The sequence below is a fragment of the Apium graveolens genome, chromosome 11, assembly GCF_009905375.1.
Source record: "Apium graveolens cultivar Ventura chromosome 11, ASM990537v1, whole genome shotgun sequence".
Taxonomy (NCBI): Eukaryota; Viridiplantae; Streptophyta; class Magnoliopsida; order Apiales; family Apiaceae; genus Apium; species Apium graveolens.
In genome coordinates, this window is record NC_133657.1 from 102,087,541 (window position 1) to 102,159,629 (window position 72,089).

General features: G+C 34.6%; 1 long non-coding RNA gene across 2 annotated transcripts; it reads left to right on the forward strand.

Moving 5' to 3' along the window:
- The first annotated feature begins 18,263 nt into the window (after positions 1–18,263).
- Positions 18,264–22,262, forward strand: LOC141695101 (uncharacterized). Of its 2 annotated transcripts, XR_012564278.1 has the most exons (7): positions 18,264–18,355; positions 19,675–19,977; positions 20,560–21,171; positions 21,346–21,411; positions 21,497–21,599; positions 21,722–21,780; positions 21,976–22,262. It is a non-coding gene; the product is annotated as an uncharacterized LOC141695101 (long non-coding RNA). The 2 variants fall into 2 exon arrangements; XR_012564279.1 differs by lacking the exon at positions 21,722–21,780.
- The last annotated feature ends 49,827 nt before the right edge of the window (positions 22,263–72,089 follow it).

Consider the following 72,089-nt stretch of genomic DNA (forward strand, 5'->3'; position numbering starts at 1 on the left):
TGGAGTGACGCTGATTTACTAAAATAAATCAGTCTCGATATATTAGGAAATATCTGAATATTATTATTTAAATAATATCCTCATAAAGAATAATCTTTATAAAAATAATTGAAGTAGAAGTTTTAAAACTTATACTTGCAATGAATATTAAATAACCAAAGATATACTTATACGAAAGTACTATCTTTATTTGAATAATCAAAAGTGAGTTTGATTATCGAGACATTATTCCTCAATAAAATAAAGAATACTAATTAGTAATTAATCGGAGTCATAAGTCCTTGAATGAATATTCAAAATAATATTCATTAATAAAATAAACGGAGTCATAAGCCCTCGAATGAATATTCAAAATAATATTCATTAATAAAATAAACGGGGTCATAAGCCATCGAATGAATATTCAAAATAATATTCATTAATAAAATAAACGGGGTCATAAGCCCTCGAATGAATATTCAAAATAATATTCATTAATAAAATAAATGGGGTAATAAGCCCTCGAATGAATATTCAAAATAATATTCAATAATAAAATAAACGGGGTCATAAGCCCTCGAATAAATATTCAAAATAATATTCAATAATAAAATCAACGGAGTCATAAGCCCTCGAATAAATATTCAAAATAATATTCATTAATAAAATAAAGTTATCGAATAAACCTTATTTTATTCATAGTTTTAAAAACTATTCATATATATATATAAATATATATATATATTATACTCGGGAGCATCGACTCCCGGTTTTAGAAAAATGTTCACCTTTGGGTCCCCTATACTAAGGGTATATGCAATTTACCGCTTATCTCTAGCATAGATATTATCAACTGAATCAACAGATATATGTATCAAGAATACGAAATAGGCATGCATATATACCATATCACATGCTACAATATATCGCAAGAATTTGCTAATTAACCATCATGCATCTATCACAAGATAATGCATATACAAATGTATACATCACAACAACAGTATAACGGGTAGAAAACTTGCCTGAGTGCTCCCGGATAGACTTAAGCTTAGAGTGGGTCCGATAACCTATGAACAACAACATAAGTCGGAATTAAACCCCGGTCGCTTAAGAAACTAGACTTTAACCATTTAGAGTCCTAACATTCGCTTTTGCGCTTAACGATTTACTTAAGTCGCTCGAGTACTCTCGGCTCCACCATTTTTAATAAATTAACCATTAAGAATTTTAAAGCGATTCTTTCGCGAGTAACTTACCAACTTCCTAATCCACTTTACATAAATTTTTCATACTCCAAATAGTCATTTAAAGTCCTTAACCAAGGTTTCAAAGTAAGGCGAGGGGTAATGGTTCGGTCGCAAAACGCCGTTACTTAAAATGGTCGTTTCTCCTAAACCGTACATCGGATTCAAACGAACCACATATCAAAACGAAGCTCGTAACATTAACTATCTAATCATGGCAATGGTCAAAATCTAACAGGGAGTTCTCGGGTCCTGATGTTAAGAGAAAAAACAGTCTAAAGTAAATCAGACATTACGACGGCTACGTTTACGCGATTTCCCAAATTTTTACCATTCCAAATCATATCAATCCAACTACTAATCAACAACAAATCAAGATACACATCAATGCTACTGATTTCAGTCATAATAAGCTCAAGTATCTCAATCTAATCATATATTATAACATCTCCAAATTCAACTAAACTACTTAACAATTAATCTCGAATCATGCTTATCATTCAAATTACTACTCATCCATCCAAACCATCTCCAAACTTCAACATTCAAACTTATTACTAAAGGGTATGAAGATTTATACCTTTCTTGTAGGGTGAAAAGTTACTAGGAAGCATTATGGAGCCTCCTACAAGCTTGATCTTTCCAAAGAAATCAAGAACACAAAGTTAGGCTTTAAAGTTTCTAAAAGTCCGATTGAAAGAACTGTAAAAATGAGGGTCTTACCATGCTTATTTGGACGAGACTTGTGAACAAGAGTTGTAGACCATCTCAATACCTCTCCAACGAGCTATAGAACACAACATTTGAGTGAGTATTGAAGGAGATATGGCTGTTTAAAGTTGCTGGGTTTGTTTTGGCTGAGAGCTTTTGCTCTTGGAAGCAAAAGTCAACTTCTAATTTTTGTGTTTTATGATATTTGTTTGGTTGCTTCTCCTTTTTGCCTTGGAAAATGTTTTAGCTTTTTACCATGGTAAATTTTACATGGCCCAAAATCAACCAACAAAACAAAACCCCTTCTCATGCTTATGTCATCTTGCACATGTCATAATGCTTCTACTTGTTCACACCTTGTTGGTTTGATGACATCATCATCCCTAACCTCCTTGATTAACTCCTAATTACTTGCCTAATGACCGCTGATCTGTTATACGGTTCGCTTAACTTTCGTTTTCGTTTATCGTTTGAGGGATCATACCCGGGATCTTATTACTTAGGTTTCTTTAACCTTTCTCAATACATTATATTCCTTTCATGATCCTCTCTTATAATCCTTGAATTTAAATCCTTTTTATTCTGTTACCTTATACTCAATTCTTTCTGTATCTGGTAGATTTTCGGGAAAAATCAAAGTGTTCGGATTTGGATTCTGACGATCATTACATACACTTATTTATCATATAGAGTACTAATACGATCTCAGAATAACAATAAAAGAACCCCTACATAGTGTGGCATGAAAAGTTTTCTTATTCAGCATAATCAGCAAAAAGCACTATTCATAAGGGTTTCAAAAATTCCAAAATTTGGGGTTATTACAGTCTCCCCTCCTTAAAAGGATTCCGTCCCGGAATCAGACAGAAAATGAATATGGATACTTTCTTAACATTGCACTTTCTAACTCTCGAGTAAATTTTCCCACATTGTGGTTCTTCCATCAAACTCTGAATAGTTTGATAACCTTTCTCCTAAGCACTTGTTCCTTTTTACTCTATAACCCTTCCTGGTTGCTCCATATAGGTTACGTCGGGTTGCGTGTTTATGCGCTCATATGCCCCTATTTATCTGGCATCCGAATTATACTTCCTTAACATTGATACGTGGAACACGTTATGACTTGCTACATGTTCGGGGGTAGGGCTAGCTCATATGCTAACTTCCCAAAATATCTAAATATATCCAAGGGTCCAACAAATTGTAGACTTAGCTTTCCTTTCTTTCCGAACCTCATCAATCCTTTCCAAGGGATACCTATAACATTACTAGGTCCCCTATTTCATACTCTTTGTCCTTTTGAGTTAAATCAGCATACCTCTTATGTCCATCTTGGGTTACTACCAGCCGTCCTCTGATTAGATCTATTATATCCCTGTTCCTTTGGACTACTGCGGGTCCGAGCATCTTGCGCTCTACAACTTCATCCTAACATAAGGGAGATCGACATTGTCTTCCCTCAAGGATCTCATAAGGCGATACCTCAATACTGACATATGATCTATTGTTGTAAGAAAACTCAATCCGTGTTAAGTGATCATTCCAATTTCTTTCAAGTCTATTGCACAGACTCTCATTATAGCTTTTAGCATTAGAGCTTTTGCTTCTCAATACCCATTCTTTTCCAGTTCGTAATCGCTACTACCTTCCATTCCTAATATTATACTGGTTATACTTTTGCTCGTTAGCGTTCTATAACCTTTTAATAACCACGTCAACCTTAGTATCATGAATGTGTTTCCATTCCGAATACCACCACAACTTTACTACTCCTTTTTCAGCTGTTTCTATTTTCCAAAGTTCGATCAATCATATAAAAGTAAAGGAATTTGTTGAGAGATCACTATGATCATGAACATTTGTTCTATTGCATAGTTAGTACAGAAGGTTGCCAGCCTTTAGTACTTGACAAGCAATTAAACAATATCTAGTATCCTACTAGGCTTCTATCACACAGATAGATAGTCATTCGGCAATACCTCCCCTTCTGGAAGGGTTTTTCTTCTCAGCTTATATGAATTGAAAAGGAGAGAAAAGAGCGAATTGAAGAGAATTGTATATATGAAAAAAATACTGCCACAAATATTTGGCTTGGAATCTACCTCTGAACTATAGAGGTTTGTCATAGGAGAACAAAACATATATGTATTTATATCAACGTCAAGTATTATAGCATCGTATTTCATATGCTTAAATATTTTCACTATTCCGTCCATCATTCTATGGACCCATGCTCTTCCTCGAGCTTATACACAATCACCTTTGAAACTCCTTCGACATCGAAAATCGAATCTGGGATCTCATTCTCGACATCATCGTTACTAGAATTCTATGCTTGCTTTGCAACCTTCCTCGTAGAGTAATACGACTCTCTATTGATAAGAAGGAATAAGAATTCAATAGGTAGATAATCGACTTAATTAGTCTATCAATGATAACTTATACATCACCATAACCCTATTAGTGGTACCTAATCTCAACATCCATTCCAATACATCACGGTTGTAATTAATCGGCTCATTACCCGCACAATCATTCCTGCACTACTAGGGTCCACCGTTGACCTACTGTAATCATTCATTTTCCATGAAGTCTTAATAGCTAACTATACGGAGTCCATACATCTCGTATCGAATTCTTCTAAGGAGGTAACATGATCACCGTTCATGATTCATGAAGAACACTCCTGAACTTGACGTACATATGACATGAAGTAGATAAAATTGCAGAAGAGTTTCAATGAAGGCAACGATAGCAGGTTAATACCATTCTTAATCGTATGTCTTTATTGGGAGACATGCATCTCAAAGGTTCATTTAGTCATTTCGTAACATGGTCCTGGCTTATCTCAAGATAGTACCTTCTAAGATAGATAAGCCGCTTATGGCGATTACACGAATTAAACCTTTACCAACTACTATTACGATTGGGTATTGCACATTCATCAGAAGGAAGGTCAATCTTCCAAACCATACTACAACCATCACAGCTTTAACCATCATCACTGTATTCCTTTGGCACAAGAGCCTATAATTATCCTCTTACATTTAAAGTGTCGGCCACCTCTTTGGCCTTTCCTGATAGTAAAATTTCCTTACAATCAATGTCATTTTAACCACATCCAACTAATTTTTCTACCTCATTTCAATCACTGCTTATGTGAAAATGCTTTCCTTAAAATCTGATGAGTAAAAAAAATACCACCATTTTTCCATAAGTTATTGCCTCAGTCTTTAGAGGTTAATCATTGTCACGACTGACTCTCAATCGTACTTAGGACGTCTCTTATCTTGGGTCCTTCTTGTTTTCACCATTCTTGACCTTCGTTGGGTTCAATCTATACTTTCTCATGGTTTAACATGTGCCCCACTTGGCATTGTTTTTATTACGTCATATTTCCTTTATCAAAATTTCTATTCTTGAGAATTTTGAATATTACCTTTCTCCTTGTAAAACCTCTAAGGTTATCCTTGAATCGTTCCTCCTGTATTCCCTAGATACAGGGATATCAAAATACCCTATACTAATACTAGAACCATTGTCTATATGTTTCTGAAAAAAATTTCTCCACTGATACTTAAAGGTTGTTATTACCTTAATCTTTTCCAATTCATACTGTCAAAACTCATACTATCCCTATTAAGGGTGAAATGCCAACCTTTATGCATTTTCCTAGGATTCATTTTAAGTTACCGATGTTCTATCTTTAATTCCACCTTTAAAAAGGTACATGCATCCTTTCATGGATAAATCAAGTCATATATCCCTGATAAGGGTGCCTTATTCAATCATTTCCACCTCGATAGTCTATACCGAATTTCACAATAGCATCCTTATTCAAGTTAAGGTCAATCCACATGGCCTCCAAAAGATAAAAATGGTTATCCTCTTTTCTTGCCTAATTTGGTAATGATAACAAGGATGTTCTGGAAGATATTGGTCGTGTTCAACGTGAACCTCTTTTTAATAATTCCTTATTTACTTTTGTTGTTTATCTCAACAGTCACCTCAATGTTGGGATATCTTTCATATCTGACGTCTCCCTTTCTGGGTATCATGCCACCGGTCTTACACTTCACCTTCTTGAAGGTCACTTCCTTCATCCAATTTTCTTAATTTCTTACTTTCTTATCTCCTCAGTCTATCCGCGTCTCATTATTTATCCTTCGAATTATCTCAAGGTTTCCTCGAATCCTCCCAACTTACAGGGGATAAAATATATGTATCTCTTATGCCCTCAACCATCAATTTTAACTCATGGTGAATCACCCTCATCCTGATGATTATATACTTTTCTATTTCTATTGCTACGAGTCTTTAGGGTTTCCTCATACCCAACTCCCTTATCATTCCTCAAACTCTATTACCTTTATATTCCTTTCCACTTCAGTTTCTTTTTTTTTTCCTTTCTCTTATTATTATTTCACGAACCAACACAACATAAGCATTGATTTCAAACATCCCGTCATGCTGGATTCGTGTCCTCAGAACGAATCTTGACAACTTTTACAACTTAGATTCATAATTCATCATACTCGTCTGCCTTTGTTCTGGCTCTAAAGCTTTTACACTATCTCCATAACCTTGGGAAGTACTTTCTTGAAAACCATTGACTGAACTTAAATCAGTTTATTATAATCTCTGGCTCCGTGCCTTCCTTGGCCTTTCACCAGCGGGTGGCCTCTCTCTTAGGAGGGTAAGTGACAAAAACAATCTTGTGTGATTCGTCAATCATTTAGAATCTCAAATGATTCCTGTATTTCCTTTAGCCAGGCTCTTGCCTCGACTGGGTCAGCTTGTTCCTTGGAACTCTGAGAGCTTAGAGACTTAAAGGTCCTGAAAGAATTTCCTACCGCATTGTTTCCTCAAGGTGGTGGTTGGGGATAATAGTCTAAGTTCTGTCTAGACAGGTCCATAAATTGCCGTATAGGAGTACCGTCTCGGGTCTCCTTTCCTTACTCGACTTTCTGTTTCCTTAGTATGAAATGTTTCAACCTTCTCCCATAATCGGGGTTATCTTATACATTAAAAACCTTGTTTTCCACTCTATTATGTTATGGGTTCTTTCTTTCTTGATGGCAACCTCCCTGACTATCACATTCAGGGTTTGCCCTAAATCTTATTCCTCAAACTATGGCTCTCATCTAAGTTCTCATCCTTAAGCTCTTGAACTTTTGGAACCCAATTTCTGTAGGAACACCTCACTATCCCCTTATCATCTTTCTCGGTATGGATCTCTTCTCCAGTCATTGACTTTCTGCCTTCATTCATCACTTTTTCTGGCACAATATGTTCTTTTCCAAAAATTCGTTTTGTATTGCAATCTCAAACAGCTTTTCGGTACCGGCTCCGGTTACCTTCACTTCTATTTCCATTTTCTCAAAATCTCTTATAAACTCTCCCAAAGACATTATTATCTTGAGTCTCTCCTTTTTACTAAGGGCATTAGCCACCACATTGGCTTTCCCTGAATGATAAAGAATCTCCCAATCATAATTCTTGATTAGCTCTAACCACCTCATTTAGCGCATGTTGAGCTCTTTCTGCGTGAAAATGTATAGAGCACTTATGGCTTGTGTAACTCTCGCACTTTTCTCCATACCAGTAATGCCTCCCATCTTTAGGGCAAAACTATTGCCACGAGCCCAAGCTCATGGGTGGGGATATCGAATTTTATATTCCCTTAATTGTCTTGACGCGTACGCGATTACGTTGATGTGCTGTATAAGAAGCACCCTAATTCCTTATGCGAAGCGTCACTACACTTCACAAAATCTCATTTTCCATCTGGCAACGCCAACATAGGGAACGTCACCAACCTTTGCTTCGGTTCTTAAAAGTTGGTTCTCGCATTTCTCTGTCCATTCGAACTTCTCAGTCTTACGAGTAAGCCGCGTTAAAGGGGCTACTATCTTTACAAACTTGAACGAACCTCTGGTAGTGACCGGCCAATCCTACCTCTGGTAGTCGCCCTAACCATGGTCATCAATTCCTCAGTGGTCCTTTATTCATTCTTGTCAGGATCCTTCACGGGATCCTTCTCAGCGATAATCCCTTCTAGGACAACATCCTCAACCGCTACATCCTCAATATGAACATCATCCGGTCATGCGTTAGGACGCTCTATTGGATCCACAATCCGATCTCCAATTAGTAATAAAACATCATCGCGCTGTTGCTCCTTAACCTCAGGGTTCGGAGTCCCGCTACCATATATGATAACAAACTACGCTTCTATCATGATATTTATAAGGGTTCCCATAACGGTTTTAACTGTCAGTACTACGTTAGGTAGCCCGACTATGAACTTGGCAAGAATTCTTATTTATCTTTGTGAACTTATTATTTTAACATCACTTCATCTCTGAGGTTTATAACGCTTAGCTCTGATACCATTTCTGTAACACCCCCAGATCCGGGGTCGGGGATCCAGGTCGTCACGAGTTCCATTTCCCTTAATAATACCTAATCTTAATAAACAATCAACTACTCTGTACTGTGACCCCACAATAAACACACACACCACAAGTTATAGTCTCAGAGATGAATATCCAAAAATAACACGAGTCATTTTATTCCAAAATTATATGCCAATACACCTTAAAAGGGTTTCTGAATAAATTTACATTTCTTTGCCATTATTACAATTGATAAAGATACATAAGTCTGGTACATCAAAAGTTGAAAGCCTAGCCTATTGGTAGTTCCTACCTCAGCTATAGCGACATCAACGCCTATAGGAAACTGCGGAACGTTTCCTATCCGCTCGCGAATTGGGAGCTTGGTCCTGTTCATCTTGTCTATCTGATGTTGTGTGATGAAAGAAGAAAGCAAGGGTGAGCAACAAGCCCACCGAAATAATATGTATAATAATTAACAATATATGAGCATTCTCATAGTACTCATGAAAGTCTTGGTCAAGAAGAAATGAACCAAGTAGATATCTTAACGCGACCAAGTCGCAAAATATTCAGTATATAATATATGAGCATTCTCATAGTACTCATGAAAGTCTTGGTCAAGAAGAAATGAACCAAGCTAATATCTTAACGTGACCAAGTCATAAAATATTCAGTATATATATACATATATACATTTCACAATCTTTGAAATCTTCTGACATGTATAATATACACAGAGTTCCAGTTTATAACTGTATAAAAATATCGTTGCAAGGTGATCACATATATCTAACCTTGTCTCAACGTTTTTCTGAAAATCTTTGTCATTCATAAGACAATCATTAACTAGATATAAGTTTAAAAGATGAAGTTACAAGATACTCCAATACACTTATATCTTTTCCGAATACTACTTGAACTACCACCGTTCAATGTATAAATAGTTCATTCCATAGATTAAGCTACAAGACAAAACTTGTATAGAATCAATCTTTAAAATATCATCAAAATAAAATGAAGTTACGAGATACTTCATTTGATGCAAACATCATTTTGAAAACTTGACCCTGCCAACACTCAACAATCGCCCAACCGTAGCCTTTCTATCGAAGTGCTCTGGGTAGTGTTGCAGAAATATCCAATTGGATGATGAACTCATTACGGAAGTTTGCCGCGCCAGGAAGACCACTTACGATGATCAGTCGTAGCAGTGCAACCCCACCATTTTCTACATGTAGAGGAGAACCTGTCGGATTTACTTGTCAACCGAACACTGGACTCCTAAGGAATGGACCGTCTTAGAAGAACTTCCAGGCCATTTGGGCCAATATAATAAGGCTGGGCCGGCGCCACTCGACCACTTATGCCACTCCTAGTTCAGATGAAATCCATGACTCTGAAACGTAAAGCTCGTTCCCCCTTTCCCCAAGTAGAAACTTATTGATACGGCTCCACCAAGAAGTCGTATCTAGTTGGAAAGGAGAACTCACCGATATTTCCCAGGCGATGCCTGTTAATGGATTAACTTGTTCCCAGAATTTTACTTCCCGAGTATTGGGTAAGTAATCAAAAACTATTTTATCAAAATAGCAACCTGGTTGTGAATATAAAACACACCACAGAGCCGGATCCCTCAGGTTTTGAGCGAGTATTTAAATCCCCTTTGAAAGGAAGATCTTAAATATAAATGAGTTTTGGGATCCGCTCTAACTTTTAAAATCATTTTGAAGACTCGCAAAATATTTTTTGGAATGTTTGGAGTGATGCTGATTTACTAAAATAAATCAGTCTCGATATATTAGGAAATATCTGAATATTATTATTTAAATAATATCCTCATAAAGAATAATCTTTATAAAAATAATTGAAGTAGAAGTTTTAAAACTTATACTTGCAATGAATATTAAATAACCAAAGATATACTTATACGAAAGTACTATCTTTATTTGAATAATCAAAAGTGAGTTTGATTATCGACACATTATTCCTTAATAAAATAAAGAATACTAATTAGTAATTAATCGGAGTCATAAGTCCTTGAATGAATATTCAAAATAATATTCATTAATAAAATAAACGGAGTCATAAGCCCTCGAATGAATATTCAAAATAATATTCATTAATAAAATAAACGGGGTCATAAGCCATCGAATGAATATTCAAAATAATATTCATTAATAAAATAAACGGGGTCATAAGCCCTCGAATGAATATTCAAAATAATATTCATTAATAAAATAAACGGGGTAATAAGCCCTCAAATGAATATTCAAAATAATATTCAATAATAAAATAAACGGGGTCATAAGCCCTCGAATAAATTTTCAAAATAATATTCAATAATAAAATCAACGGAGTCATAAGCCCTCGAATGAATATTCAAAATAATATTCATTAATAAAATAAAGTTATCGAATAAACCTTATTTTATTCATAGTTTTAAAAACTATTCATATATATATATAAATATATATATATATATATATTATACTCGGGAGCATCGACTCCCGGTTTTAGAAAAATGTTCACCTTTGGGTCCCCTATACTAAGGGTATATGCAATTTACCGTTTATCTCTAGCATAGGTATTATCATATGAATCAACAGATATATATATCAAGAATACGAAACAGGCATGCATATATACCATATCACATGCTACAATATATCGCAAGAATTTGCTAATTAACCATCATGCGTCTATCACAAGATAATGCATATACAAATGTATACATCACAACAACAGTATAACGGGTAGAAAACTTGCCTGAGTGCTCCCGGATAGACTTAAGCTTAGAGTGGGTCCGATAACCTATGAACAACAACATAAGTCGGAATTAAACCCCGGTCGCTTAAGAAACTAGACTTTAACCATCTAGAGTCCTAACGTTCGCTTTCGCGCTTAATGATTTACTTAAGTCACTCGAGTACCCTCGGCTCCACCATTTTTAATAAATTAACCATTAAGAATTTTAAAGTGATTCTTTCGCGAGTACCTTACCAACTGCCTAATCCACTTTACATAAATGTTTCAAACCCCAAATAGTCATTTAAAGTCCTTAACCAAGGTTTCAAAGTAAGGCGAGGGGTAATGGTTCGGTCGCGAAACGCCGTTACTTAAAACAGTCGTTTCTCCTAAACCGTACATCGGATTCAAACGAACCACATATCAAAACGAAGCTCGTAACATGAACTATCTAATCATAGCAATGGTAAAAACCTAACAGGGAGTTCTCGGGTCTTGATGTTAAGAGCAAAAACAGTCTAAAGTAAATCGGACATTACGACGGCTATGTTTACGCGATTTCCCAAATTTTTACCATTCCAAATCATATAAATCCAACTACTAATCAACAACAAGTCAAGATACACATCAATTCTACTGATTTCATTCATAATAAGCTCAAGGATCTCAATCCAATCATATATTATAACATCTCCAAATTCAACTAAACAACTTAACAATTAATCTCGAATCATGCTTATCATTCAAATTACTACTCATCCATCCAAACCATCTCCAAACTTCAACATTCAAACTTATTACTAAAGGGTGTGAAGATTTATACCTTTCTTGGAGGGTGGAAAGTTACTAGGAAGCCTTATGGAGCCTCCTACAAGCTTGATCTTTCCAAAGAAATCAAGAACACAAAGTTAGGCTTTAAAGTTTCTAAAAGTCCGATTGAAAGAACTGTAAAAATGAGGGTCTTACCATGCTTATTTGGACGAGACTTGTGAACAAGAGTTGTAGACCATCTCAATACCTTTCCAACGAGCTATAGAACACAACATTTGAGTGAGTAGTGAAGGAGATAAGGCAGTTTAAAGTTGCTGGGTTTGTTTTGGCCGAGAGCTTTTGCTCTTGGAAGCAAAAGTCAACTTCTAATTTTTGTGTTTTATTATATTTGTTTGGTTGCTTCTCCTTTTTGCCTTGGAAAATGTTTTAGCTTTTTACCATGGTAAATTTTACATGGCCCAAAATTAACCAACAAAACAAAACCCCTTGTCATGCTTATGTCATCTTGCACATGTCATAATGCTTCTACTTGTTCACACCTTGTTGGTTTGATGACATCATCATCCCTAACCTCCTTGATTAACTCCTAATTGCTTGCCTAATGACCACTGATCTGTTATATGGTTTGCTTAACTTTCGTTTTTGTTTATCGTTTGAGGGATCATACCCGGGATCTTATTACTTAGGTTTCTTTAACCTTTCTCAATACATTATATTCCTTTCATGATCCTCTCTTATAATCCTTGAATTTAAATCCTTTTTATTCTGTTACCTTATACTCAATTCTTTCTGTATCTGGTAGATTTTCGGGAAAAATCAAAGTGTTCGGATTTAGATTCTGACGATCATTACATACACTTATTTATCATATAGAGTACTAATACGATCTCATAATAACAATAAAAGAACCCCTACATAGTGTGGCATGAAAAGTTCTCTTATTCAACATAATTAGCAAAAAGCACTATTCATAAGGGTTTCAAAAATTTCAAAATTTGGGGTTGTTACATATTGTGAGCACTGTTTTATTTCAGTTAACACAATATTACTGCATTTATAATCTGGTTTGTTAACCAAGAAACAAACATTCAAAAAGCCTTAAAAATATCCAAATCACATTCACCCCCTGTGTTGTATTCATTACCTAACAGGCACAATAAGGGGAAGCACATGTGGATGATACAACAAACTATTAAATGCTTCTAAAATAATTATAAGAAATATTATATAATTTGTAATCTCATGTAGTTTTTATAAATACATATTGACCTTAAAGTACATAGATTAAAATGTTAAGATATATCGCTATATATGATCCTTCTCCGAAGTTAGCAGACCATACACGTGAATTGTTGTGAAACCTAAAATGAATGATTGATTCTAGTAATGAAAAACATCACAGTAAAAATATAATTTGTATTAAAACTGATAATTATCGCTAAATATACCATTCGCATAAACTTTTTTTCTAATGACTCCGAAGTAATGGTATTATAATCCATAGCAAATGATTAGATCTTATATCTAATAAATCAGATCTCCCACCAAAAAAATTCTCCAAGAGCTTGTACTGACTAAATGGTGCATCAAAAGTAATCTCAGAATAAAATTATGATTACGATGGAAAGAAGCTCTGACAACTGTTACATCTATAAGAAAAATGACCATTTCCTACCAATGTTGGTAGGAAATGGCACAAGTCTGATGGGAAAAGTAGTCAGTTACTACCAATGAGCTTGGTAGGAAATGATCATGTTGGAATTGCTCCTTGGTAGGAATGGATGCTTGTATTTCAAATGGCCCCTTCTTGACAAGTAGCTGCCCATTTGGCATACCACATGATCGGCCATATCACCTGCCCCGACAGTTACCACCTTACACAAATGGTGGCCCCGTTGATAAGTTGGCTTGTGGGACCCATCCACGTGTTATTCCATGTGGCAATTTACACAATCAAATCCCTTTCTCACCAGAATTCGTAGGTTTTGATTGAGTATTTTTCTACCAGAATCGGTAATTTTGACTAAAAATGGTAGATTTTGTGCCATAAATCATGAAAATGAGCATTTCCTACCGATCATTTTCTATCACCGTTTAGCTTAAATACGGTAGGAAATAACTTGAATATAGTAGGAAATAGCTTGAATGTGGTAGGAAATGTTAGACCATTTTAAAAAAAAAATATTTTATTATTATAAATGTAGAACAAATTGTACATAATTAATATCTAAATAATAAGCATACATAAATAACCAAAATTTAAAAATTTATCATAAAGCACAATCCGGTAACATATCACCATTATAATGTAAAAAGTTAAAATTACATCTTCATAACAATTGTTCAATATTAGAAATAATAGTTCATTGCAACAATTAATAGATGTTTAAAAGGTTTAGACTAAGCATCTTCATCTTTGAATCCTTTTCCATCATTCTTTATAATGTCTTCATTTTCATCATTATTTTTTCTATTTTCTTGGCCTCAAATGAATAAAATCTACATAAGAAGAGTAAATAAATGTTAGTAGTCATTAACACATATGACCAATTAATACATGTAGTAAAAAATAAAGAAGTAATTACATAAAAAATATAAATCAATCATGATTATAAAATATGTTATGAAAAATGAAATGCATATATATATAAGACATGGTTAATATGAAGAAGATGAAGATATTTACCAAAAAAGAAGAAGAAGATGAAAAATTGTGAAATGAAATTTTGTTAGAGTAGATGAAAGGGAAAATGAAAAGAGAAAGGTTGTAGTTTATATGTTCAAGTCACCTATTTCCTACCAATACTGGTAGGTTATGGGTTCGGGCGCAATTTTTAAATTTTTTGATTTGGTTTTGGCTCCATATCTGAAATTTTCTTTTTTGGTTTAGGCTCCATGTTTGAAATTCTTGTCAAATTAGGGTTCATTTCCTACCAATATTGGCAGGTTTTGAATTGGACGAAATTTTTGAAATTTTGATTTTGCCTCCATGTTTGAATTTTTTTTATTTCACTCCATGTTTGAAATTTTCGTGAAACTAAGGTTTCTTTCCTACCAATATTGGTAGGTTTTGAGTTAGGAGAAATTTTTGAATTTTTGGTAGAAATTGCTCTACCATTTCTTACCAAAAGTTTCTGCTTTATTTTGTTTGGTAGGAAAATGTCATTTTTCTTGTAGTGTACAAGATCTAGTGAAAAACACATTGCAAAATATCGAAAGTAAGAAACAAAATTTAACATTTCGTGACACCAATATTATAGTAACATGAATTTTTCAATGAAGAGAATTCTGATAACTAGATTGTTCAAAGCAAAAGAAACTAAATGCTACACCAAGTTCTTGAGTTTGGACAATTGTATACATACAAATAGTTTGACATATATGTATGTTATTATAATTTGAAAGAAAAACACATGTGGGATAAATGCTTAACACAGTGAACCTAATATTTGATAATAATAACTTAAAAATAAAATTTAGGTAGTAAATTCGGGTCTTCACCACTACCATCCCATGAAAATTTTGGGGGCTCTCTCTTCTGATCCTCTATTGGTAACATATCCTAATACTCCTCTTTAAGTTATTTTTTCACGGTTATTGTTCTGGAGAAAATCAGAGATTGCAAAATCTTGTGATTTGTTTGGTTCCCTATTAAAGAGTACCTTTGATATTATCCAGCAAAGAGAGTAAGAAACAATTAAACACATTCTATCAGGTGTAGTTGAACAGCCACTGCGTCATATTGAAGGATCAAGGATGGTCAGCCACCTTGAAGTTCCTTCAAATTATATTGCTTGAACTATAATGCTTATTTACAGCAAGTCCAATTGTGATGCCCTCCAAACCCAGGTCAGAAGTTTGGGGTTCATAACACACCCAAACAAATAATATATAAACCTGTTTATGGAATAATATATATGCAATGACCCTACATTACACAACCACAGATCGCAACAGGTTAAAGTATGAACACAAGCCACAATCTTATTTATATTACAACGTACCAAATCCCAACTAGTTTAACTTAAATCTGATTAACAAACATTATTACAAACTTTCAAACTCAAAACTAAAACAAAAGTCTCCAGCTAACTTGATCCAACTCAACCTGGTATCTAAGCTCGCACACTGGTCTGGGGATCCTCGCTACCAACACTACGCCATAAGTGGGCTACTGTAATGCAAGTGTTATAAGCAGCGTTACATTAGCTAAGAAATTTGTGTCCTATTGTAACACCTCTCAATTTGTGCTACAACAGCTATAAAGCTACTGCTGCAGAGAAATGTCGGTGTTGCACGACATGTAACACCAACACCTGGTGTTACATTATATATTTTTTTAAATTTTAAAATATTTAAGTGAAAATATTATCAATAATTAGTATTAAAATTATATTTTAGTTTATTAGTGAATGAAAAATGTAATATATAATATAATAAAATTTATAAAAATAATTTGCACATAAATACAAAAGTTACTTTATTTAATTTTATTTAATAAATAATATTTTATTATTTAAAATTAAAAAATAAAATATAAGAAATTAAATAATACAAAATTTACTAGATGAATTATAAGGCGGCAATTTTCCCCCCTAAATGAATTATTGAGCAAATAAAAGTCACTCAGACAATACTCACTCCTCGGACAAACACTATCTCCCATCGACTCTCTCATTTCTCTCTCAAGGATGAATCAAAAATGAAATTTAAGATTCGATGAATATAAACACATGTTTATGGATGGATTAGAAGATTTGTAAATATAAACACATGTTTGTTGATGTATTCTAAAGGTAGTTACTAATTTTTCAATTTAAATGACATTACAGGATTTGAGAGCTTCAAATTGGGGCTTTAGTTCTTTTGCTCGGATTTAGTGGTAAATATTTACTTCTCTGCTCCGATTTAAACATAAAGGAATATTTTATTTGATAAACATATATTTTATTGTGAATTTTTAGTCGATTAGGGTTTTTAGAGAAGTGATGGCGTTTGGGGGCGACTTGTTGATGGTGTTTGCTGCGGATTTAAGGTTATATTCTGAAATGCGGTGCTTGTTTAGAGTTGTTGTTTGATTACATCAGATTTTGTTAATTACCTCGTATTCTCCATTAATAATTAGTGTGTCTTGTTTAGTAATTACTGAGTTTACATTGCACGTTTACTATGTGACGACTGGGAATTTCGCGACATGATTAAGTAAATAAAGTATATTTTTGTGGTGTAATTATAAATTATGTGATTAAATGAAGGGATAAATAATTTTTTTGGTTAATTTTATTTATTGTATATTAGTAACTGGGAATGTAAGATGACCCGTTTCAGTTTGATGAGTCAGCTCAAGGGATAAGCTGTGTTGTCGGGCCGTCAGGTAGAACGGGACCCGTTTTAATAGAGATTAAAAGTATTTAAATGTGAACTATGTGCTATTGTATGAAATAAAAATTTTTAAGTGAGTATTATATTCCAGTGATGTGTCAGTTGATATAAAGAGAATGATTATGAAGCGTGTCTGAAAACGCTCAGCGTCTGGCCGTCAGACAGGACGTGACCCATTACGCGAAAAAGGAAAGTAATGATAAAAAGGAAAATTTTGTGATCAACTATGAGTTGTGATGTATGAATATATGTCTTTGCTTGTCTGTATGCTTGATTACGTGATCTGGATGATTTTAAATGATTTTAAGGTATTTATTTGATTTAAAATAAGGTTTATTGAACCTTTAAATGTTTTTATAAAATTATCCGAGTATGCTCAAGGTGTGAAGTTGGTTTTGTTATCTTCAAAATAGTTCTAAAGACTTTATAAAAATTATAGACGGATTTATTTCGTGATCGGTGTATTTTAAAATGATTTTATTCACTAATACTTCTATTTTGAGCGCAATCTTGTAAAATCCATAACAAATAAACCGTACGCTCAAAAATTATTTTAAAAATATGGCTGAAAAGATAATTTCAAGATCTATATTCTAAAAGTGATATTCGTGGCATGTTTATCTTTTCTGATTCAAAAATATATTAATCAAAATCGTTTTTAATTAGGGATAAAAGAAAATTAAGAATTTAGATTCTTTTTAAATTACCAACTTGCCCTTGTATGCATTTCCACTCACAACATGATAGAAGGTTAGATGTGTCATGTCCTACCCCACTATCTCTATTCAACTTAACCAAATGACCATACTATCCTTGCATGCATTTTGTGCTAATAATGAGAGAAGGGTACACGGGTAATTTCTCTTTTTCACTAACTTGTAAGTATAAAAGGAGAGAAGTTTGGTCATTTACATTTCATTATATCTCTTTCCTTTCTCTTTCTCTCTTTTCTCTCATCTCCCTTTTCTCTCTTCTCTCCCGAGGTCTGCCTCTCGGCTCTCTCCCTCATACATTCCATTCTTCTCTCTCTTACATGCAAAGCTTAATTCTAGTTGGAAATCAACGGTTTCACCATCAATCTTCCTTATTTCTCATTCTCTATCCATTTACCTTTTGCATGTAAGGGTTTAAGCTAGTTTTGAAATCAACTTCTTTTGATTTTATCTAAGAAAATCTCAATTTCTTAGTGTATGATCATTAAAAAAGTATAGCGGATGATATGTGGTATTTTTTTTGGTTTTGTTTGGTGTTAGTTCGAATTTTGTTTTTAAAAGAAAAAGGGGGTTTTGATTTTGAATGATGAGTTGCTTATTTGTTTTAGTGTTAAACTTGATATTGAATATAAATCTTTGTTTCTAAGAAAGTTGCATGGCATGCATGTAAGATTTGAGTATAATCAAATGAGTTCAGTTTGATTTGTAAAGAAAATGAGTTGAATGGTTAAGTTAAGGGTTAAAATGAGTTGAAATTGTGATTTAAAGCCTTGCATGTCAAAATTGATCTATGCATGTATGTTTTTTTTAAAAACCCCGAATGAGTCTTATGATTAGAAAAGGATTAAGTTGATTTTATGGGCTTATATGCTAATTGCTTTAACTACTAGTGATAATCGAAATGAGTACTTGGGTGCATGTCAATTTTGGATGGTGTTTGTGTTAGTTTTAGGTTTGAATTTTTGATAATTAAAAGAGGGTTTTGATTTTTTATTTTGATTATGATTTTGATTCGGTATTTGGATTAAAAAGGATGAGACTTGATTGTGTAAGTGATTCTTGTACTTGCATGTTACTAAAAGAGATTTATTTGTGTTTGATTATGTATGAATGTAATTGAGTACACTTGATTGTGTTTGGTTGTAAGGGTTGAATGGTTAAGGGTGTAAAAGAGGTTGATTTGATCATAGGACTTCACAAAGTATATGCATGTAAGATTACTAGGGAATAATTGGTTTATTTGGTAGTTTTGGTTCGATTAATGTGAAATAAAAGGAAGGATTGAGTCGTCTTGATATAAGATTGTATAATTATTATTTTAACTCGAGTATAGAGTTTGGATACAAAGATTATATGTTATGTGTTGTAATTGTGTCGCAATATGTGATTCGATGGCTATTTGGTTAAAGTATACGAGTTATGGTATAAGCGTGCCTTGTGTATATGATTGAGTAAATATATATACTCTTAGGGTATTGCGATAAAGGGAAATTGTTAAGCGTTCCGGGAACGTCGAATGGGAATCTAATTAGGGTTTTGATTTTTGGATTGTAGATTCAGAGTGTGAGGGCGTCACGTACTATGCTAATCCAGTTATTAAGGCTAGCTATGACGTGAATGATATGTACTTTGTAGAAAGCATTAATTTTATAAACTCGTCTTAATTAGCTAAATATATGACCAATTATGTAAGTTGGAGCTAAGGTTTGAAATTATGCTTTGAAGGTTTTGGGAGCGCATTATGCAGGATTGTCGGGAATAGGGAGCTTTCTTTAGGAGCGCGGCAGATATCCTTTTGTGATAACAAAAATTAGTCGAACGATTAGTTGCAATTTATTTTGTAGAAGACTGTAAACTAGAACGTTACAGTACTTGTAGGGCTCATGTTTTTGTTTTATTTCATTCGCCTCCCTTGTTAGAATTAACATGTTTTACCTAGCTACTATTCTTCTAAAGAAATTCATTAAGAAATATTGACAGTGGGATGAGGAAAATTTCGAACATCATGTGGTTTCTATTCAAAAGAAGGTAATATTATCTTGACTACTCCTGATTATTTATAATTTTATTTAATTTTATTCTCGCTATTTATTTATCTTGAACTTTCGGTTGCTGAACTTTAATCTTTATAAAATATATATTCTTTCCTTAAGGTTAAATCATCATACATAAAATTATAAAAACTCTTCTGTTACTGTTACTGGATGATAATCATAAAAAGATATGTATAGCCATTAGTATGGCTGTTGCATTAGTTGCACAATATGACTGGCCAGAAGATTGGCCAGACTTACTGCCATTTCTTTTGAAATTGATAAATGACCATACTAACTTGAATGCAGGTAAATTTTTGCTTTCAATTAAGTGTTGATCCTAGTCTCTCTTCTCATTTTTCTCAATGTTTGTAATTATTTTAATTATGGTTGTTGCGTGTTTTGTGTGAATGCAGCAAATAGAGTCCTTAAATAGTTAAAATATACTCATTCCATAGATCTCTTTCAATAATCCGCCATGCACAAAATAAACTTACACAGTTATACTAATTTATATTTGTGACATTGAGATTTTAAAATTGTATGCATTTCCAATAAATCTTAATGTATTACGCAGGTGACCCTATGAAGATGGCAATGGTCAACATTGATAAGTCACATCCTCGTGTAATCATTACTGAGAAAATGTCCACCAACCTTACTGCTTTCATACCACTTCTATCTATAAGAACTACTATCAATCATCAAAACTTTAAATGTTAGGCCACTTCCATATTTTTTGGAAGTTCTGATATTAAAAATAAATTCATAGTGCAAGGGCGGCAAATTTACTAGATCTAGAAATATTTGTTTTAGTGTGACACGTATTCAAGTCTTGCACAACCATTTCTGTGTTATTATGTATCCAGTGTGTTATGTAAGAATGTTAAAGTCATTTGAGTATGAAGTCACATTCTTGCTAGTTTTTGAAACTATCTTTGTTCTCTATAGGTGATTCTTTCTTTTTTCACCTCTTTTACATTTTACCTTACAGTCAATGTCTGATATCATACCAAAAGGTACTCTTCTTTGGAAGTTGAAGCTTCTTAGGTCAGCTGCTTCTTATGCAAATTCACGTCTCCATGCAGTTGTGTGACTTTGGATTAGCTACATGGATTGAAGCACCTTCTGTCCCATTTCTTTACAAAACTGTTAAAGGAACATTTTGGTATTGATCTCACGTAGTAATGTAAGCCTGTATATGGAGGCTCTGGTTTTTTGGCCTGACTAATATTATCCATAATAGATGTCTTAAATTAATTTTAAGACATGTTTCTAAATTTATAAGCTAGCTTGGAGGTAAGTCTAAGATTCTTTAAAGGTGTAAAAAATATTTGTTAACATATTTTGGTTTTAATTGCAGATGGACTGATATTTTTAAAGGCAAATGAGCTGATTTTTCATTAACTTTGTTAAAGTTATTATGGAGGTAGCTTGGACTTTAATTCACGGTGAACCATTCATGTCTTTATATAATTAATTTCCTTATTGACTATTCTATTTTTATTGTGAAGCTTGCAGTATGTTCCTTAGTGTATTATGAGGTATATCAAGATCGCAACTCTGTTACATGAAAAAACTGTATAAGATGTTGCTTTGAGGTGTAGATGGATGATGGTGAGATCCTAACTTAAATAATTATTTAATTTGAAAAACAAAATCCAGTATAGCCCTTTTGTTTCATTGCCACAGGCATACTAGTAACTACAATCTTTTTGTGACTTGTAATTATTTCATAGCTACCGGGGGTCGGGTTCTTGGTGTCACTGCCAAGGGTAAAGATCTCGATTGCCAACTGGTAAAATGTACCTTTTCAGAGTTAGTAAAATGTACCTTTTGATAGGTTGCTATGTATTCTAAAGTTAAAAGTGATTGATTCCTCATGTCATATCCTAAATTAACTGCAAGTATCCCACTATGTCATTTTAATTTGATTTTAATACCAAATCAACTTCTATTGAATCTTATGCAAATTGGCGTGACTTGTGTACAGGAGCAAGGAATGGTGAATGAGGGAGAACAAGTAGCTCTCTTCCACGTTATTTTGTATCCAGATCAGGAAAGTGTGGAAGCGCAAAAAGTGCTTCTCTTCTTGGTTATTTTGTATAATTTCATATCCAAAGATAGTTGAAGAGTAGTTTTTTCCTATCCAAGGATAGCTTGGATATTATGTTATAGTACTTTGGTCGTCGTTGGCGTTGGGGATGGTTTGAAGAATTTACTGTTATGTAGTTGTTTGGTTTGAAGAGCTAAGACTCTTATGTATACAACTTTGATGTTTTTTTTAGTATGGATTATTCTCAAAACATACCTTATATTTTAAAAATATTTAAAATAACTATTACATTTTTTTGCTAAATTTAAAATAACTATTACATTTGCTTGTTCTGGTGTAATATTTGTTTAAATATAATTTTATATTACATATGTTACTAGTGTTACAATAGATAAAAATACAGTTACAATACATATATTCTAGTGTTGCCTAACTAAAAAGACTGGTGTTATAATAGATAAAATATACTGTTACAATAGGCAATGTGGGACCCACAGGTGGAGTCCACGTGGGACCCACTGGTGGGGCCACGTAGCACCAGGGGTCCCACTTATGCAATCTTGATCAAACTATTGTATCACTCATTTTGTGTTATATTTGGGTGTTTTAGTGTTATAGTAGTTTCCTATTGTAATGGTTTCTTCTCTATTATAATAGATCAGTGAAGTGTTACATTAGGGTGTCTATTGTAATGCTCGTATACGTAACGCCCCTTGGTGTTACAATAGACCTAATGTAATATTTTGTTGGGCCTATGGTAACACTATTTAGGCATTACAAGAGCCCACTTAAGGCGTAGTGCAACAACTTCTTTCTTAATTGGAAAAGAACATAAACATATTCGAAAGAGTGAGCTAACTAGCTCAGCAAGTCACAGTGACAATACTGAGATTAAACAATAATCAAATGAAATGATTTAAGGAATCAAGTTTCTTGTTAAGCAATGATTAGAATTGGATATTCACTTTTATATTAAAAACCAAGGTTAGGCTGTTGATCAGTCACGTACTAACCCTGAGCAAGGCACACAACTCTGCTCTATAAACTGGATCCAAGGCACACATTGGCCTAATACGACCACGAATCTTGTCTGACAACGAATCTGGTCCATATTTAGAAAACCATCAAATTCTATAATAACATCATAATAAGCAAGGTAATAAATAGAATCATAAACAACAGTGATAAGATATTCGTCTCAAAGCATAGGGTAATTCATGGGCACCATAAAGGTATAACAATGTATTGTAGAGGGTATGAAGGGTTGTACATTAAACAATTCCATTTCAGTAATCAGTGTATGATATAAATATATTTGTGGAGTAGTATCGTATGTATGTGGTTCGTATATGGGAATCCAACAATAAATAGTTTACAAAGAATAATGCTTATGGCTCAAATATCAATTGAGGTGATCAGGGTTCAAAGGTAAGTAATTCAAAACACTTTCAATATAGAACAGAACTATTCTGAATACATATTATAAGAAAGTTCCGAGATATTTGCATTATTTCGCTTGACTTCCACTTTACTTGCACACGTCTATCGATTCGTATTCACCGACTACTTGCTTTCCTTTTCTACGCCTCTCTTCCTATGCTAGACATTAAAAGTGTTTATCAATACTTATTATCATCTTATTCTATTCGTTACAAGCTTCTATCTACCCTTCGTTTCACCCAAATCCGATGTACGGATTAAAAGTTATGACGAAAACCGTCAAACAATGAATATAAAAGCATATAACACATCAATTTAGATTACACATAGCACATAACATGTAAGGTATTTGATAAAAATAACTTTTCAAAGAAGGTTTGGGGTTAAAATAATTTTTCGGGTATTTAATACGAATTTTTGAACATTTTTCAAAATTAAAACGGGTAACAGAATCATTTTAAAAATTAATAACAAGGTTCAAATACCCGATCTGACTTACAAATTATTTAATAATGATTATCGAGCCTTGAACATAATTTAGAAAAATGTCTTAAAGCTCGAAACTATTTTTCGTAATTTTAAAATCAAAAAAATAATTAAATTTAATTAAATAATCAATTAAAATTAATTAATAACTAATTAAATCAAATAATTTTTAAATTAATTAATCAATTAAATAATTAATTATTAACTAAAATTAATTAACTAAATAATTCAGATTTATTTTTGAATTAAAAATAAATTTTGGGAGTAAAAATAATATTTTTGGAATTTTTAAATAAAAAAATCATTTTCTGAAATTAAAATAAACAGAAGTATGATTTTTTTTAAAAAAATTAGAAACAGAAATACTATATATGTAAGTTCTTAAATCTGATATATAGGTTTTTGTAAATAAGGGAGACTTCTAGGGGGCCAAACTGCAATTTGCCACCCTGGTCGTCTTCCCCGTTCTACTCCCGCCGGCCGGACTTCATGGCCGCCGCCATGGAGCTTTTCTGGAGGCCGGAATATCTCCATAAATGCATAAAAATCACGGGGATTATTCCTCTTAATTCCAACAACACAACCATGCACTTATATTTAACAGACAAATCCGATTTTGGCTGGAAAATCCGGTTAAACTTCCCGCCGCCATCGAGTTCTAAACTCCGGCGAGGCTCTTCTCGTTACCCTCCGTTTATCACACATATATCATTCGATTCATTTTTCAACGATCTATTCAATGGTGTCAACTAATTAAGATAATAACCCATGGTGTTAAATCTGAGAATCAAACGATGTTATCTCTGTGATATGGAATCCAGATATAGTCATACGATATACCAAATTGACTAGAATCTCATGATCTACAACATGCAATCATCAAATAATACAAATAACATCAAAATTAAAAATTCATATTTTAATCATAATAAATTCAAATTAAAAGAAAAATATAGTAATTTATCTAGTGAATCTGCAGTTGTATAGGTTATGGAAATTGATTGTACTCTTCAAGACCTTCGTTTTAGTTACTCGCACGCTCCAATCCGAATTCGCTAACGCCTTCATTTGATGATTTGATTATGAAGAACACCTTGAATAACTACGTTTTATCTGGGTAATTATCTGTTTTTATTGTTTAGTTATATTTATCTATAAGAAATCAAATACCTATTTATATTTACAGAATATTGGTACCCCGTTGGATCATATCGGATATAAAAATCGAATACTTAATCGCTAAGTATTAATAAAACTGATCCAATTCGGTACCAGTTTTAGGATAATTATCAAAACCAGGCTTTTTATAAATACAGTCTTGGTCTCAGCACTTTGGTTACACGAATTATGAGAAGATAATACAATAGTTCAATCAAAATATCCCGTTTCTCGAAAATACAGGTTTTATCGATTTATCGAAATAAAAATTGTATGATAAAATTTGCGCCGGGAACTGCACAGGTAAAACCGTACCCCGAAAGGAGTTTTCCCGAGACTTCCGGGTTGTAAAAACGTAAAAACGCTTGAAGTTGGATGATTCCCGATTATTCAAAATAATTTATAATTAATCTGAAAAATTATTTATTAAATCTATTAATACTTTATAAAATCATATAACAACATATAAATTACTAGAAAAATATCAAAATTATCAATACTTTATTTTGGACATATAAAAATTAAAATTTTCAAATTTTACCACATATAAACACCCAAACACAAACACCAATTAACAAATAATTTACCAAAAATTCATATAATAATCACATAATATCTATTTCTTAACAAAAATAATTACACATCATATCTCGGATATTACACCAATCATGGCATTAAAAGGGTAATATTGCTATAATATGACATCCAAACAAAATTGCTAACTCAAATGATATACTACACTTCGATGGAAAATAGTGAAATTCTGTATTTGATGTTAAATATATAATTAGGTATAGTTGTTAGAATATGTCCAATGATGGTATAAAAATAAGTATAGTTATTGCTATAATTTAAAATCAAAAATTAATTTTTGGTTTTAAAATAGCATCATGACTCCAATGGTTGATTCTATATGTTGTTTCAAATTTAATCAACTCCCCAAATACTCCGCTATTTTGAATACAAAATAAATATTTTTAGCTAACTTTTTACCAATTGATGACCTGTGAATTATAGCTTCACCTATCTTTTGTTTTATATTGAGCATAAATTATATCATTGTGTTATTTTAGCACAAGAAATAAAATGTCACTGGAATGATAAATTTTAATTGTATATTTATAATATAAATAGTATAAAATAAGATATAGCACATCATTACATTCACAAACATTCAAGAGGTACAAATATTCCTGAGATGTCACAAATCTATCTTATTTACGTGTTCGGTACTCTCAAGATCTTAAGAGCACAAAGTTTATATCTATGATTTATTGGTCGGTATTAGGTTTAATGGACTAACTGAGCTTAGCCAAATTTAATACTAGTATTCTTATCCAAATTTAATCGATCTATACTAAATTATAATAATAAATACTAAACTATAATACACAAAATAGAATAATTTATCTTTGTTTAATTCAACCATCAAAATAAAAAAAATGGGACGTTGTTTAATCTGGAATATAAATCGGAGAATCACAACTCAAACATAATCTGAATAAAATAGAAATATGAAGACTTGGCTCCTAACAACATCACCGATCTTAGCTAATGGTATTAAACAAGTAACTAATGATTTTAAAAAAACAAAAAGATTAATATTATAAACTAATGATAATTACAAAGGACAACCATGTTATAGAGTTTCACAAGTAACCCAAATATAAATAAGTCTAACTATCATTACAACATTATAAACTTAACTACGAGGCTCCATTCACGCTCTTCCTCGTGGTATGCTTAAGCCTTGTCATTTACTTAACTGTCATAGGTAGGTTAAAGAATAAACAAGCCGAGCTAAACTAGCACAGGAAGCAAATGTAATTAACAGTTAACCGAATATTAAAGTTATTGTGAATTGAATGTTAACTGGCAGCATCTTGCAAATGCAAGATGTAAAGATTCATCTTCAATGATTAAAGTGTATTGATAGATCCATATTATTGCATATTATTAATAACTATTTTATATCCTGTAATATTATTAATAAATAAATTATTTATTTTATTTTGTAGAAATAAATAAAATCAGAATTTAAGCTAAAAAAGGTGAAAAAGGCAAAGAGGTGGAGAATACTTGAAGCTAAAAAACTTCAAATACTTATTGGAGAAGAAGAAGGAAAAGAAGGAAATATATCCTAAGCAGGATTTGTTATTCCAAGATCCAAACCCTCATATTTTCCATTCCCTCTTGTATTTTACACACCCAACACCAAAGACACCCAACATTTAGAACACCAATCTATAGCTAGAATTTTATTAGTTATTTGTTTTGTTCATCTTTTTATCATGTGTATCTATATTTATTCTATAGGATGAAGTTGAAGTTAATTTAATTACCTTTGATATGTTCTCGTTCATATTAATTGATTCTCGTGATTTTTCTTGGTGCTTATTGTTCAACTGACAAAGTGATTTTGATATATTAATGTTACCGGATTTATTTTTCTTAGCATATGCTTGCTCCATGAAGTTTTGATGGGTTATTGTTAGATAACAAGTTTCATAGTATATGCTTGTCTCGTTAATTGATATGTGTTATTTTTGTGAAGAAAAGAGAATTGATTTTAGGACGAGTTGATATTAATTGTGACTGATTAATGGGTTCGGATTCCTAACTTTTCCAAATTATCTGTTATTTCCTAATTAGGTTAAACAAATCTCATCTCAAATATATTTGTCTAGTTCTCCTGATTTAAGTTGTTAGGGTTTTGAAAATTCTTAGTCTCTATGAATCAACTTGTAATTGCTACAACTAAATATTGTGCGCTTGCGGTTTTTTACACATTAAATTTTTGGCGCCGCTGCCCGGGACTATTGGTAATTTTCACTCCTTGATATTTAATTCTTCGGACTAGTTTCTTGTTTTCTCTTTATTTTTTAGGGAATAGTGAAGCGGAGGAAAGTTTGGAAAAGAAGATCGCTAGAAGGCCTTGCCGGCTTTTCTAGAATTTTTGAACGCGCATTTCAGTATTCTATATCATATCTCTATTTTTTCTCACTTTTATAATTGAAAAAATCCAAAAAAGTAAATATTTGAAAAACTCAAAAATAATTAGTTAGTTAATTGTTAAAAACTAATTTATTGCATCATTCATTCTATCATATAGGATCACATCATCTAGATTTTCTTTTTGTATTTATTGCTTTCCATCCTATACAATTGTGGTGATTGATGGAGGAAAGAGGTGCGTACAATTAAGAATAATACACGTAGTAAATTTGAAATTATTCGAGCTTTTTGTAGACTTTTCAATCCAGCTATTGGATTGTTTGTTGATTGTTTATTATGGATATTAAACTGATCTATAATTCTGTACTTTGAGACTATACTTCGAGATCTCCAGTTTGATTCATTTAAACACTTGATATCTCAATAAGTATAAAGGCTTATCGAGATCTCTAGTACTCCATAATGAGTTTGGCTTGTAGAGGTCTTCAGCTCATCGAGATCTCTAGTCTTCATAACTTCACTTGACTTGTAGATATCTCTGAGTTCTCGAATGGATATAGACTTGTCGATAACTCTGAGTTCTCTAGTGAAGGAATGACTTGTCGATATCTTTTTGAGTTCTGGAGTAACTTTCCTGACTTCTCTACTCCCGGTGGATATTGCTTATCCGTTGAGTAGATATTTCTCATTCGTCGAGTAGATGTATAGCTTATCCATCGAGTAGATATTGCTCATCCGTCGAGTAGATGTTATTCATCCATCAAGTGGATATATAGCTCATCCATCGAGTAGATATTGCTTATCCGTCGGTACTCTCTGGAGTTTGAATGACTTCTCGATAAGTCATTCTGGAGTTCTCGAATGACTTCTCTATAACATTAAATCTGTGCCTTGTAGAGATCTTGACTTACAACATATTTCTCCAAACAGATTTATTCAACTCCAAGCTTCTTCAAAATTCTTCTAAGGCATGATCTTCTTGATCTTCTTCCAGATAGAATCCTTAGGCTTGATACTGTTTTAGGAAAAAGACTCCAGTATGCTCCTTTGCATTTTTACAAACTTTAAGTGTTACAAGTACATAATACAAATTTTAGATAACAATAAAACTTACTTAGAGTTGGCCCCAAGTTTAACTGATTGCTAATAACATTGTCAGCTTCAGTAATCTTTGACATCATCTATTATATATTACAATCTCCCCCAACTTGTTCATTATGAAATTATGCACAAGTTCTGATTGATTATGTCAAAACTTTATCTAAATGCAGAACCTAGGAACCCAATTTTCCTATCTGATTTTGTGAGTTGCATTTAGATTTATTCTTCCTTCTCCCCCTATCAAGAATAGAATATTATTATCTGGCAACATCCATTAGCTGTTTTGGCATTTAGATATATTCTCCTCCTTTTTGACATTATCTTCAGGAAGAAACATCCAGCTATTATGCACATTGTTCAAGCTTTTGTCAATGTTCATGTAGAACACTATCAACAACTTCAAGTTTTAGTGAAGTCTGTAGTGATGAGTTTACCAAGTAGATTAGAATAGGGAAATCCTAAGCTCTCTGTTCTTAAATAAGTAGTCTCACTAATTCTCACTGCACTAGTCTCATGACTTTTAAGAGTCAGAGTTACCTCACAAGGATTGCTAAATCCAGACACTCATTCTAACTCTCCTTTTTCCAGGAAGGATCCTGCCTCTCTATTTTTCTCTCAATCCTTTCTCTCACTCTCACATGAAAGGCTCAATTGTTGTTTGTCCTACAGAAATAAGAGGTGGCTAAGAAGAGTTAATCTATGATCATATGATTAGGGGAAGACCATATAGGGCTAATCACTCATTTCACCAGAAAAATGAGTGCATAAGAATCTATGACTGGGGTCACAGTTTGACTCACATATTTCTCTGTGGTTATGATAATGTGTTGTCCTCCACTTGTAGTGGGAATCTCCAATTGATTTGGAGGGGATTTGACTGGGTTACTGCCATGTGCATCAGCCTCAAACCCTTGTATATCTTGCAACACACTGGAACTTGAATGAACTTGAATGTGCTAAGCTTGCCTCCCCTATGACAGGATCATGGGCAATTGTACTCTAGCTTCAACTACAGAGGAAATTTCTACTAGGGTTATGAGGGGAGTTGTTCCTTCTTGAGGAACCTCCAATTGAATTGGAGAGGATTTAGATAGCTCCCCCTCAGGAGTATTACGTACCCTCAAACCTATCAGTCTGTTAAGACTATTTTGCACATGAAGGTGCATTAGTTATATTCATGAAAAGCTGATAAGTTTCCATGTTTGTGATACCAGTTCCTTTTTCTCAAAAAACAAAATAACTGAAGAACATTTTGGGGATTTTGTCCTTTTGTAAAACAGGTTCCTTTTGAGAGTTACCTGAGTGGTATTGTGTGAGTTTGTGTTTGTGTTGCTGTGCCTGGGTAAACAGCTGTTTGGTTTTGAAATGTTTTAGCTACAGTTTTAGCACTAATACCTGTGAATTGATTATTTGAATTCCCTGTTGATGTCATGTATTAGACCTATAATGCATTGAACAAATGTATCTTTTTTGGAGTTTCATTAGACAAATACATTGTAAGATATTTCAGTTGCAAGCATTATTGTAGAGAAAACAAAATTTAATATAGATATAAGCACATAGTAATTATTACACAAACAAGAGATTGCAAGACAAGAATTAGAACTTTCATTAAAAACGGAAACATAGTACATTAAGACATAGATTTAACAAGTAAATCCTAATCCTAACTACTCTAGTTCGGGCTTCTTCTTCTCTGCCACCAACCTTCTTTCCCTGCGCTCGTACGCTCTGGACATGGAGTTTGCAAGAGAAATGATTCTCTCCTGCAGCTCCAGAGTAGTAAGTCGTTGTTACTCAGCCACCCTAGCTCGTCTCTCCTGCTCGAGAGAGACTTCCATCTCAAAGAAAAGAATACCAAGTTGATCACCCAATGAGAGTTCATCAAAGATCTCTCGTGGAAGATTAAAAGGGCTGCATATGAACCCCTTGATATGGATTTGAAGTCCAAAAGGGTCATAATAGACCTTATCGTCAGTCAAGTTTCGAGCTGGAAGATAAACACCGTGGTTGACTGTGTGAAAAACGGGGGCAGCCATTGGAGCGAAAAGAACAATAGGTGAGTTTTGAGGCAAAAAAAGTTTATTAGATAGAGAGTGCTGATGAATGATAAAGAGGGAGGCGTTTTTAATTTATAAAGGGAGTAAAGATAGAAACCAATAGACTCTTGAGTTGCCCGAATAATACGAATAATAAACACATATGCATATTAGATAGTTAGAAATGACTAGTTACTATTCCCCATACAAGTACTCAAGAATATTAGTTTACTTTAGAGAGTGACTATTCCCCATGCAAATAAGCATGTACTCAAGGATATTAGTTTACTTCAGTCAAATAAATTAACCACTATCACCATACTCAAAACAACACAAATAATGTACTAGTCTACTAACATTGGACTAACCTATTTCCACGTAAACAAGAAATCATATAAGCATGTAGATGTGTCAATAAGTCAGAGAAATTAGAGACAAAGTATGTCAAAAGTATTTTTCTGAACAGAATTTATGAATTAAATTTGTTTAGTTTTTCATACTTTTGCTTCTTTTGATCTATTATTTATTAAGTTCATATACTGAGAATATGAAGTAATAAATATTCAGTTTACTTAGAATTTTGAAAAATTCCAAGTTCAAATTACTCGAGAAGTCTGGGTATTTATAGTGAAAATAGATGACTTGTCGAGAACTCTAAAATAGACATTTGAAGTTGTCTATCGAGAAGTCATTTAAAGAAGTGAAGTACATGTCGAGAAGTCATTTTAAATTACTCTTATAGAGAACTCAAACTTGACTTATCGAAATGTCAAATAAATACCCAATTTGTCCAAAAAGCGGACTGAATCAATTCTAACTTTTATTTGAATAAATTCGAAATAAAATTAGAATAAATTTTCCAAAAGTAATTTACCAAAATAATTTATCAGTTTAAATTATTTCAGTTCTGAGTTATTGATAAGTCAAGAATTATACTTGTGGAGAACTCTGTGAATGAACATTATTAAAGAACTCTACAAGGACTTATCGATAAGTCATTTTAAACCTATCGAGAAGTCACTCGAAAAGTCAGTGAGTTGACTTATCGAGGACTTACTCGAGAAGTCCTAAAATGACTTGTCGAGAAGTCAATTTATACTTATCGAGAACTCAATTTGCCAGATACTTTTGGTTATTATGATTCTGTGTTGTGTTAATTTTACATATAAATGATGTAAATTAACAGCTAAGCATTTTACTCAGAATTTGAAAAACTCCAAGTTAATTGAATTTGAAAAAAAAATATGCAGAAATTTCTAAAATATTTGTAATTCATATTTCAGTTAAATTCCAATATAATCAAATTAACTTTGATTTACTGGAGATTAATCTGCTGCAAAACATTAGCTGAGTTCTTGCCTTAGGGTGAAGAATTGAGCATTCCAATTTCACCTACAAGTCTAGTGAATGTTGCTTCATCCAAAGGTATAGTAAAAATGTCAGCTAGTTATTTTTCTGTTGGTACAAAAATAAGCTCAATGGTACCATTAGTAGCATGTTCTCTAATAAAATGGTACCTCACATCAATGTGCTTTATCCTAGAATGATTAACTGGATTAACTACTATAGATATAGCACTAGTATTGTCACACATGATAGGAATTTTGTGTAACACTAGGCCATAATCCATTAGTTGATTTCTAATCCAAAGCACTTGAGCACAACAACTCCCTGCAGCTATGTATTCAGCTTCAGCTGTAGAAGTTGATACAAATTGTTGTTTCTTGATGTACCAGAATACAAGTCTTTGTCCAAGAAATTGACAGCTTCCACTAGTACTCTTTCTATCAACCCTGAATCCAGCAAAATCTGCATCTCTGTATCCAACAGCTTCAAAACTAGTTCCCTTAGGATACCATAATCCCAAGTTAGGAGTCCCCTTCAAGTATCTGAAAATCCTATTTACATCCATCAAATGTGATTCTATTAGATTGGCTTGAAATCTTGCACATAGACATGTTGCAAACATGATGTCTGGTCTACTTGCTGTTAAGTAAAGCAATGATCCAATCATCCCTCTGCAGCTTGAGACATCTACACTCTTTCCCTTTTTATCCTCATTCAACTTTGTTGCAGTAGACATAGGTGTAGATGTAGGTGAACAGTCAATCATTCCAAACTTTTTCAGAAGATATTTGACATATTTAGTTTGGCTGATGAAGATACCATCACTTCTTTGGTTGACTTAGAGTACAAGGAAGTAACTTAGTTCCCCCATCATACTCATTTTATATTCACTTTGCATAAGCTTGGAGAATTTTTGGCACAACTTCTCATCAGTAGAACCAAAGATGATATCATCCACATAGGTCTGAACTAGGATCATATCTTCACCATGTTTCTTGTAGAAGAGATTCTTTTCTATGGTTCCTCTAGTAAAACCATGCTTTAATAGGAAATCTGATAGTGTGTCATACCAAGCTCTAGGTGTCTGTTTTAGTCCATATAGAGCCTTGAGTAACTTATACACAAAGTTAGAAAAATTTTGGATCCTCAAAGCCAGGGGGTTGCTGCACATCAACTTCTTCTTCTAGCTCACCATTCAGAAAGGTACTTTTGACATCCATTTGATACACTTTGAAATTTAAGTGTGCAGCAAATGCTAGAAAAATTCTTATAGCTTCAATTCTTGCAACAGAAGCAAAAGTTTCATCATAATCAATCCCTTCTTCTTGTGAGTAGTCTTTTGTAACCAACCTTGCTTTGTTTCTGGTAACTATACCATTTTCATCCATTTTGTTCCTGAACACCCATTTTGTTCTAATAATGCTTCTGTTCTTTGGTGCAGGAACTAACTTCCATACTTCGCTTCTTTCAAACTGGTTTAGCTCTTCTTGCATGGCAGATATCCAGACAGGATCCAGTAGAGCTTCATCAATTTTTTTAGGCTCCACTTGAGACAGAAAATATGCATGTAGGCACTCATTAGCTGTTGCACTTCTAGTCCTCACACCAGCAGTAGGATCACCAAAAATTACTTCTCTAGAATGACTTCTATCCCACTTTCTTGTTTGTATCTGTTGACTAGTGCCTTCATCATTTTCTTCATTATTGGTATGACTAGTGGATTCTTCTTCTCTTTCTCCCCCTGAGTTTGTGCCATCAAATTCAGGTGTTTGAGATGACCTTCCATTCCCATGATTTTCTTGCTCAGCAGACTCTTCATACATCATTTGTTGTGCATTAACTTCATCTTCTCTATCAGAATCACTATCAATGTTGAGGTTATCAAATGCAAGGGATTTAGCTTCATTATCATCAAGGCATTCCAAACCGGGACACTTATCTTCATCAAAGGTCACATATGTGCTTTCCATGATCTTCTTTTGATCAATGACATAGACTTTGTAGGTTGTTCTTTCCAGTGAATATCCCAGAAAAATTGCTTTAAAGACTTTTGAGTCAAACTTTCCCACATATTCAGAGTTGTCTTTCAAAATATAACACTTGCTTCCAAACACATGAATATTTCTTTACAGTAGGCTTTCTCTTGGACATGATTAAGTAGGGTGACTTGCCATGTACCTTGTTAATGAGATATATGTTATGTGTATAACATGCAGTGTTGATAGCCTCTTCCCAAAAACTTGTTGGAAACTTGGCATCTTGCAGCATTGTTCTAGCAACTTCAACCAATGTTCTGTTCTTTCTCTCAACTACTCCATTTTGTTGAGGTATTCTGGAAGCTAAGAACTCTTAAACAATGCCTTTGCCTTTACAGAATCCACTTAATGTAGCAAATCTGAATTTTGTTCCATTATCACTTCTCAGTCTTTTCACACAATTGTAATCCCCAACCTGTTTTTCTATCTTCTTAATGTGCTCAATTATGATATGTGGAGTTTCATCGTTAGAGTTCACGAACTCTACCCAAGTGTATCTTGAGAAATCATCCACCATCACAAGTGCATATATGTTCCTTGAAATAGATAAGACATTTACTGGGCCAAACAAGTTCATGTGAATTAGTTGCGAGGGTGCACTAATAGAATTCACATTTTTTGTTTTGTGACTAGATCTTTTCATCTTTCCTTTCTGACAAGGTTCACGGACTTTAACTTGAGCAAACTCCAGCTTGGGCATGTCTCTCACTAATTCCTTTTTGACTAAGTTGTTAATTGCCTTAAAATTCAAGTGAGATAACTTCTTATGCCATAGCTTGCTTTGTTCTTCTGATGCCTTGGTGTAGAAGCAGCAAATACCATCCTTATTTGTTGAGTCCAAGTCTGCAACAAACAAGCTTGCTTTCCTTGCTCCTTTCAGAGCAATTTCACCAGTTCTCTTGCTAATAAAGGTGCATTCTTCTTTGTTGAATAAAACTTCAAAGCCTTTGTCTGAAAATTGGCTAACACTGAGAAGATTTACCTCAAGACCAGCTACTAGTGCTACATCATCAATGACAACATTTTCAAAAACAATCTTGCCATATCCCATTGTGAATCATTTGTTGTTGTCTCCAATGGTCACCAATGGGCTAGCTTTCTCCTCAAACTTTGATAGCAGGGTGTTATCACCTGTCATATGTCTGGAACATCCACTGTCAATGATACATATGACTTTCTTCACTTTTCCCTGCACACAATGAGATTCAGGTGTGTTTAGTAACCCAAGTAGTGTTGGGTACTTTCTTCTTGTTAACTGATTTAGCAGAAGTAGAGTGATTTCTTTCAGATAAAATAGAGTTCAATGATTGTTGTGCATTTTCCCATTCTGATGTAGACTCAATTTGTGTTTCTCTTAAGTCTACTCTCAGTTTGTGACAACTCTTCATCACTTTCAAGTTGCAAGGGATGCAATTAAACTTATCACAGAATGAGTAGGGATCATCTAAATCTGCTTTATTATATTTTTAGGTTCCTTCCGTTGGCTTACTAACACCCTTTTTACAAGGATGAGTTGGATGATTTGTAGAACTACATATTCAGTGGCGCCCTCCAAACCCGGGTCAGAAGTTTGGGGTCCATACACACACACCTTATTTATAACCTGCTAACAATAATAAAGATAAAATAACATGCTGTGAACCTACTTACCAACTACCACGGACCGCAATAGGTTAAAGTATGTAGACAAGCCACACACACACACTTATATTACAAACGTCCAAATCCCAACTATTCAAACTTAGAACTGAACATTAAACATCATTACAAACTTTTACAAACTTAAACTATCTCAAAAGCTGTCAGCTAGCTTAACTCGATCAACCTGGACCCCTAGCTCTCGCACTGGATTGGGGATCCTTGCTACCAACTGGTTCCTTCTTAACTGGAAAAGAACATAAACAACATCGCACAAATGAGCTAACTAGCTCAGCAAGTCACAATGACAAGACTGAGAATAATGATCATCAAGTGAAAAGGGTTAAGGTGTTAAGTGAACAATGATTAATGATTTAAAATTGGATATTATATTTTCATTTAAAAAAAAAACAAGGTTAGGCTGCTGATCAGTCACGCACTAACCCCGAGCAAGGCATACAGCTCTGCTCTAATTACTGAATCCAAGGCACACATTGGCCTAACTTGACCACCAATCTGGTCTAACCACGAATCTGGTCCACAATTTTATAAAATAATCCAATTATAACATAATAACAGAATAAACAATGTAAAGAAATAAACAGAATCATAAGAAATATTGGATGTTCAATAATAAGATGGTTTCAATCTTCACAAAGGAACAATATGGTAATTTCAAAGAATGGCTGTCAGGTAATGAAAGAATTAGGTAACAAAGGAATCAACATTTCCAGGTAACAAGGATTTGGTTTTTCAAAGCATAGGGTACAATGGTTTGAATATGTAAGTCATTTGATTCAGTGGTTGGTATGTAGTTTGTATGTATTTATGGAGTAGTATCGTATATCTGTGGTTTGTACTCGGGTATTCAACAATCAATGGTTCAGAAAGAATAAGATTTACGACTCAAAGATCAACAACTGGAATCAAGGTTTAGGGTTCAGTGCTTCAGAGCACTTGCAATATAGAATGGGACTGTAATAACCCCAAAAATTTTGAACTTTTTATAACCCTTATGAATAGTGATTTTGCTGATTATGCTGAATAAGAAAACTTTTTATGCCACACTTTGTAGGGGTTCTTTTATTGTTATTTTGAGATCTTATTAGTACTCTATATGATATATAAGTGTATGTAAAGATCGTCAGAATCCAAATTTGAACACTTTGATTTTTCCCGAAAATCCACCAGATACCGAAAGAATTGAGTATAAGGTAACAGGATAAAAAGGATTTAAATTCAAGGATTATAAGAGAGGATCATAAAAGGAATATAATGTATTGAGAAAGGTTAAGGAAACCCAAGTAATAAGATCCCGGGTATGATCCCTCAAACGATAAACGAAAATGAAAGTTAAGCGAACCGTATAGCAGATCAGCGGTCATTAGCCAAGTAATTAGGAGCTAATCAAAGAGGTTAGTGATGATGATGTCATCAAACCAATAAGAAGAGGACAAGTATGGGAAGATGACATAAGAATGATGACCTAAGCATGACCAAAAAGGAAGGAAGTGTGGTTGATTTCAAGCCACACAAAAATCACCATGGTTAAAAGGTAATTAATTAAAACAAAAGGCAAAAACAACCAACAAACAAATCATAACACCAAAAACACAAAGTTGACTTCCCATTTTCAAGCAAAAGCTCTCTGCCCCTTTCATTTTGCAAGGAAAGAAAAACCCAAATCCAAGTTCCAAGCTTTGTTAATTAGTGAGGTAATTATCTAAGGTTCCTTGTACATAGATATAGATGTCCTATAAGTTTAAGCTTCAAATTCCTTCACAATCTCTTCATAAAATTCATGGAAGAAGAGGGTGAATAGTGTTTTTCAAGAACTTGAAATTTTGATCTTGTGTTTTTGTTTAGATAAAGCTTTAGTAAGGATTTTCCAAGGTTGTTCCAAGCTCATTAGTTACTCCTACTCACAAGGAAGGTATAATCTCTTAACCTAGCTTTTTGATTGAATGTTAAGAGCTTATTATGAGTAGTATAGTTCATGATAGGCTTGGTTATTTTGTATTTAGAGATTGATTAGTTTTGTGATGTTTTGGAGTTGTAAATCTTGATGATTAGTTAATGAACTTAAGTAAGCTCTTAGTTCATGATTGAGAAGTAGTATAAATTGGAAATATTGAGTTGTTGGGGCTGTTGTAGTATTGTATGGATGGAGTTTGGTTGTATAGTTGAATTGTGGTTGAATTGTGGTTGATTTGGAGTAGGATAAAATTTGGTAATCGCGTAAACACAGCCGTCGTAATGCCCGATTTACTTTAGACTGCTTTTATTCTTAACATCAGGACCCGTGAACTCACTATTAGGTTTTGACCATTGCCATGATTAGATAGTTCATGTTACGAGCTTCATTTTGATATGTGGTTCGTTTGAATCCGATGTACGGTTTAGGAGAAACGACCGTTTTAAGTAACGGCGTTTTGCGAACGAACCATTACCCCTCGCCTTACTTTGAAACATTGGTTAAGGACCTTAAATGACTAATTGGAGTATGAAACATTTATGTAAAGTGGATTAGGCAGTTGGTAAGGTACTCGCGAAAGAATCGCCTTAAAATTCTTAATGGTTAAATTATTAAAAATGGTGGAGCCGAGGGTACTCGAGCGACTTAAGTGAATCATTAAGCGCAAAAGCGAACGTTAGGGTTCAATTGGTTAAAGTCTAGTTTCTTAAGCGACCGGGGTTTAATTCCGACTTATGTTGTTGTTCATAGGTTATCGGACCCACTCTAAGCTTTAGTCTATCCGGGAGCACCCAGGCAAGTTTTCTACCCGTTATACTGTTGTTGTGATGTAAATATATGTATATGCATTATCTTGTGATAAGTGCATGATTGTTATTAGCAAATTTTGCGATATAATGGAGCATGCTGATATGGTATATATGCATGTCTGTTTCGTAATCTTGATACCTAATTGTTGATTCAATTGCTTATAAGTTGCATAATACATATGCTAGAGATAAGCAGTAGTTGCGTATACCCTTAGTATAGGGGACCCAAAGGTGAACATTTTCTAAACTGGGAGTCGATGTTCCCGAGTATATTATATATATATATATTTATATATATATAGAGAGATATAGTTTTCAAAACTATTAATCGAATAAGGTTTATTCGATAACTTTATTTTTATTAATGAATATTACTTGGAGTATTCATTCGAGGACTTATGACTCTATTTATTATATTTAATGAATATTACTTCGAATATTCATTCGAGAATTTATGACTCTGTTTATTCTATTTAATGAATATTACTTTGAATATTCATTCGAGATATTATGACTCTGTTTATTCTATTTAATGAATATTTATTTAATGAATATTATTTTGAATATTCATTCGAGGACTTATGACTCCGATTATTTACTAAATAATATTCTTTATTTTATTAAAGAATAATGTTTCGATAATCAAACTTATTTTCGATTATTCAAATAAAGATAGTACTTTCATATAAGTATATCTTTGGTTATTTAATATTCATTTCAAGTATGAGTTTTAAAACTTCTACTTCAAATTATTTATATAGAGATTATCCTTATGGGAATATTATTAAATAATAATATTCAGATATTTTCTAATATATCGGGACTGATTTATTTCATTAAATCAGCATTACTCCAAACATTCTTAAAAATGTTTTCGAATCTTCAAAATGATTTTTAAAATATTAGAGCGGATCCCAAAACTTATTTTTATATTTAAGATCTTCCTTTCGAAGGGGATTTAAATACTCGCTCAAAACCTGGGGGGGATCCGGCTCAGTGGTGTATTTTACATTCGCAACGAGGTTGCTGTTTTGGGAAAACATCTTGATTACTTGCCCATCGTTCGGAAAGTAAGTTCATCTATTTGAGTCGGCATAAGCAACATGGGCTCAGTGGGCGTCCATGAAAGTGTAAGTGGCTCAGTGGGAGTCCATCAAATGCGTAAGTGGCTGAGTGGCAGTCCAGCATAAGGTCCTATTGCTGCCAGGGTGATGACCAGTGGGGAATTCGTCCATCTACTAGTAGAAAAGGTTACTTATTGGTATCTTTGCTTGATCAGCAAGATATCAGGTTTATTCCAAGGTTTTCTCCTTTCCAAATTCATTGGATATTGCAACTCTGTTTATAATTTTCATAACAGAGGTTTTCAAGGACTGTATGAAATGTATATATATATAGGTGTATATATATCGGGACTTAATGAAGTATCTCGTAACTTCATTATTTATAATGATATTTCAAGGATTGAATCTATTCAAATCTTATCTTGTAGTCTCATCTATGTGATGAACTTTTGAAACGGATTATACCTTGAACGGTGGTAGTTTAAGTAGTATTCGGAAAAGATATAAGTATATTGGAGTATCTTATAACTTCATCTTTTAAACTTATATCTAGTAAATGATTATCTTGTGCATGTCAAAGATTTTCAGAAAAATGTTGAGACAAGGTTAGATATATGAGACCACTTTGCAACGATATTTTTTTATACAGTTATAAACTGGAACTCTGTGTATATTATACATGTCAGAGGATTTCAAAGATTGTGAAAAGTATATATGTATATATATATATATACTGAATATTTTGCGACTTGGTCGCGTTAAGATATCAGCTTGGGTCATTTCTTCTTGACCAAGACTTTCATGAGTACTATGAGAATGCTCATATATTGTTAATTATTATACATATTATTTTGGTGGGCTTGTTGCTCACCCTTGCTTTCTTCTTTCATCACACAACAACAGATAGAAAAGATGAACAGGACCAAGCTTCCAATTCGCAAGCAGTTTTCTGGAAGCGTTGATGCCGCTGTAGCTGAGGTAGAAATTACCAATAGGCTAGGCTTTCAACTTCTGATGTACCAGACTTACGTATCTATATGAATTGTTATAATGGCAAAGAATATGTAAATTATTCAGAAAACCTTTTGAGGTGTAATGGCTTATAATTGTGGAATAAAATGACTTGTGTTATTTTTGGATATTCATCTCTGAGACTATCACTTGTGGTGTGTGTGTTTATTGTGGGGTCACAGTACAGAGTAGTTGATTGTTTATTAAGATTGGGTGTTATTAAGGGAAATGGAACTGGTGACAACCCGGATTCCCGACCCCGGATTTGGGGGTGTTACAGGGACTATTAATCATCTACAATATATTTCGAGAAAGTTCAGAACACTTGCCTGGTACTAGCTTGCTATACTACACTAACTTCCAATCACAACTGTCTTACTCCTCGACTATCTGCTTTCCTTTCCAAAGCCTTGCCTCTTCTGCTCATATATCATAAGCATCTATCAATTCTCAACTCATATGATTCTAGTAGGTATACACTTCTATCTACCATTCGTTTTACCCAAATCCGACTAATGGATTGAAAGTTACGCTATAAACAAGTAAACACCGAACATATAGACCAACATTCAAACAACAGGTCACATATAACACGTAACACGTCAAACAATCAATGATATACCATTTATAAAGGAGTCTCGGTCATAAATAAGCTTTCGGGTATTTAATATGATTTTTAAAACATTTTTCGGAATTAAAACGGGTCGTTGGATCAATTTTAAAGCAATAAACAAGGTTCGTTTGGTCAAATCTGGCTTCAAAATAATTTTATAATAATTATTGAGCCTTGAAAACAATTTAAAATAATATTTTAAAGCTTTAAACTATTTATCAAAATTTTTAAATCATTTTTAAATATTTAAATCTAATTAAATAATTAATTAAAATAAATTAATAATTAATTAAATCAATTAATAAATTATTTTCGAGTTAATTGACCAATTAATTAATTAATTATTAACTAAAACTAATTAACTAATTAATTCAGATTTATTTTTGAATTAAAAATAATTTTTGGAGTTAAAATAATAATTTTTGGAATTTTCAGAAATAAAAAATGGATTTTTATAATTAAAATAAAAAGAAAATATAATTTTTAAATAATTTTAAAATAGGAATCCAAAATATGCAAATTCTGGAAACCTGGGGGACTAAACTTCATCACCTACAAAAATACAGGGGTTAAACTGCAATTTTACAGTTCACCCCGCCGGAAAATGACGGGTTCGCCGGAGAACTCGTCTCCGGCACCGTCACACCTTAACAACCTCCAGATTACATCTACAATTCACAAGGAACATAAACCTGCAATCAAATCTCACAGATAACCCTTTGGTTGGCCAGAAAATGGCCGGGAAGTTCGCCGGTTTCCGGTGACTCGACGTAAACTTCAAAACACAACTCACTTCGATTCAGGGATCCTCTGTTAACGTTCTATACAACAATCGATTGCAAATTTCATGAGGAACAAAACCCGCTATACCTCGACATCTAATAACCCCTAGAAGAAAAAGCCCTAAATTTCAATTAAGAACATTCATACGGGTTATAAACCTTAATTTTAAAATTCGAAGATTAAACTCAATTTTGAACATGTTATTGAACTCCAAATCAGTCATATGACATATGAAAACCATCAGGAAAACAAGCTCTAAAATATGTAATCATCAAATCAATCAAACAATCATCCAAACAAAAATTCATAATTTTAATCAAAATAATTCAAAAATAAATAAAAATATAACCTTTGATTCTGCAGTAAAACGAGTTTTGGAATCTGATAGTACTCCTCAAACCCTTCGATTTGGTTACTCGAGCTTTCCAAACAAAGATCAATAACACCTTCAAAAGCTGGTTTAATTTTCAAAAGATTTTATGAATATATGAATTTTCTCAGTAAATTTCTATAATTACTGTTTGCAAATGATTTTCGGTATGAAATAAAATACGGTAAAGGCTATTTATAATTACGAAAAATTAGTATCCCGTTGGATCATTCCAGATATAAAATAGTACATTTATTTATAAAAACAGATCCAAACGGTACCGGTTTTCGGGATAATTATCCAAATCAGTATAATTTGTACTGCGGTCTTGGTCTCAGCGCCTGGTTACACGTATTACGAGATGATAATTATAATAGTTTAATAAAAAGATCCCGTTTATCGAAAATACGAGTTTTATTGATTTACCGAAATGAATAATGTATCGAAAATATTGTGTCGGGACCCGCGCAGGACAAACTGTACGCCGGATTGAAAAAGTCGAAATATGGAAAATGCTCGGAATATTACAATTCGGTTAGGAACGAGTTCTCGGAAGAGTTTCGGGTTATAAAAACATAAAAACGGGTGACGTCGGTTGGTTCCCGATTGAATAAAATAGTTTATAAATACTCGAAAAAAGAATTTATAGAATCCATAAATTTCCTATAAAATCATAAATCAACATAAAAATAAATAGGAAGATATGACAATTATCTATATTTTATTTTGGACATATAAAATTAAAATACTCAATTTAAATTATTTTTAAACATCCAAATACATATACCACTTAACAATTAATTCACAGAATAAATACTGAACATGCATAATATTTATTTATTAGCAAAAATAATTACACAATATATCCCAAATATTACATCCTTCCCCCCTTAAAAGGATTCTACCCTCAGAATCTCCTAAGAAAACAAATGAGGGTACTTTTCTCTCATGTCACTTTCTAACTACCAGGTTGACTCTTCAACCTTTGGGTTTCTCCACAATACTCTTACTAACTTTACCACTTTATTTCTTAACACTTTTTCTCTTCCCTCTAGAATCTCTATCGGACTCTCTACATATGACAAATCTGCTTGAAGTTCTATTGGCTCATATTCGATTACATGCCTGGAGTCTGGATTATACTTCTTAAGCATTGATATGTGAAAAACATTATGAATGTGCTCCATGTGCGGAGGTAATGCCAACACGTAAGGTACTTTGCCAACACACTTTAGAATCTCAAAAGGTCCAACATATCTAGGGCTCAGTTTTCCTTTCTTTCCGAATCTTCTCAATCCTTTCCACGGAGATACTTTCAGTAATACCAGATTTCCTTCTTCAAATTCCATATCTTTCCTTGATTGATCTGCATACTTCCTTTGACGGTCTTCTGCTGCTATCAATCTCTTCTGGATAACTTCAACAACTTCCTTCGTGTGTTGCACTAATTCAGGTCCAAGTATTTTGCGTTCTCCTACTTCATCCCAATATACAGGAGATCGACATTTGCGTCCATAAAGAGCTTCATAGGGTGGCATCCCAATACTGGCGTGATAACTGTTGTTGTAATAAAATTCTACCAAGGGTAAATCCTCGTCCCAACTTCCTTTGAAATCAATAGCACAAACACGTAACATGTCTTCGATTGTCTGGATTGTTCTTTCGCTCTGGCCGTCCATCTATGGATGGTAAGCCGTACTCATATTCAGTCTCGTTCCCAAACATTCTTGAAAAAATTTCCAAAATCTCGAATTAAATCTCGGATCTCGATCGGGTACGATAGACACAGGAACTCCATGACGAACTACGATTTCTTTCAGGTACATATGGACTAACTTGTCTAGTTAAAATCTTTCATTTATAGGCAGAAAATGAGCTGACTTGATAAGTCTGTCCACTATAACCCAAATGGCATCATGATTGGCTTTCGTCCTTGGTAATCCGACTATGAAATTCATGGCAATATGTTCCCACTTCCACTCTGGAATCTCCAATGGCTGCAACAATCTACTTGGTCTCTGATGCTCTGCTTTAACTCTCTGACATGTATAACATCTGCTAACCCATTCCGCAATCTCCCTCTTCATATCTGGCCACCAATAATTTTCCTTTAAATCTCTATACATCTTGGTACTTCCTTGGTGGATTGAATACCTTGAATTATGAGCTTCCTGTAAAATTTCATTCTTCAACTCCATCACTGGTGGAATCCAAATTCTAGAAAAAAACCTAAAAATACCTTGATCGTCCTTTTGCGTACACAATTCCTCACCTACCAAACGGTTAATGTCCTGATCCATTACCTCTTCTTGACACTTCCTTATCTTCTATAATAACTCCGGTTGGAAAGTCATACTATACACTTTTGCTTCATCGGGCTTGCAAACTCTAATCTCCAGTTCCAGTTTCTGAAATTCCTTGTATATCTCTTCGGGTATTGATAACACATTCAACTTTTCTTTCCGAATTAACGCGTCCGCCGCAATGTTTGCTTTACTGGGATGATAGTTAATCATGCAGTCGTAATCCTTGATCAACTCTAACCACCTCCTCTGCCTCATATTAAGCCCCTTTTATGTGAATATGTACTTCAAGCTTTTGTGATCCGTATAAATCTCACATTTTTCTCCATATAGATAATATCTCCAAATCTTCAAAGCAAATATATGGCTGCTAGCTCCGAGTCATGAGTAGGATACTTCTGTTCGTATGGTTTCAATTGCCTTGACGCATACGTAATAACCTTATCGTGATGTATCAGAACGCATCCGAGTCCTTTATGAGAAGCATCGCTATAGATTACAAAATTCCCTTGGTCATCTGGAAGCGACAAAACAGGTGCCGTGATTAATCTTCGCTTCAATTCCTGAAAACTTTCTTCACATTTATCGTTCTATATAAACTTTTCATTCTTCCGTGTAAGCTTCGTCAATGGTGTTGTAATCCTTGAGAAATTTTGAACAAATCGGAAATAATATCCCGCTAATCCCAAGAAACTTCTTACCTCTGTTGGTGTTCCCGGTCTTTCCCAATTTGTAATTGCTTCAATCTTCGCTGGGTCCACTTTGATCCCTTCATTACTGACTATGTGTCCTAAGAACTGAACTTCCTGTAACCAAAACTCACACTTTGAAAATTTGGCATATAACTTTTTCTTCCTCAAAATCTCCAAAGCTGTTCTCAGATGTTCTGCATGATCCTCTTCTGTCTATGAATAAATCAAAATATCATCTATAAACACAATAACAAACTTGTTCAAGTATTCCTTGAAAATTCTGTTCATCAGGTCCATGAATGTTGCCGGGGCATTGGTTAATCCAAAGGACATCACTAAAAATTTATAATGTCTGTACCTCATTCTGAAAGCTATCTTTGGTATATCCTCTGGCTTGATCTTTAGTTGATGATATCCCGATCTCAAATCGATCTTGGAGAAGTACTTGGGTCTTTTCAATTGGTCAAAAAATCATCAATTCTGGGTAACAGATACTTGTTCTTGATTGTAAGTTTGTTGAGCTACCGTTAATCGATGCACAGTCTCATGCTTCCATCCTTCTTCTTGACAAATAGTATCGGTGCACCCCACGGGGATACACTGGGTCTGATTACTCCTTTCTCTAACAACTCTTGCAATTGCTTTGCTAGTTCCTTCATCTCAGTGGGCGGCATTATGTACGGGGCCTTGGATACCGGTTCCGTTCCGGGTGCTAAGTCGATCGCAAACTCATTTCTCTGTCTGGAGGAAGTCCTGGTAACTCATCGGGAAACACGTCTGGAAATTCATTAACTACTGAAATATCTTCAAGTTTTGCTGGCTCCTGACTTCTGTTAATCACATATGCCACGAAATGCTCGCATCCTTGTCGTAGTAACCTTTTGGCTTGAATCATTGTTAAGAACTTCTTTACTTGCTTCTGGCCCTTAAATGTTACTATCCTCTCGTCTGGCATTGTCACCATTACCTTCTTATTTCGACAATCTATCTGGGCATCGTGCTTAGATAACCAATCCATTCCTAAGATAACGTCAAACTCTCCTAGCTTAAATGGTATTAAATCTACACAAAACTTAGTACCAGAAATCTCAATCTCACAATTCCCACAAACTTGATTAACAGATACACGCTCTTGATTTGCTAATTCCACAGTCATTATTTCATTTAAATACTCAACTGGACAATTTAACTTATTAACAGAATCTTGTGAAATAAATGATCGAGTTGCTCCCGGATCTATTAACACTTTGGCACATAAAGAATTCACATTAAACGTACCTGCCACGACATCAATATCCTGGATAGCTTTATTCATAAACATATCAAAAACTCTAGCCCTTGGAGTCTCATTCACTGCTGGGGTAGATCCCATATTTCTCAATGCGTTACTGACTGGGGCTGGTGTCTTGCAATCCCTGGCTATATGTCCTGGCTTCCTACATTTAAAGCATGTAAATCCAATAGCTGGAACCTTAACCGCTGGATTCCGGATAGGCTGATCCTTGTTTACTGGTTCTCTCGCTGGCTGATTGCGGCACTCCCTCGAATAGTGCCCTTTCTGATTACACTTGAAACAAACCACATTCAACTTATTACAGACGCCTCTATATTTCTTCCCACATACCTGACAATCTGGAAAAGTTAACCTCAACTGATTCGGCTAATTCACATTGACTGGACGGTTGCTTTGACCTCCGTCGCCTGTATTTTGCTTTTTGAAATTAAAATTTCTCCCTGGCTGAAACTTGCCCTTCTTAAAATTTGGAAACTTCCCTGGTTGTGACTGACCTTCATTCCCTTCAAACTTCCTCTTCTTACTTTCCTTTTCTTTCTGTGACATCTCACTCTCAGTTTCTGCAATCATGGCCTTCTGTACAACTCCTGCATAGGTATCAAATTCAAATATGGCTACCTTCCCTCTAATCCATGGATTCAGACCTTGCTGGAATCTCTTGGCCTTCTTCCTGTTAATATCTATATATGACGACACATACCTTGACAATTCTTCAAACTTACTTTCATAATCAGCTACCGACATATTTCCTTGCTTTAACTCTAAAAACTTCAACTCCATCTGATCCTGAACAAACTGGGGAAAATATTTTTCAAAAAACAATTCCTTAAACCTCCCCCAAGTAATAACATCTGTACCTTCCAATATCTTCACAGTTTCCCACCAATAGGTGGCCTCATTCTTCAAATAATAACTTGCAAACTCCACCTTCTGTTCTTCCTTTACTTTAACTAAAGCAAACGACTTATCTATTTCCTTTAACCAAACATTCGCTTCAATCGGATCTAAGGAACCTTTGAATTTCGGTGGGTTTACCGCCTGAAAAGTTTTAAAAGTTACCCGGGGATTGGTCTGTCTTTGTTGTTGTTGAGTCAAGTGAACTGTTTGTTGGGCCAAGATTTGGAGATTCTGGCTATTGTTGGGTCTATGGGTCATGGGTTTGCATTCTGGTTGGTATCATCTTGGTTGTTATTGTTGTTGTTGGTTTCTTCATTCTGGGTGTTGGTGCGGGTATTTCTTCTGGGAGGCATTTTCTGTAAAGAATCAAACAACTTATTTAGCTTTTAAATCAAATCCTTTGCATAAAAGAAAAGTTTTGTAAAACAGAAATATCTCTTTTTTGAAAACAGTTGTAACAGTTGAACTAAGTAAATTGCATGTTTCTTTACAGAATATAAACAGTTAAAGAAATAGGGTATATGGTATCACAGGGGTATAACTGGTTCAATAAATAAAGTAAAGTAAAATAGGTGCAGTAATATAAATGACAGTGCTGGAAAGGAAAAGGTACTGATATATATAGATTAAAAGTTTTAGGTAGTACAAGCGTAAAGACGCTTCGAAAGTAAAAGCAAAAGGTATAACAAACCTACTCGCTAGTCAGCAGATCTAGTCTATAAATACAACCCAAAACTCTACTGATACATACTACACACTACTGTACATACTAAACAACCACAACAACATTGCTCAGCATCTCCATTTCTGTGCCTCTGGCTCTAATTCCAAGGAAACTCTGGTCCTCCCAGCCTCTCAAAGTCCTCCATCACTTCACTAGCCCATCCCATAAGTGCATCAGGGCCTCGACCAGGTAATATAGCTCAATGTAGCCTAGCCTTAAGAATCCTGCGTGTCACATGGATCTCCTCTCGAAGCTCCCTAACACCACGATCAACATCTGTAGTCCTGATGATAAGCTGTAGCTCTCGGATCTGTGCTAACAAGAAATCACGTTCCAATAAAAGAGCCTCATACCGATAATAAGGAACAAGGTGCAATGTAGACTAGAATGGGGCACCCGTAACTGAATGCCCAGTGGAATCTGAATCAGCTGGTGGAGATCCTCTGATAGGTGGTCTCATGCCTGGGGGTGGAATAGCCTGCAGTGGTATGGGCTACAACATAGATTGAGGTAAAATAGCCAACACTGGTGGAACAACAGGACGTGGATCTGAAGATAGTCCTCCAACTGAGGGCTCTAAGTGATCAGCTGGTATGGAGATGAAGGAGTAGTCCATCGCTGCTATCTGAAATCATATCGCAATATAAGAATCTCAAACCATAACGCAAATTATACTAATACCTGTTATACCGTCGCACTCATCCTCTCAATGTTCTATCTTTCTATTTCCTTACTTCTAATCCTAACCCTCTATCCATTCCCGTCAACCAAGGCTTGTGTCAATGACTTTTAACCTGTAGCTCTGAAACCAAACCTGTGGCGCCCTCCAAACCCGGGTCAGAAGTTTGGGGTCCACACACACACACACCTTATTTATAACCTGCTTACAATAATAAAGATAAAATAACATGTTATGACCCTACTTACCAACTACCACGGACCGCAACAGGTTAAAGTATGTACACAAGCCACACACACACACTTATATTACAAACATCCAAATCCCAACTATTCAAACTTAGAACTGAACATTAAACATCATTACAAACTTTTACAAACTTAAACTATCTCAAAAGCTGTCAGCTAGCTAAACTCGATCAACCTGGACCCCTAACTCCCGCACTGGATTGGGGATCCTCGCTACCAACTGGTTCATTCTTAACTGAAAAAGAACATAAACAACATCGCACAAATGAGCTAACTCGCTCAGCAAGTCAGAATGACAAGACTGAAAATAATGATCATCAAGTGAAAAGGGTTAAGATGTTAAGTAAACAATGATTAGTAATTTAGAATTGGATATTATATTTTCATTTTAAAAAAAAACAAGGTTAGGCTGCTGACCAGTCACGCACTAACCCCGAGCAAGGCACACAGCTCTGCTCTAATTACTGGATCTAAGGCACACATTGGCCTAACTTGACCATCAATCTGGTCTAACCACGAATCTGGTCCACAATTTTATAAAATAATCCAATTCTAACATAATAACAGAATAAACAATGTAAAGAAATAAACAGAATCCTAAGCAGCATTGGATGTTCAATAATAAGATGGTTTCAATCTTCACAAAGGAACAATATGGTAATTTCAAAGAAAGGCTGTCAAGTAATGAAAGAATTGGGTAACAAAGGAATCAACGTTTCCAGGTTACCAGGATTTGGTTTTTGAAAGCATAGGGTACAATAGTTTGAATATGTAAGTCATTTAATTCAGTGGTTGGTATGTAGTTTGTATGTATTTGTGGAGTAGTATCGTATATCTGTGGTTTGTACTCGGGTATTCAACAATCAATGGTTCAGAAAGAATAAGGTTTATGACTCAAAGATCAACAACTGGAATCAAGGTTTAGGGTTCAGTGCTTCAAACACTTGCAATATAGAATGGGACTATCAATTATCTACAATATATTCGAGAAAGTTCAAAACACTTGCCTGGTACTAGCTTGCTATACTACACTAACTTCCAATCACAACCGTCTTACTCCTCGACTATCGGCTTTCCTTTTCTAAGTCTTGCCTCTTCTGCTTACATATCATAAGCATCTACCAATACTCAACTCATACGATTTTAGTCGATATACACTTCTATCTACCCTTCGTTTTACCCAAATCTGACTAACGGATTGAAAGTTACGCTCTAAACAAGTAAACACCGAACATATAGACCGGCAGTCGAGCAACAAGTAACATATAACACATAACACGTCAAACAATCAATGATATATCATTTATAAAGGAGTCTCGGGTCATAAATAAGCTTTCGGGTATTTAATATGATTTTTAAAACATTTTTCGGAATTAAAAGGGGTCGTTGGATCAATTTTAAAGCAATAAACAAGGTTCGGTTGGTCAAATCTGGCTCCAAAATAATTATATAATAATTATTGAGCCTTGAAAACAATTTAAAATAATATTTTAAAGCTTGAAACTATTTTTCAGAATTTTTAAATCTTTTTTAAATAATTAAATCTAATTAAATAATTAATTAAAATCAATTAATAATTAATTAAATAAATTAATCAATTAATTTTCGAGTTAATTAACCAATTAATCAATTAATTATTAACTAAAATTAATTAACTAATTAATTCAGATTTATTTTTGAATTAAAAATAATTTTTGGAGTTAAAATAATAATTTTTGGAATTTTTAGAAATTAAAAATGGATTTTTATAATTAAAATAGATAAAAAATATAATTTTTTAATAATTTTAAAACAAGAATCCAAAATATGCAAATTCTGGAAACCTGGGGGACTAAACTTCATCACCTACAAAAATACAGGGGCTAAACTGCAATTTTGCAGTTCCCCTTGCCGGAAAATGACGGGTTCGCCGGAGAACTCGTCTCCAGCACCGTCACACCTTCACAACCTCCAGATTACATCTACAATTCACAAGGGACATAAACCTGCAATCAAATCTCACAGATAACCCTTGGGTTAGCCGGGAAGTTCGTCGGTTTCCGGTGACCCGACGTAAACTTCAAAACACAACTCCTTTCGATTCAGGGATCCTCTGTTAACGTGCTATACACCAATCGATTGCAAATTTCATGAGGAACAAAATCCACTATACCTTGACATCTAATAACCCCTAAAACAAAATGTCCTAAATTTCAATTAAGAACATTCATACGGGTTATAAACCCTAATTTTAAAATTTGAAGATTAAACTCAATTTTGAACATGTTATTGAACTCCAAATCAGTCATATGACATATCAAAATCATCAGGAAAATAATCTCTACAACATGCAATCATCAAATCATTCAAACAATCATCCGAACAAAAATTCATAATTTTAATCAAAATAATTCGAAAATAAATAAAAATATATAAAATCAACCTTTGATTCTGCAGTAAAACGAATTCTGGAATTTGATAGTACTCTTCAAACCCTTCGATTTGGTTACTCGAGCTTTCCAAACAAAGATCAATAACACCTTCAAAAGCTAGTTTGATTTTCAGAAGATTTTATGAATATATGAATTTTCTTTGTAAATTTCTATAATTACTGTTTGCAAATGATTTTCGGTACGAAATAAAATACGGTAAAGGCTATTTATAACTACGGAAAATTAGTATCCCGTTGGATCATTCAGGATATAAAATAGTACGTTTATTTATAAAAATAGATCCAAACGGTACCGGTGTTCGGGATAATTATCCAAATCAGTACAATTTGTACTGCGGTCTTGGTCTCAGCGCCTGGTTACACGTATTACGAGGTGATAATTGTAATAGTTTAATAAAAAGATCCTGTTTATCGAAAATACGAGTTTTATTGATTTACCGAAACGAATAATGTATTGAAAATATTGCGCCGGGACCCGTGCGGGACAAACTGCACGTCGGATCGAAAAAGTCGAAATATGGAAAATGCTCGGAATATTACAATTCGGTTAGGAAGGAGTTCTCGGAAGAGTTTCGGGTTATAAAAACGTAAAAATGGGTGACGTCGGTTGGTTCCTGATTGAATAAAATAGTTTATAAATACTCGGAAAAAGAATTTATAGAATCCATAAATTTTCTATAAAATCATAACTCAACATAAAAATAAATAGGAAGCTATGACAATTATCTATATTTTATTTTGGACATATAAAATTAAAATACTCAATTTAAATTATTTTTAAACATCCAAATAAATATATCACTTAACAATTAATTCACAGAATAAATACTGAACATGCATAATATTTATTTATTAGCAAAAATTATTACACGATATATCCCAGATATTACATATTCCACACTTCTTTCCAGGAATGTCTGCAACATAGTTCAGATTGTTGCTTTTGCTTTTCCCAATTCTTCCACTTCTATTTTTCTTCTTCTTACTTGCATCTTCAATCTTGGTTTCTTTCCCAGGAGTCTCGGCACTTTGGTTGTCCATGAGATTTTCTTCAGCCTTGGAAGATTGAATTGAATGTGCTTTCTTCTTTTCATTATCCTCATCTGTAATTTCTTGCTTGATAATCAATTCTTCTTCACTGAAGTTTACCTCACAAGTCTTAAATAATGGCGACCCAACATTTTTCAGCATTGCTGAAACATTTTCACTCTTTGTTGCTTTTTTTCTGTCACCAGTGTTTTTCTTCTTGTTGTTTAGGGTGTTATAATCAAGACTAATGGGTGTTTGCACATGGTTTGTTTTTCTCATGGTACTGACCAACCAATTCAGATGCATTCTTGAAGGACTTCAACTTTACTTCAGTTTTCTCCAGTTTTTCTCTTAGCACACTCTCAATCTCATTTGCACACTTGAGCTTGTTTTTCAGATAGCCATTTTCTTATTTCAAGGCTTCAAGCTCCACTATCAACAATTCAGCTTCTTGTTTTTCACTTTCAAGCTTCTCATTTAACTTTGTTAATCTGCTAACTTCTTCATTAGCAGCAACCATGTTTGTATGAATGTGAAACATTTCGGTGCTCATCTTTTCAACAGTTTCCTTATATTGATTTTCATTTAAGTCATTGGAGGTAAGGGTTGGTACCTGTGATTTAGATGAGGATGATTCTCCTTGCTCCAAGGCCATGAGTGCATAGTTTTCAAGTTCTTCATCTTCATCATTTTCAGAATCATCCCAACTTTTACCTTCTGCAATATAAGCTTTACTTTGCTGTTTCTTTAGAAGAGCTTCATACTTTGCTTAAAGTTCAAGATAAACATTATCTTTCTTTCCCTTCTTGGGTTTCCTGCATTCTGTAGCAAAGTGACCTAGTTCATCACAGCTGAAGCACCTTATGTTAGATATGTCAACAGATCCAGTTTTGTAACCACTTTTGCTATCAGAATTGTACTTCCCTTTCTCTTTCCAGCTGTTGTCTTTGTTAAAAGACTATCCTTTACTTTTGAAGTATCTTGGATTCTTTACTCTAATGTTAGAGAATTTTCTAGCCAGATAAGCCATTGACTGATCTAGCTCATCCAGTTTTTCAAGAGTGTAGAACTCATCCTTTTCCAATTCTAGTATGATTTGCTCCCGTGAATCAATTGTTCTCTGCTCACTTGTTGAGACAACTGAGGTATGAGATCTGAGTTCATCATTGGATGTTTGACCTTCATTTACTATTAAAGCACTTGAACTATCTATAACATGTCCTTGGCCAGATCTCAATGATTTTCTTTGAATCATCTCTAGTTCATAGGTTTTGAGAATTTCATATAGAACTTCCAGAGTTATCCTGCTCAAGTCTTTCCCTTCCCTGATTGCCGCGATTTTCTGTTCCAAATGATCAGGAAGAGTAAGCAAAAATTTAGATTCACCTCTTCAGCTTCATAGTACTTGTCATGAAGCTGCAAGTCATTTATCAACTTATTAAATCTTTCAAACACTTCAGTAATGCTTTCCTTGGGCTTAGCCATAAAACCTTCATACTGTGAAATCAGTATTCTTCTTTGATTAGATCTAACTTCCTCAGTTCCTTCACAGAGTATTTCAATTTTCTCCCATATTTGCTTGGCAGTGTCACAGTTGACAATGTTGTTGTACATCACATTGTCAATTGACTCAATCAATATCAATTGTAAGCTGCTATCCAGGGAGACTTTCTCCTTTTCAGGGTCAGAATACTCAAATGGATCTTTAGGAGCATAATGAGCTGGTATGACCATGTCTCCATCTGTAGATTCCTCAACTCTTACCATAGGAATGAAGGGTCCATTCTTGAGAATCTAAACATAGAGTGGATTGGCCATTTTGATAAACAACATCCTTTTCTTTTTCCAAAGAGTGTAGTTAGCTTTGTCAAAGGTAGGGATTTTGATGCTACTGATTTTCTGTGTATTCATTCTTCCAAGATCTTGAATCTGTTTTCTATCATATTTTGCTCTGATACCACTTGTTACGTAATGAATCACACACAGAGGGGGGTGAATGTATTTTCTGATTTTAGGTTTTTCTTGAAAGATAATGGTTGAACAAAGTAAATTAAATCTTGTATAGAAAAGTGTTTATGCAGAAATTAAACTTGCATAAAATAAAGAATGTAGGTCTTCAAAACTCACTTAATTTTTGTATTAAAAATTAAGATGATTTGCTACAAAATTCTTAAGCTCTTCTACGTTAAAGAGCTCATCTTTTTCTCGAGAGTGTTACAAGAATTTTTTTCTAATTTGTTACTTCTAACTAGAGGACCAGTGTTAACTTTATAGCTCAGCTAACTGCTGGTTTACACAGTGGATAATAAACATGCTATTAGCTTTTCTAAACTATCACTTGTCATTTCTATTTATAGAAAAGCAAATCTTCCATTTCTGGCTTAATATATCTTTTGCATCCCATGTTTACTTTAATCTTCCTCTGTCAGTTAATCTTTGCCATTGATCTTGTACACTCTTCAAGCTGCTTTTTGTAGACTTTTCAATCCAGCTATTGGATTGTTTGTTGATTGTTTATTATGGATATTAAACTGATCTATAATTCTGTACTTTGAGACTATACTTCGAGATCTCCAGTTTGATTCATTTAAACACTTGATATCTCAATAAGTATAAAGGCTTATCGAGATCTCTGGTACTCCATAATGAGTTTGGCTTGTAGAGGTCTTCAGCTCATCGAGATCTCTAGTCTTCATAACTTCACTTGACTTATCGATATCTTTTGAGTTCTCGAGTTACTTTCCTGACTTCTCTACTCCCGGTGGATATTGTTTATCCGTTGAGTAGATATTGCTCATTCGTCGAGTAGATGTATAGCTTATCCGTCGAGTAGATATTGCTCATCCGTCGAGTAAATGTTATTCATCCATCGAGTGGATATATAGCTCATACGTCGAGTAGATATTGCTTATCCGTCGGTACTCTCTGGAGTTTGAATGACATCTCGATAAGTCATTCTAGAGTTCTCGAATGACTTCTCTATAACATTAAATCTGTGACTTGTAGATAGAGATCTTGACTTAGAACATTTTTCTCCAAACAGATTTATTCAACTCCAAGCTTCTTCAAAATTCTTCGGAGGCATGATCTTCTTGATCTTCTTCCAGATAGAATCCTTAGGCTTGATACTGTTTTAGGAAAAAGACTCCAGCCTGCTCCTTTGCATTTTTACAGACTTTAAGTGTTATAAGTACAGAATACAAATTTAGATAACAATACAACTTACTTAGGGTTGGCCCCAAGCTTAACTGATTGCTAATGACATTGTCAGCTTCAGTAATATTTGACATCATCTATTATATATTACAATAGACTTTTTGGTGGTCCAAAAGTTAGGAGCTGTCTAGATTTTTTTAGGATTACCTTAGATCTAAGGTTTTTCTTTTTGATTTTGCAATTTTTCTTAGGTGTTTACTTATAACTCTTGTCTGCTACGTGTTTACTTATCTTATATGCAAAATACTTGGGTTCGAGACCATACATCTAGATTTGTAAGACAATCTAACTTATCATCTCCTAAAGCAGTAAGGCAACTCGAGTTTTCTTCACCCACTAAAATTGAGTCAAAAGAAAAGGTAGAAATTTCACCTGTAGTCATGTCTGTCTCACTTAAAGACCGTTGTTAGCCCGCTCGTTCCGCTGAACCTTCATGCATAGTGCAACCTCAAGTAACCGCGAATAATTTCGAAATCAAACATCACAACATTAGAATATTACCTAGGTTTGCTGGGGTATAGGGAGATGATCCATATCCTTTCATTTGAGAATTTGAGGAAGTGTGTGCTTTACAAAAACTCCAACAACTTAGTGAAGACTCCATTAGGCTCCGACTTATTAACTTTGCTTTTAAAAGAATAGGCTAAACAATGTTTGTATAGTCTACCCGCTAATTCTATTTCCACATGGGATGGATTTGTGTCTATCTTTCTAAAAAATAATTTTCCAAACCATAAGGCAAACAGACTTAGGAATGAAATCAACCAATTTTAACAAAATCAAAATGAGTCTTTTTGAAAGTATTTTAATAGATTTAAAATTTTTTGTCTAAGTGTCTTCAACATGGTATAGAAAATAGAGAATTTGTAAAATTCTTTATGATGCCTTAGACAACCAAACCACTATTTTGTTAGAGTCTATGTGTCAAGGTAATTTATGGATAAAAATAAGGAAGAAGTTTGCAATATTTTGAGGAGTTAGCTGAAAAAATAATATTGTGGGAGTCAACTAGGGAACCTAATCTTGAACCTGAAATATCTAATGGCTTATACGTAGTTTATAATTCTGTTGCAACTGAAGCTAAGTTGGGTACACTCAGTAAACATCTAGAATCCTTAGAAACTAACAATGTGTCTTCTCAATTTTCTATCTGTGCAAACTGTAGTTCTCTTAATCATGTAATAGACAATTGCCCTGAAATTCAACAAGTCAATGCCATATTTCAACCTAGAGTTAGAAATTATCCATATGCACCCACATACAATCCTGGTTGGAAGAATCACCTAAATTTCACATGGAACCAAGGTCAGTATAATCAAAATTCTCAACGTGCTTTTCAAAAGCCTAATCCTGATTCATACCCAACTAAAAATCCCAACTCATATCCTCCTCAAAACCTTGGTCATTATCCAAACTCGGTCCCCTTGAATCCTCATGGTTTTAGTGAATCTGATAAGAAATTGAATTCCATTGAAAAGAGTATGGAGGCGTTACTCAAATCTCAACAATCTTTCATGCAAGTTATGACCCAAGATAGGCAATTGATAAATTCAAACACACAAGCCATATCTAAGCTAGAGGTCCAAGTTAGTCAACTGGCAAATACAATCAGTGAGAGACATAAAATTCGTTTCCCTAGTCAACCCGAGGCTTATCCTAAATTTCATCAAAACCAAAAGTCTCATGAAAATGTGAAATATGTCATCTATCTAAGGTCTGGTAATCAATTCAACAATCATGCTGGTATTAATACTCGTGAGGAAGAAAATCTAACATTTGAACCAAATCCTCTACTCTTGAATCATAATCTTCCATAATCTTCAAATCCTGAAACTTCTGAATCTAAGGAGTCATCACCATCCAAAGAACCACCTTCAAAACCCCTGTTGTGTATATGTTGTGTACTTGATAATTTCATTAACAAAACACCTTGGTAGATTTTACTTAGTGAAAAAGTGTAGCACTGGGCGGATAAGGATTATAGTCCCGACAGATAACTCAATATAGTCCCGACGGATGATGATTTATTATCCATCGAGTGAGTAGCTTATGCAACAATAAGTCTGTAGCACATTTCTGCATACACATTGTTTAGATTCTGTAGTAGTACTCAAGTCATGTTGACTTTAACTAGATATGCAGAATAGGTTGATTAATTGTACATAGATGATGTCTTATAATTCTGCATAAATGAAATGAAGTCAAGTGCCAGATTGCTACCCGATGGATAAACAACAATGCCATTCAATGGATGATCAACAAGACGAACCGACGGATGATCATGAACTCGACGGATGATCATAAACCCGGCGGATAAAGAATTCAAACATCTATTGACAGTGACAACACAGTCACATACGTCGAGTGTATGCAAATGGAATGTGGAAGCCTATTCAACTGGGTTTTAGAGAACAAAGAAGCATTGCTATTTCCATGCTATTATGAAGATATTCAAAGATGCTAGAATAAAGTAATGAAGCAGCATAGTATTAGACATGATAGTTTTTGTTTTATTATCTTGTCTTATTGCTTTGTAATCTTGGTGATATATAAACCAAGAAGTAGCAAATAGAACAACTAACTAAGCAACCAAGAGAGAAACATTTGTAAGCTGTATTCTTAGCATTTCTCTACAATCATAGTTGTTGACAATTTGTAAGCAGCTGTAAGCTAATTGCTACACAGAGTTCTGTTATTCCCAAGGAACTAACAATGAGATTTACAGAAGGGGGGTTGAATGTAAATCTCAAAACTTTTTCAAGTTTTGAGCAGTTTCAAAGGCTAAGTATTTTGATGAGCAGTTGTGTGTGAATTGCTTTGGGCAGGTGCAGACAGATATATATTCAAAACACAAATGTAAAGAACATAAAGGCTTTAAAAACTTTTCTGGTGGATTTGTTGTTCCACCAGAGATGTGTATTTCAGAAAATCTGTGATTCAAAAGAATTGATCACAGCTGCGTCCTAGTACAAACTAGATGATTTTCTCTCTATATTTTTCTAAACAGCTCTGAAAAATTCACCATCTAATTACTAGCTGCAACTTGGTTTATATATCACCAAGTTTACAAGTGAAAATAAAAGTACAAATACAATTAAAAAGATTCTTCACATGTTTCTTCTTCATTTCTCTATCCAATGCGATCTAGGATAATCTGTGAATCTTTGAATACTTCCTTGTTTGCACCCGAATGGAAATGCTGCATTTTCTTGATTCCTCCAAGAGGCTACCACATTCCAATTGTCTCTGTCAACCCATGTACCTCTGTCAGCTTATGAATTATCACTGTCAACTGCTATTGAACTGAGCATCTATTGAAGCTTTCATCCGTTGATGGCTTTATCCGTTGATGCATTAACAGTTGAAGCTTTATCCGTTGATGCACTCATCCATTGATGGATGTTATCCATTGAAGCTTTAGAGACATCCGTTGAAGCTTTGTTTCTCATCCGTTGAAGGCCTTTAATTTATCAGTTGATACTACTTCACTTATACAAAATTACAAGGCATGAAATATTTACAATCATCTAAGAATTATAACTTAAATACAGAAACTGAAATGTGCTACAATACTAAACTTATTTCTAAGTAAAGCTACTCCATCAACGGATAGCCAGAATGGTCTTATCCGTTGAGGCTACAAACACTAGATTTCTACTTAAGTGTCTTATTTAACTTATCATCAAACTAATACACATATTCCTAACAATCTCCCCCTATTTATGTCTACTGGAATTGTAGGCATAAATTTGGGTTTAACTTGATGATAATAAAACACTTAACAAATATATGAACTGAAATCAAGTAGAAATTCAAAAGTGCTGCAAAAGTGTATGAACTGAGATAAGAATTGAAGAATTACATTGTTACCAAGGATGCTCCTTTAGGCTGAGCAGATTATTTTCTTTTCCTTTGATCCCTTATTTTCTTCCCTAGCCTCCTGTCATTTTCCTCTAATTGGAGTTGGATTTGTCTGTAGATTTCAGCTTCATCTTCTTCACTAATGTCCATGTCCTTGAGAGTTTCATTACTGGCAATTTTAAGCTGGTCTTCAAGTCTGAAAAATCTTCTGACTCCTTTATTGTCTCTGAACTCCATCAACCAATGAGGTGATTTATGAATTGTAATTCCATGCTCAGGTATGAGTAATGTTCTAGGCAAGGAATTAGACTTCCACCAAGTTTTCCTTATGCTGGCAATCTTGTTGAGAATCTCAGTTTTGGCAGTCCTGGTAAAGCCAGAATCCCTTTTGACAGCTGAGTAGACTCTAACCAAGGTAGAATAGCCTTCATTCAGAATTCTTTGAAGAGGCCAAGTCCTTTCCTCACTTCCTTTATATTTGAATACTAGCCTTTCTGGGAGCTGTTTGTATACACTTATTCCCCTTACTTCCTCCAGCTCATCCAGATAGAGTTCAATATCTGTAAACTCCTTTATGTCACAAATGTGAACATAATCATCCTTTGAGGCTTGTGGCTTAGGCTCAGGTTTATATTTCTGAGTGAATTTACTTGAGGTTAGGGGAGGTGTAGATTTGGATTTTCTTTTCAGTTTCTTTGGTGGTGGAGAGGTAGTTAGGAAGGTAGGCAAGTTGATGGTATCCTAATCAATAGGTTCCTCTTTAGGGATGATTGGTTCACCATGGACATTTATACTAGGATCAGCAACAAAAGGTTCAGGAATGGAAGGTAGTGGTTTAGATTTTGATTGGGTTTCTTCAGTGTCATCTCCACTCTTCCTTTTTGCATTGGCTTTCCTTCTGTTCCCTTTCTGCCATTCCTTTCTTTCCTCCACACTTTCACCAACCACATTCCCCATATCCACATTTCTACTTTCAATCTTGTCTTCTTCACTCTTGTCTTCAATCTTCTTCTTTTCTTCATCCTCACTTGACTTTAGCTGTTTTTCAAGCTTGGCTTGTGCTCTTTTGTCAGCCTTCAGCTTTTTAGCTTCTTCCTTTAACCTCATGGTTTCTTCTCTCTTGGCTTTAGAGAATTTGGGATGTCCTTGCATCACACAGATACTCTTTCCCTCTCTATAAATGATAGCCATATTCATTCTTTCCACTACATCATTGGTCTCTTTGTGCTTTATGATGCTGCCACCCAAAACTTTGTCTTCATCAGGTTTTGGAAGAGGAAAATCTACTTCTTTTGATTGACTAAAGTTTAGAGGGTTCTTTGTAGAGTCCCTGTTGAATCTAGTGGATGGCTTGAGTACCATGGGTTTCAAATTCCTGAATAAAGTTTCTCCACCCTTATTCCTCCTTACTGGCTTGTGCTCCATAATGATTGGCTCAACCTTTGTGCTATGTTTCACAGATAATGATTTTGAAGTTTTAGAGCCAAACACTTGTTGCATCCTTTCATCAATTCTTTTTCTTTGCTCCTTCACCTTCATCTCAGCTGCTGCTAGCTGGATTAGATCAATTCCATCAAGCTTTCCTTTGATTTGAAGTGTTGGAGAAGTAGTGATGGCAGGAACTAGCACTTTGGATATTTGGATGTTTATAAATGGCTCCCCTCCCCCATCTTTATTCTCCCCCTTTTTGTTATCATCAAGGAGAGGAGTCAAGCCTTGTGCTTTAGCCAGTTGCATGAGTAGACTTGTCTGAGACTGTTGATTTCGAAGAATGGTGACCACAGAGTTTTCAATGACATGAACTCTGTCCTCCAACTTGGCCAGCCTCTTTTCAGCATCTGATTCTCTTCTTAGTCTAAGTAACAAGTCCTGCATGGTACCATAGGGCATGACTGAATCCAGCTTCTCAAAATTGTAGGACTTTAAGTCAGCTATATCCTTCTTGAGCTCATCCACACTCAGATTCTGCCTTAATTGTTGTAGCTTCATGAGATGTAGAGAATCTAGGTGGGCTTGAAGAAGAGCCTTGGTACCAGCATTGGAGGTGTTCTGAATGGCTCTTTGGATTGACATGATTTGTTGGACTAAGGAGACATTGAATTGTCCTAGTGTTGACTCCTTTGTCAATGCCCATTCAGGTAAGTCTGGAATAGAACTTGGGCCTTCATCTCCCCCTAAGTTCATGCTTTCATCAAATGAAACAGAGTCATCATCATTAGAATTTACTCCAAATTCTTCAGATGGCTCACCAGCTGTAGAAGGCATCAAGTTGACAGCAGCTTTATCCCTTTGTAGAGATTCTGAAGTATGTACTAGATTTAAGGTCCTTTCTGCCTCCTCATTGCCCTGAGTAGCCAATAATTGATAGGCTGACACAGGATGAGTAAAAGTGTCAGCATCCAAGGAAATGTTATCAATTACAGCCTTGTAATGTTGCTGAAATTGTCTTTCCTTTTCAGCATCATCCATAATCATTGACACATTAGCAATGGTTGGATCCACCCTTATACCTTCTGTACCTGCTTTTCTCTCAATTTCTCTTTTTTCTTGCATCAGGGGCTCCCCCTGACTCACACTCCTCACACCCTCACCCTTACCTACTAAGGTGGCACTCCTCTCACTTTCTTTTGCCATGCTGGAAGAAATAGCATGCATATTTAGACTCTCAAGCTCTCCTTTTTCCTGGGAGCAACCCAGCCTCTCACTCAAATTTTCACTCCCTTCCCTCAAACCTAGAAGTGATTGTACAGTAACCATGTCTTCTACACTTGGAATTGATTCAGTTATTTGTGTAGAGACTATCAACGGATAGGGAGTATCCGTTGAAGTAGGAACTGATGGTATCAATGTATAACTGTTGTTAAGCTTATCCATCGAAGAACAACCACTTGTCAACGAATGAGGAATATCCGTTAAAGAAGGAAAAGAAGTAGAAATTGAAATTGACATAATTGTTAAATCTGTGTAGATTGATTTTAATTTAGGTGACACAGATTCTTCAACTAAGTCTGAAAGAATTGGCTGATGATCCAACAAATCATCTAATAGATGATGATCACCAGTATTTGAGTGGGGCTCCTCCCTGAGTTGTAAAGAGGGAGAATCAGGAATTGATGTGAATATCATGTCCACATCCAGAGATGGTGATGGAGAATTTGGTGATTGATGTGTGTCAATTTTGAGAGAATGGGGCTGTGACTCCACATTTGTTGGAGTCACATCAAGTTGAATTTGAGAAGGCATAGATACAGGTGGGTGTATCTGTGCAGTGTGTGCACCCTGTATGGAAACTAGGGTTTTGATCCTCTTTCTTCTTGTAAAGGCTTTTACAGGAGAGTGTGTGGCTTCAGTGTCCCTCCCTCTTTTGTTCTGTGTCCCTGGTTGGGGACTATTTTCAATAGCTGCACCCTTTTGGGATGATGCAACTAGGGATGAGTTTGAATCCTTTTCAACCACCACAGTCTTTTGAGAAACTGTGGCTTGGCTAGCTGGGGTACCACTCACCTCTCCTACCTTATCCTGGGGGGTTTCTTGATGTTCACCCCTCCCCTCACCACTCACACCCTGTTCACTCCCCTCAGGGTTTATGGTAGTTGTTACAACTGTTATCTTTTGAGAAACAACAGAGGTGGCTTTCTTTGACTTTGGTCTTGAAACTTTAGGTTTGGTGGCCTTGGTAGGATTCTGTTGGGTCAAAGACACAGATTTCATGGCCACACTTGAAGGTAAAGAAATAATGGGGTTGGAAGTAGTAGGAGTTAAAGAAGCATTTACCTCACTTACTTGAGGTGCATTCATTATTGGCAAATATACCAATGGCACCTGATTGTTGAGGTTAATTCTCAAAAGGTCTGCAAGGACCCTTTTCTCTTGTGCCCAGCATTTGAGCTTATTACTGTCATTGGTTATGACCAAACCTTCAGCAACATGGTTAGCCAATAACATAAAGAATCTAGCATAGTAGATGTTATGAGGTCTATTAGCTTTGTTACCTAACCTGGTACCCAATTCTAGCATGACATAGTTGCTAAAATTAAAATACCTATCAGAAACTAGCATATAGAGCATATTAACTAGAGATAAAGTTATTGCATCAAAATTACTAATTTTCCCAGAGAAAACCTTGATAAAGGCATCACCAAGAAAACTTCATTATTTCCTTAGGCCTTTTCTTCTAATACTCCCTAAACTAGCAGAATCAAAAGAATAGCCTATGGAATCTAACATGCTAGATACATCATTATCAGTGTGTGGTGTCATGGCATTGTTCTCAGGTAGTTTGAAACATGACTGTATATCATCACAGTTAATACAGTAATATTTACCTTTGAGAGTGAAAGAGATGGTCATATCAGTGGGGTTCAACTCTGCAGTTGTCCAAATCTCCTTAATTACCTCACAGTAAATAGTTGGGGCTTCCAGCATTGCATAGCTTAGTTTACAATTTTTGATGAAGTCCATCATCTTGTGATAATCTGAGTGGGCTTCATTCTTTTCCACCAAAGCTACGAAATTGTTTTTCTCATAGACAAATCCAGACTAGGACATTATCTTTACTACTGGTGCCATTGTAGTGGGTAGAGGTTGCAGAGAAAAGTTGAGAGTTTTGGGAGAGAAAGAGAGTAAAAGCTTTTGAAAAATTGCACGAAAGCGTAAAGTGAAAATAAGAATTCAAGGGGCTTTTATACTTTCTCTAATTAAAATGTAAGGAGAATGATTAAATAATATTTTTAAGTAAATTACAGCCGTTTGAAAATAAAGAAAACTGTATGAATTATAAAAACTGCCTTTAATACAGATACATACAACTGTGTATATATATATATATGTATCAACGGTTAAGTAAAAGAATCAACGGTTGTGACTTACTTAAAACAACTGATGTGACACTTCAACGGATAAGGTAAATAGTTATCCATTGAAGATTAACACAGTTTTATCCGTTGAAGGATAAAATTACCATAAATGTATTTGTCTTTCAACGGATAGTGAACATCCGTTGATAGAACAATTTTGGCTTTCAACGGATAGGGAATATCCATTGATAGAATAATCTTTACTTAAAGCCAACTTTGTTCTTGCAACAAATTCATTTCAGGCTTCAAAACAAATTATAATAAGGACATAAATTTATGAATAATTAAGCATACCTAGCTCACTTACTAATCTTGTGAATGTGATTCATCAAGTGGCTTGGTAAATATGTCTGCAATCTGCTTTTCACTTGGAACAAAAATGAAGTTCCACTGTACCATTCATCACATGTTCCCTTATTAAGTGGTACTTGATGTCAATGTGCTTGGTTCTTGAGTGCTGCACTGGATTTTCAGTAATGGCAATGGCACTTGTGTTGTCATAAAATATAGGAATTTTGTCAACAGTTAGCCCATAGTCAAATAGTTGATTCCTCATCCACAGTATCTGTGCACAGCAACTACCAGCAGCAATGTACTCAGCTTTAGCTGTTGATGTAGAAACAGAATTTTGCTTCTTGCTGAACCATGACACAAGCTTATTCCCTAGAAATTGACAGGTGCCAGTTGTACTTATCCTGTCTATTTTGCAACCTGCATAATCTGCATATGAGTAGCCAATTAGATCAAAACCAGACTCTCTAGGGTACCAAATTCCTAGATTTGGTGTCCCTTTGAGATATCTGAAATTTTTTTTAATAGCCACTAAGTGAGATTCTTTAGGGTCAGCTTGAAATCTAGCACAGAGACATGTAGAAAACATTATATCAGGTCTACTAGCAGTTAAATATTGAAGTGAGCCAACCATGCCTCTATAACTTGTAATGTCCACAGACTTTTCAGCCTTGTTTAATTCAAGCTTGGTGGCAGTGGCCATGGAAGTTTTTGCAGATGAACAATCCATTAAGTCAAACTTCTTTAAAAGATCATAAATATATTTAGTTTGACTAATGAAAATTCCACCATTAACTTGTTTAACCTGTAAACCAAGAAAATAAGTTAGCTCTCCCATCATGCTCATTTCATATTTACTTTGCATTAACTTAGCAAACTTTTTACAAAGCTTATCAACTGTAGAACCAAATATAATATCATCTACATAGATTTGGGCAAGTATTGTAGAGCCATTAACATTTCTAAAGAAAAGAGTTTTGTCAACAGTACCTCTTGTGAAGTAATTATCTAGAAGAAATTTTGACAAAGTCTCATACCAGGCTCTAGGTGCTTACTTTAGTCCATAGAGTGCTTTCAACAGATAATACACATAGTCTGGAAAATTTGGATCTTCAAATCCTGGAGGTTGGCTTACATAAACTTTTTCATCCAATTCTCCATTCAGAAATGCACTCTTGACATCCATTTGATAGACTTTGAAATTGGCATGGGCTGCATAGGGTAGAAAGATTCTGATGGCTTCAAGTCTTGCAACTGGAGCAAATGTCTCATCAAAATCTATTCCCTCTTGTTGAGAATAGCCCTTAGCAACCAATCTGGCTTTATTCCTTATGACAATGCCATTTTCATCCATCTTGTTCCTGAATACCCATTTTGTGTCAATAGAGCTCTTGTTCTTTGGCTTGGGTACCAGCTTCCATACCTTGTTCCTCTCAAATTGGTTTAGCTCCTCTTGCATTGCTAAAATCCAATATGGATCCAATAGAGCTTCTTCCACTCTATTAGGTTCCTCGTGTGATAGAAAACTATTGTATAGATATTCATCTTGAGTAGCCCTTCTAGTCTGTACCTTAGATGTTGCATCACCAATGACCAATTCAAAAGGATGATTCTTGGTCCATTTCCTTTGAGGTGGTAGATTAGCTCTAGATGAGGTTGCCTTAGTATTGTCATGATGTGAGATAGAGTGTTGATTGGTTGAAACTCCCCCTGAGTTACTGATCCTTTGAAAGGAACTGGGAGTTCTATCAACTGATGAAGTGAATTGATTATCTGTTGATAGACTATGATCAACGGATGCTTCATTATGTACTTCAACGGATGATGCACTTTGTCTTTCAACGGATGCTGCATTACTTCTATCAACAGATGCTGAATTATGACTTTCAACTGATGCAACATTTTGTGCATTATCCAAAGGCAGATTTTGAATTCTTTTTGAGGTGCCTTCTCCATCATTCTCATCTTCACTATCATCACAATATATCTCAATGTTATCAAATTTGAGTCCTTCATGATGTCCCTCATCTATTAGTCCATCAATCTTTTTATCATCAAACACAACATGCACAAATTCCATGACAATGTTGGTTCTTAGATTGTAGACCATATGTTATTTTCCAGCAGAATAACCAACAAATATTCCTTCATCAGTCTTTGCATCAAACTTCCCTTGGTGATCAGGTTGATTCCTTAGAATGTAGCATTTGCAACAAAAGACATGAAGAAAGTTTAAAGTTGGTTTTCTTCTCTTGAACAATTGATAGGGAGTCATGCCTTTTGCCTGATTGATTAGAGAAATATTCTGAGTGTAACATGCATAGTTAACAGCCTCAGCCCAAAAGTATGTTGGGAGTTTTGACTCTTCAAGCATTGTTCTTGCAGCTTCAATTAGTGATCTATTTTTCCTTTCCACCACACCATTCTGTTGTGGAGTCCTTGGAGCTGAGAACTCATGCATGATCCCATTTTCTTCACAGAACAACCTCATGGTAGAATTCCTGAACTCAGTTCCATTGTCACTCCTGATATTCCTTACTTTGAAATCTGGATTATTGTTGACTTGCTTGATGTGATTGATAATGATTTCACTAGCTTCATCCTTTGATTCAAGAAAGTAGGTCCATGAAAACTTTGAGAAATCATCTACAATCACTAGGCAATATCTTTTCCTTAAAACTGACAATACATTGACTGGTCCGCAAAGATCCATGTGTAGCAGTTGTAATGGTTCATCAATTGCTGATTCAAGCTTCTTACTAAATGATGCTCTCTTTTGCTTTCCTTTCTGAAAAGCATCACACAGTCCATCCCTTGAGAATTCCACTAGAGGCATTCCTCTAACTAAGTCCTTTTTGACTAGATCATTCATTGTCTTGAAATTCAAATGGGACAGCTTCTTGTGCCACAGCCAACTTTCATCTGGACTTGCTTTGCTGAAAAGACAAGTAATTGAATCTGCATCTGTAGAGTTGAAGTAAGCCAAGTACACATTCCCTTATCTAACTCCAGTTAGAACCACTTTGTTGTCCTTCTTACTTGTGACAACACAGGCTTCAGAATTGAAGGAAATAGTATTCCCTATGTCAAATAGTTGACTAATACTCAATACATTGTGTTTGAGACCATCAACTAATGCAACTTCATCAATGATGACATTTTCTTTTGAGATCAAGCCATATCCCATAGTGAACCCTTTGATGTCATCTCCAAAGGTTATGCTAGGGCCATCTCTCTCCTTGAACTCTGTGAGCAGGGTGAAATCTCCTGTCATGTGCCTTGAACAACCACTGTCCATGTACCATAGATTCCTTTTTTTTCCCTGCACATAACAAAATCAAATCAAGTTGATTTTGGTACCCAAGTTTCCTTGGGTCCAGCCTTGTTAGTCTTTTTCCTAGACTTCATACCTCCTGCATCTTTTGACTTAGATAACATTGGGTCAACCTTGGTCTCAGATGTAGTTGGTTGAAGTGTAGGGTTAGTCACGGAATCATTTAGCACATTTGGTTGAATTTGATAAGGCATAGATTGTGCAAATATATTATTCCACATAGGCATGTTGTATGGCATTTGAGGCATAATGAATGCAGTAAAGTAAGGATTATTAACATATGGCATGTTTGCAAAATGTGCATGAGGATTCTGTTGAGACATAACAGGCATAGCATGCAGAGGTGACATAGACATATTAGGCATGGAAGGAGTTAAAGGCATGAGAGCATTCTTAACAGATTTGCAGTTAGCAGATAGATGATTAACACTTTTGCAATGCACATAACCTTTTCTAGGAGCATAGTTATCAGGTGTGTAATTGTTGTGTTTGTTAATCCCTAACTTCCCATTTCTATTAGATTTCCTTTTAGTTTCCTTTTTATCCTCAACCATCTTAAGCCTATTTTTCAACTGATCTAAAGTCATGTGTCCTATATTCACCTTACTGGTATCTTTGGATGTGCTAGCTTCTTCTTTGACAAAGTTCTTGGAAGTTGAACCAAACTTCTTATTGAGATTTTTCAAATTGTTCTTTTTAGAATCACTTGCCTGTTTTAATTGATGAGCCTTCAACGGATGCTCCTTTTCTTCCTTCAACGGATAACTTTCATCATCCGTTGATTCCACATCCGTTGACAATCCATCAATTAATTCTTCTTCCTTTTTGTTTTTCTTCCAGGCATTCTCACAGAGTGATTCAATTCCCTGAACCTTGACAATCTGAGCACTAACATCCCTAGATGTTTTCCAGGCCTTGATTACATCTTGTTCACGTTCTAATTGTTTAGAAAGAATTTCTACTTTCTTAACAGATTCTTCTAGTTCACTCTCAACAGATAAGCATTTGATTTTAATCTTTTCAAGCTCAATTACCTTACCCTCTAACACAAAATTCCTATCACTTAAAAATAAATTATTCTCTTTAATTCTTGTGTTTTCTTTAGCTAGTGATTTAAGGGAAACACGCAAATGATATAATTCATTGGACATATCATTTATAGCTTCATTGCATTCAATATTAGAAAGCTGAGAGAGGTCAGTAGTAATTACTTGGTTGCTTGATGAACTAGTTTCATTTTCATCAAAATTAGCCATCAGGGCTAGGTTGACATATTCCATATCATCATCTTCATTGGCTCCATCCGCTGCCCAGTCATCCTGAGTCAGAAAAGCTCTTTCCTTTTGTTTGAGCAAATTGAAATATTTCTTTTTGTAATCCACTTGCTCAAATTTCTTCTTATCAGAGGTTGGCTTTCTGCACTCATTTGCAAAGTGTCCACTTATGCCACAGTTATAACATTTGAACTTAGATTTGTCCACCATGTTCTTGTTTGACTTAGTGAATTTAGCATTTTTCTTGAATTTCATCTTTGCAAACCTCCTAGACAGAAAAGCCAGATGTTCATCAACATCATCAGAGTCATCTTGACTGGAACTATCTTCAACCTCAGCAACTTGCTCTTTTCCCTTGCTTGATTCTGATTTGCTTGTGCCAATTTTGAGACTTGGCATTGTCTTTTCTTCATTCCTGGCTTCAGTCTTCTCATTGTCAGCTACAAGTGCAACTGATCCGCCTTTTCTCTTTCCCTTTTCCAACAGCTCATCTTGTTCCATCTCAAGTTCATAGGTCTTCAAAATTCCATATAATCTTTCAAGTGTGAAGTCCTTATAATCTTGAGAATTCCTTAATGAAAAAGTCATAGGCTTCCATTCCTTTGGTAGAGACCTCAGAAATTTTAAGTTGGAATCTTTGACTTGGTACACTCTGCCATACAGCTTCAATTCATTCAACAGTTTCTGAAATCTATTGAAGGTATCATTCAGTGATTCTCCTTCTTCAAAATGAAAATATTCATACTGTTGAATGAGAAGCTGCATTTTATTTTCTCTAACTTGTTCAGTACCTTCACAGATAAGTTGCACAGTATCCCAAATTTCCTTAGTAGTTTGGTTGTTAATGACATTATCAAACATATCTTGATCTAGGCCATTAAACAAAATGTTCATGGCTTTCTTGTCCTTGTGAACTTCTTCAATATCTTCATCAGTCCATTCTGCTTTTGGCTTGGGAATAGACTGTCCAATAGCAACTGTGGCAGTTGCAGCTATGGCCACCTTGTGAGGGATGTGAGGACCATTTTCAATGTAGTTGATGTAGCTTTCATCTTGAGAGAGAAGATGTAGATGCATCTTCACTTTCAAGTGATGATAATTATCTCTTTCCAGGATTGGAATCTTTACACCAATATCCTTCTTACTCATGATGTTAGTAGAATAGATCTTTAAACTCTTTGTAAGTTAAGAACCTGCTCTGATACCAATTGTTATTCCCAAGGAACTAACAATGAGATTTACAGAAGGGGGGTTGAATGTAAATCTCAAAACTTTTTCAAGTTTTGAGCAGTTTCAAAGGCTAAGTGTTTTGATGAGCAGTTGTGTGTGAATTGCTTTGGGCAGATGCAGACTGATATATATTCAAAACACAAATGTAAAGAAAACAAAGGTTTTAAAAACTTTTCTGGTGGATTTGTTGTTCCACCAGAGCTGTGTATTTCAGAAAATCTGTGATTCAAAAAAATTGATCACAGCTGCGACCTAGTACAAACTAGATGATTTTCTCTCTATGTTTTTCTAAACAACTCTGGAAAATTCACCATCTAATTACTAGCTGCAACTTGGTTTATATATCACCAAGTTTACAAGTGAAGACAAAAGTATAAATACAATTAAAAAGATTCTTCACATGTTTCTTCTTCATTTCTCTATCCAATGCAATCTAGGATAATCTGTGAATCTTTGAATACTTTCTTGTTTGCACCGGAATGGAAATGCTGTATTTTCTTGATTCCTCCAAGAGGCTACCACATTCCAATTGTCTCTGTCAACCCATGTGCCTCTGTCAGCTTATGAATTATCACTGTCAACTGCTATTGAACTGAGCATCCATTGAAGCTTTCATCCGTTGATGGCTTTATCCGTTGATGCATTAACAGTTGAAGCTTTATCCGTTGATGCACTCATCCGTTGATGGATGTTATCCGTTGTAGCTTTAAAGACATCCGTTGAAGCTTTGTTTCTCATCCGTTGAAGGCCTTTAATTTATCAGTTGATACTACTTCACTTATACAAAATTACAAGGCATGAAATATTTATAATTAGCCCTCCTATTTGCATATCCGCTAGTAGTCAACATGACTTATAATTTCCCAC